This window comes from Durio zibethinus, chromosome 21, assembly GCF_047325235.1.
Source record: "Durio zibethinus cultivar Kanyao isolate XHJ-2024 chromosome 21, ASM4732523v1, whole genome shotgun sequence".
Lineage (NCBI taxonomy): Eukaryota > Viridiplantae > Streptophyta > Magnoliopsida > Malvales > Malvaceae > Durio > Durio zibethinus.
In genome coordinates this window covers 14,271,937-14,344,025 of record NC_143182.1, presented here as the reverse complement: position 1 = coordinate 14,344,025, position 72,089 = coordinate 14,271,937, and the positions used below count along the sequence as shown (strand labels likewise).

General features: G+C 31.1%; 3 protein-coding genes and 1 long non-coding RNA gene across 4 annotated transcripts; 2 read left to right on the top strand and 2 right to left on the bottom strand.

The window, feature by feature from the left end:
- The first annotated feature begins 6,238 nt into the window (after positions 1-6,238).
- LOC111306531 (N2,N2-dimethylguanosine tRNA methyltransferase) lies at positions 6,239-11,602 on the top strand. Its single transcript, XM_022904359.2, has 12 exons — positions 6,239-6,532; positions 7,139-7,438; positions 7,537-7,624; positions 7,820-7,941; positions 8,268-8,407; positions 8,488-8,560; positions 8,866-8,954; positions 9,042-9,147; positions 9,922-10,134; positions 10,490-10,684; positions 10,859-10,936; positions 11,125-11,602. Exons 1-12 carry the CDS (start codon positions 6,443-6,445, stop codon positions 11,365-11,367), a joined length of 1,737 nt encoding a protein of 578 aa, XP_022760094.2. The 5' UTR covers positions 6,239-6,442; the 3' UTR covers positions 11,368-11,602.
- A 1,641-nt stretch (positions 11,603-13,243) lies between these two features.
- LOC149512930 (uncharacterized) lies at positions 13,244-15,728 on the top strand. Its single transcript, XR_016331130.1, has 3 exons — positions 13,244-14,127; positions 14,929-15,191; positions 15,287-15,728. It is a non-coding gene; the product is annotated as an uncharacterized LOC149512930 (long non-coding RNA).
- A 671-nt stretch (positions 15,729-16,399) lies between these two features.
- LOC111306270 (UDP-arabinopyranose mutase 1-like) lies at positions 16,400-19,199 on the bottom strand. Its single transcript, XM_022904172.2, has 4 exons — positions 18,678-19,199; positions 17,426-17,676; positions 17,145-17,313; positions 16,400-17,019 (listed from the first exon to the last, which is right to left on the bottom strand). The coding sequence occupies exons 1-4, from the start codon at positions 19,104-19,106 to the stop codon at positions 16,687-16,689; spliced, it is 1,182 nt and encodes a 393-aa protein (XP_022759907.2). The 5' UTR covers positions 19,107-19,199; the 3' UTR covers positions 16,400-16,686.
- A 24,561-nt stretch (positions 19,200-43,760) lies between these two features.
- LOC111306268 (cytochrome P450 85A-like) lies at positions 43,761-47,478 on the bottom strand. Its single transcript, XM_022904171.2, has 9 exons — positions 47,165-47,478; positions 46,472-46,793; positions 46,217-46,366; positions 45,886-46,125; positions 45,697-45,783; positions 45,521-45,599; positions 44,791-44,897; positions 44,565-44,689; positions 43,761-44,446 (listed from the first exon to the last, which is right to left on the bottom strand). Exons 1-9 carry the CDS (start codon positions 47,353-47,355, stop codon positions 44,359-44,361), a joined length of 1,389 nt encoding a protein of 462 aa, XP_022759906.2. The 5' UTR covers positions 47,356-47,478; the 3' UTR covers positions 43,761-44,358.
- Positions 47,479-72,089: the final 24,611 nt, after the last annotated feature.

Below are 72,089 nucleotides of genomic sequence, written 5' to 3'. Positions count from 1 at the left end.
GTTGGTCTTCCACCAAAAAAAAAATTCCCTTCCACCGCTCGAAACCGTGCCGACTCTTATTATGTTTTTCCCCAAGGCCTAACTCTCATCCTTACCAAAAATTTAGCCATTAAACACCCTAAATCGCCTAAATCTCAAGTGATTTTTTTTTTGCGCTACTATTCCCCTTTGGGGGGTATGTGGTTTTTTGTTTCGATGTGTTATTTTGGCTGTGCTTGACAAGTTTGGACTAAGGGTGTTTGGGATTTTAAATTTTTAAGGATAGTTGGTAGTTTCGGTGGTGTGGGTAATGTTGGCTTTCTGCTGATTCGTTTGGCAGTGGTGGGTGGTAGTGTTGGTAGTCACGGTAATGATAGGGTAGAGGTAATGAGTTTGGGAGTTTTCTTTTTCGGCCGAGTCTAATTGCATTGGCTTCCCCCTTCTTAATGCCTGATTGCCATCCTTTTATTCATGTATGAAGTCAGGTAAAGAGAAATGACAAACGAAAAACACAGATTCGAAAGTCATGGTGTAAAATTAGGAACATATGGGGAGAAGCAAAAACGGGGAGGTTGTGACCGACCAAGCTTTTATATGTTTTGCTTTTCTTTTTTTTTTAATGTTTAATCAATGATAATAATAAAAATATGTATAATAATTAAACAAATTATGGAATAAATATGATCAAAATGTCCGAATGAGTTCAAATCAAAATTACAAATGAATTGGAGATTCATTATAATTTATTCGAACAAAATTAGGTGTGTATGATTCCAACACAAAAGAAACCACCTAATCCAAATCTTTTTAACCTTAACTATCCCAGACCATCTGGTTCATTTCCAAGACCTAGCAACAGCCCTAACCAACCTAATGCTCAGAGAAGCGGTTCTAGGAGACTTTCACACCAGCTGAAATGGAAGAGAAAAAGAAAAAAAAGGTCTATGCTATTGGTGTAATGCTAAATACACCCCTGAGCATAGATGCATGAAATCCCAATTATATTAGTTGATAACTGAGAGTTGCAAGGAGGAGGGAGAATTAGAGTTCTCTGACTTTATTGACACCACTGAGGGACTGGTAGTAGAAAATGGAGAAAAGAACCAAGCTAAAATATCCTTGCATGCTATGTTAGGAATCTCTGGATATCAAACCATGAAAGTCAAGGAGTCATCAAGAAACATACCTTGGTTATCTCGATTGACTTAGGAAGCACCCATAATTTTGTAGATTTTACTATGGCTAAGAAATTGAAGTTACCTGTGTTTCAGTGCCATCAGATGGGCGTGACAATGGCTAATGGACAAAATATGATTACTATGGGTTTATAGGAAAATTAAATGGTTTATACAGGGGATTGAATTCAACATAGACTTTATGGTTCTTCCATTAAAGGGTTGTGATGTGGTGCTAGGAGTACAGTGGCTAGTTATGTTAATACTAACATTATGGGACTTTATTGCATTAACTATACGGTTTAAACATGAGCAGAAATGGAGAATTATTAAAGGTGTACAGTTAGGTGAAATACAATAGGAAGGTAATAGGCAAGCATTGAAGACACTTCAAACTTTGATAGTTGCCAATATCCAACAGCCATATGTTTTGATGATGGTTGGAATAGTTCATGTGTTATTAAACTCACACTGTTGTAGAAGATCCAAAACTCAGTGAAATTCATGCTTTGACTCAATTGTTAAAAAAATACAGTGATTTATTTCAAGTGCCTAAAGGATTATCACCTTCTGGACCACAACACCGTAAGATTCCACTGAAAGATGAAGGGCAAGTTGTTAGAGTCAAGCCTTATAGGTACCCAACCATTTCAAAAGATGAAATTGAGATGATGGTCAGGGAAATGCTTGAATGTGGCATCAAGAAATGGAGAACTATTAAAGGTATACAATCAGGTGAAATATAATGGAGAGGTAATAGACAAGCATTGAAGACACTTCAAACTTTGATGGCTACCGATATCCAATAGCTATATGCTTTGATGATAGTTAAATTAGGTGTTGTTAAACACAAACATTGCTATAGAAGATCCAAAACTCAGTGGAAGTCATGCTTTGACTCAATTGTTAAAGAATTACAATGATTTATTTCAAGTGCTTAGGGGATTATCACTTTGTAAACACAATAACATAAAAGTCCCCTGAAGGATGAAGGGTTAGCTGTCTAAATCAAGCCTTATAGGTACCTAACCATTCAAAAAGATGAAAATGAGAGGATGGTTAAGGAAATGCTTGAATATGGTATCATTAGAGACATTAACATTTCATTTGCTTCTCCCATTGTAATGGTGAAGAAAAATGATGGTTCTTAGAGAGTGTTTGTAGATTATAGGCAACTGAACCAGATGACTATTAAGAATAAATTTTCTATACCTATGGTAAAAGAATTGCTAGATGAACTTGCTGGGGTAGCATTTTTTTCCAAGCTAGATCTAAGATTGGATTATCACCAAGTCAAAATGCATGAAAGGGACATGCACAAGACTGTCTTTAGAATTCATGAAGGTCAGTATGAGTTTAGCATGAATTCTTGGTGATGCCATTTGGACTCACCAATGCTCTATTTAATTTTCAACAATTGATGAATTGCATCTTCAAACCTCACTTAAAAAAGTTTGTACTTGTGTTTTTAGATGATTTTTTTATATACTCTCCTAGTTTGGAAATTCATATGAATCATCTAGAAGTAATGTTTAAGATTCTCAAGGATAACCAAAATTTCTTCAAGCAAAGTAAATATGAATTTAGGGCTAAGGAGGTGGAGTATTTCGGGCATGTGATTACTGGTTTCGAGGTTGAAATGGATAAGAAAAAGGTTTAATGCATGCTTGAGTGGCCATAGCCTGGGAACCTTATAGTGTTAAGGGGCTTTCTAAGCCTTACGAGGTACTACAGAAGGTTCATCAAAGGTTATGGTACAATAGCTAAGCCTTTGATTGACATGTAAAAGAAGGATGCTTTTAATGGGGAGAGGTAGCTCAAAAGGCTTTTGATGATCTCAAAATTGCAATGACCGCAACTTCTTTTCAGCATTGCCATATTTTTCTAAGGAGTTTGTAGTGGAAACTGATGCTTCATGATGAAGAGTGAGGGTTGTTCTTACTCAAGGTGGTAGGCCCATAGCTTATTTTAGTAAGGCATTATCCCTTAAATATTAGGTTTTATCGATGTATGACAAGGAAATGTTGCCTGTGCTGTTAGCAGTAAAAAAATGGAATGCATATTTGGTGGGTAGACATTTCAAGATAAAAATTGATCATCAAAGCTTGAGGTTTTTATTAAATCAACAAACAATCACACTTGCCCAACAACTGTGGGTAGCCAAAATGATGGGATATAGTTATGAAATATATTACAAAAAGAGAACTTCCAATATTGTAGCTGACATGTTATCAAAGAAGCCTATGAAGATATAGGTTGTATTACCGGCTATCGGTTCAATGAGTACTGACCCTCTCACTAAGATCCAAGACTCGTGGGCTCAGGATCCCCATCTATATAAGTTGATATTAGATTTGCAATCTGTTGCAACAACTCTTGCCAAATTTACTTGGTTTGGTGGACTGTTAAGAAGAAAAGGGAAGCTTGTAGTGGGAAATGTCCTAAAGTTAAGGCAAAAGTTGCCGCACTATTTCCATGGAAGCCCTATAGGTGGCCATTTTGGAGTTCAATCCACTATGAGTAGAATTTCTAGGGTATTATATTAGAAGGGGTTAAAAAAAGAGGTAGGGAAAATGGTGAAGGAGTGCATTGTTTGCCAACAAAACAAATATGACATTGCAACTACATCAAGATTATTACAACCTTTACCAATACCAAAAAGGATTTGGCAGGACATCTCTATGAATTTATAGAAGAGTTGCCTAAATCTAGAGGTAAGAATACTATAATGGTTGTTGTTGATAGACAGAGTAAATATGCTCATTTCATTTCTTTGGCACATCTTTTTTCTACCTTGTACATAGCTAAAATCTTCATGGATCAAGTCTAAAAGTTGCATGGCATGCCTAATAGTATTGTGTTTGATAGGGATCGAATCTTCATGAATCAATTCTAGCAAGAACTTTTCAAGAGGCAAGGCACTTCTTTAAAAATATCCCTTGCCAATCATCCCCAATTCGATGGCCAGACTGAAATGGTCAATAGATGCTTGGAATCCTATCTAAGATGCATGTCTAGTGAAAAAGGCCTAGAGAATGGAGTCATTGGCTAGCACTGGCTGAGTGGTTGTACACACTATCTATCACGCTACTATTCACACAACTCCTTATGAATTTGTATATGGTCAACCACCACAAGTTCATCTTCCTTACTTAATTGGTGACTCATTAGTGGAATCAATGGATAGGAGCTTAAATGCCACGGAAGCTACCATTACAAGATAAAAGAAGAAGTGCTAGATCTTTTAAGGTGGGAGGTTAGGTCTATTTGAAGCTTCAACCATATATACAAGGATTTGTTGTCTAGAGAAGTTGCCTCAAACTGTCAGCCAGATATTTGGACCTTACCTCTTTTTGGAGAAAGTTGGCAAGTTGGCTAGCTTATAAATTACATTTTCTTTAGGTTCTAAGGTGCACTCCACATTTTATGTCTTTTAATTTAATAAACGAGTTGGTAAACAACTTACTTAGCATCAACTACCTGTTATTGGGGATGATGGAACTATAGCCAAAGAACCTTTGAAAATCATAGGCAGAAGGCTTGGGAAAAAAGGAAATCGAGCTGTAATTGAAGTAGTGATACAATGGACCAATTCCTTTTGAGAGATGCAACATGGGAAGTCCTCTATGAGTTTGATCAAAATTATCCCAGCTTTAATCGTTGAGGACAAGGATTTGCTTGATTAGGCGAGTATTGTTATGTGCCTTAATCGAATTAGCATTTTATTTTTATGTTTTAGGCCATCAGCCGCTAGTCCAATTTATATTCCACTTATGTTAATAATTAGCCTGGTAATGATGATTTAGTTATTTTGGTATTCGTGTGAGTCAATTAAGGGTACAAAATGAGGTCAATATGCTGGCAATGAGTTGTCATGTTCTCTCTCAATTCTCTTCCTTCCGCTCTTTCTTTTAAGCTTTTCTCTTCTACAAATTTAATCAGTATCATTTTTCTAGAATTAAGAAAAATGTTTTTGTGATTTTATAGTTACCTAATTTTCAAATTCAAAAGAAATAAGCTATTCAAAAGAAAAATAATATATTTGTTTTGTGATTTAAGATTAAAGAATTTTAGATAAAAAAAAATCGAAGTTTAAGATTTAATATTTAGCAAATTTGAAATTTAAATTTTAATACTTATATTTTTTTATGTTTAAATTATAATATCTATTGTGAGCAAAATTTATTATAAATTTTTAACTTTTTGATTCAGAATATAAAAAAAAAAAAATTCATACTAAACAATGTAACGAGCAATGATCATATAAATTTCAGAAATTAAGAAAGTTTTTTATTTTAAAAAGTTTTTCTATATAAACAAATATTCCTCCACTTTCTGATATACTATTTCATCAAATCTTTGGATAGATTTGATGATTAGGATTCTAATTTAGGAAGTGCATGTTCGCCTCCTAATTAGTGTCTCCAAAACCTTTGATAAAGACAATTTTCTCACTTTTTGTAATAACCATATAGGTCACATGAATAACCATTTCAAAATGAAAAAAATAAAAACTCATTTTTGGGAAGAAAGTGGAAAAGGGAAATTTAAGTCAAAGTTAAGGTAGCTGAAATTAAATTTTTTTTTTTTGGATATTATTAAATTATGTGATAATCAATAATCTTATTTTTAAGATACGATCTTTTTTATAAAAAAAATTTGGTTTAAATGAAATTAAATAGATGATAATGTTGTGGAAACACTTTTTATTATATATTTCAAATAAATATGTTAATTTTTTTTTTCAAAAATGGTTTGTTTAATTGATAAAATAAATATATTTCTTTTTTCATAAAAAAATAAAATTTCTTATTTTTTTCCTTTAAAAGGAGATAATGGGAAAAAAATACTATTAGTTGGAGCTGAGACAGAAAAATAATGAATTTTTATTTTATTTTTTTGGAAAAGACAAATGGCTCATGTTAGCAGAGAACTACCAAGGAATTCTAACGTGCACTAGCAAGTTCGGGTTTAAGAAAAACCTTAAAAAATCACCAGATTAATTTAAAAATATAGATAAAAAATAAAACAGGGTTTCCGGTTTCAATATTCAAAGCGTACATCTATAAACGGGACTCTTACTGCGCACACAAACTCCAAGCAATAAAACAAATTTCAAACGCAAACAGAAGTTACAAACCAAAGTAAAAAAACTACCTCAAATTTTCTCTTCAAAACCACCCGAAGAAGAAAAGAAACTACCAAAACAAAAGCAAAAACAAAAAGAGAAGGCAAAAGTTAAAGGAGCCCATAATCTGTTACTGCATGTAAAAGGAGAAATAATTTCAATGGATCTCAATGATTACACTATCATCAAGGAAGGAGAAGCTGAGATTCTTATGCATGCTAAAAATGAAGTCTTTTACAACAAAACCCAGGTTTGAAGTTTGCTTCTTTTTTTTTGTTTTGTTTTTTTTTTTTTTTTTTTATTGAATTCATTGTTGGAATTATATGGCTTTTTTCTTTTTAGTTGATGGGTAGCTTTTGGTTTATTAAAAAGTTATCTTTATTGTGATGAGTTGTCTGTTTTAAGAGAAACTAATTATGGCTTTTGTATGAAAAATTGGTTGAACTGATGGGCAGTGACAATTTGAATGAATTCATGGCTTTTGTGGTTAGATTTTTTATGTTTTAGTTAATTGGAAGATTTTTTTTTTGATTAAAACGTTTTATATTTTTTATGATTTATTGTTGGAAAGACTCTGCTCGGGGGGTCTTCTAAATTAAGCTTTGTTTGGCAAATGTTAACTCTTTGGCCGGTAGTGTGAACTAATGGCGCAGTGATTGGCTGCTGAGAATGGGTGGGAAAAGAAAGGAACTGAAAATTTTCTCTATGTACTGCTTTCACTGAAAACATGTATACTCTTTTTTTTTAAGCTTTGAGTGGTATATTGTTTACTCTGCAGTATAAATTGTAGAGTTAGTTGTTTGCTTGTTCTTATTCACTAGTTGAGGATCCTAACTGTTTACTATAATATAATCAGGTTAACAACAGAGACATGTCCATTGCCGTCCTGAGGACATTGATTTCAAGACGGAAGCAGGAACACGAGGCATTGTTGTCTAAAAGAAACAAATCAGCACCAAAGGTGCCTGAGAAGAGTGGTTCTATATCTGAATTAGAAGATAAACCTAATGACTCTGGTATGAATTATGAAAAATCAAATGAAGATTGTGAAGGGCCTGAAGAGAAATCTCAAGAAGAACCATGTACTACTTCAGAAGAACCAGTTAAGACAGGGGGAAAAGTTCGAGGGAAGCTCAAACCACCAAGAGTTCTAGAGGTTTTTCCACAATCTTCTGTTTCCTATATAAATTTATATGCTTTTTCCCCCAATGCAGGTCATGTCATTTTCTGAGTTCCTTTTCTGGTGATTTATAGGCCTTGTCAGCATCTGGGTTAAGGGCTCTGAGATATGCTCGGGAAGTAGAAGGGATTGGTCAAGTTGTTGCTTTAGACAATGATAAAGGTACTATAGATGTACCGATGTTCTGGATGTATATTTATGTTAATTGAAGGATCATTTTGGATCAAGGGAGGACCTGTAGTTTTTACCTTTCTGGTTCTTATGCATATTCATGCTTTATATTACTAGATACAAACATATTTTACCTATATAGTTTACTCGCTGCTTATATTTACCAATACTGTGTTCTACTTGCAGGGGCAGTTGAAGCTTGCCAGAGAAACATAAAGTTCAATGGTTCTGTAGCATTTTCAAAAGTGGAATCACATCTTGCTGATGCTCGTGTATACATGCTTACCCACCCAAAAGAATTTGATGTGGTATGACATCTGCTATTAGATACTTTAAATTAACTGTTTTGCTGCAAGGGAATTTCACTGATATGCATATCCAGTTAATGCTTTAAATCAAACATTGTAGAACATTTCCATTTTCTATGGAAATAGTTCTTATTATGCATTCATTTTATGTCAAAACCACTTTATACTTAGTAAAAGAAAAGTTTATTAATCATTTGGGAATTTGTAGGTCATTTCTGTCATTTGTTATCCAAATATCATGATTAATGGGCAACATTTATTGTTTCTTGGTGGCACTATTCAAGGGAGCCATGCTTATGCTCCTTATTGCTAAATTTGTGTTTCAGGTTGATCTTGATCCTTATGGTTCACCTTCTGTGTTCCTGGACTCTGCAGTTCAATCTGTTGTTGATGGTGGCATGCTGATGTGCACTGCAACTGATATGGCAGTCCTGTGTGGGGGTAATGGGGAGGTTTGCTATTCCAAGTAAGATTGTAGTACCTTGACCTTCATTTGAACTATGATTTTGAATATTTTAGCTCATCTTTAACTGCTTGTGGAAACAGATATGGATCATACCCATTGAGAGGGAAATATTGCCACGAAATGGCATTGAGGATCCTCTTAGCGTGCATTGAGGTAGTTTCATGTCCTTCAGAAAGCATGTTCTTTTAGCATTCGAAACAGATTAGATAGTGTATGCAAATGCAAATCTTGCTCTGTTGCAAAAGGAATGTGGGATCTAGGATCTTTTATTCTTTCACTTGCATAACTTCTAATTTATAAAGGATATTTTAAAAGATAACTGCAACTGTATCACCTTGTCTTAGAAATGCATTCTTTTAAACAATATACTTTCTTGCAGAAAGCTTTCTTTTAGAATTGAATTCTAATAACAATCTTCGTATCTGGCATAATTGTTATTTCTTCTTTCTTGAATACAGAGTCATGCAAACCGGTACAAACGTTATATTGTTCCTGTGCTATCTGTCCAGATGGACTTTTATGTCCGTGTTTTTGTTCGTGTATACTCGTAGGTGGCCTATTGTTTTAATTTAGTTTATTAAAGTAAATGTTACTCTCACATAATGATGACGGAAGGGCTATTGATTCGATGCAGTTCAGCAAGTGCGATGAAGAATACTCCCCTTAAGCTCTCTTATGTCTATCAATGCACTGGTTGTGATTCTTTTCATCTACAGCCTATTGGGAGAACTGTTTCTAAGGTGTGCTTTCTGATTTATAATGCCATTGGTGTTTCTAATTTGTTTTTAACATGCACATGGCTTACACCTTTTGTGTTTCCACATAGTGGAGTCATAATTTAGGTGCACATCTGAACTCCTTAAGAGAACATTCCAATATCTGGGCATGCAATTGGTTAGTGTTGCTATTGGTGACATGTTCATGCCACTAGGAGATTTTATAGAGTTTGGATGATTTTAGAATTTTTCATCTGACTTCTGTCAGCAGACTGCTCACAGTTTTGTTTGTGGCTGTGTTTTTGGCTGTTGTTCATAACCTTTTATATGATTATCATGTTCACTGATGGTGATCTGATGTAGTTGCATCAGATTTTCTTTATTTATACTCTCATATGCTAATTTATCCTTTTCCCTGGATGCCTGTTTCCAATATTTTCTTGTGGTTGGAGCTTTGACAAATGATGCAACTTTGTGCATGTTAATAATGGACCAGTAAAGTTAATTTATTTTAGATAAAGATATTTGGTGCCTTTTCCGTCTGAATTAATGGAAGCTTATTCTTACTTTTTCTTATATGGAGTATAATTTCAAGGTTTAGACATAATTAAAAGAAATGTATCAAAGTTATTTTATTATACGACGAGCATAATGACATTTTAAAGATGGACCAAAGGGTTTATTATGTAATTTTTTCAGTAACATCTGTGTTTTATGCATCAAAAACCATTATTCTTGATGTAGCTTAATTTTGAATTGGACAATATTTTGATCTTGCATCCTCCTTCCTATTTCCAGAATACCAGTGTGAGGTATCTCCCGGGCTTTGCTCCTGTTGTCCCTCAAGAGTGTAGTGATTGTGGGAAGAAATTTAACATGGGTGGGCCTATATGGTCTGCCCCCATCCATGATCAAGATTGGGTAACTAACATACTAGCTGATGTAAAATCAATGAAGGATCATTATCCTGCCTATGATCGCATCTTTGCGGTATTGACTACAATTTCAGAGGTATGCATTTTTTCCTTAAATACTTTTTTTTGGGTGTTCATCTTTTGAACCTTAGAACATAGTTCCCGTCAGGTTTTATTTCAATAACTGTGAGCCATCCCATTTTCTATGACAATAATAAAATATAAAACCAAGACTCAATACAATTGCATCTTGACTCAAATATTTCCAATGTGAAAGTGTAAGCTAAAATCTTTCAGAGAAACATGCCATTAGATATACGATGGTTATGTAAATTGTTTGTAACTATCAGATGGTGAACTTTCATGGAATATATATGTCTAAACCTATTAAAAGTACAGAGTTCTACTATTTTTAGAGATTTTCTATTTTCTTTACCTGGATTTTTTTGTAGGAATTGCCTGATGTTCCTCTCTTTTTGAGTTTGCACAACCTCTGTGCTACGCTGAAATGCACTTCCCCATCCGCAATTATTTTCCGCTCTGCTGTGATCAATGCAGGATATCGAATTTCAGGAACTCATGTGAATCCATTGGGACTAAAATCAGATGCTCCCATGGATGTCATTTGGGACATAATGCGCTGCTGGGTAAGGGCTTTTTTCTGTTTTTTCTCTATTTCCTTAATTTTATGGGGGTGTGCACACTGAAGAAAGTTCAAACAAGTAAACTTTGATTAGACCAAATTCCTCAACATCCCATGCACTAATTTGGTTAAGAGACGTGTGATGAAATGGTTTCATAAGTTTTTGTCTTCTCTATAGGTTAAAATTCATCCAGTTAAAGCTCAACCAGCTGATCAGCCGGGGAGTGTGATTCTTGCCAAAGAACCAGTTCTTCATGTATGTTTTCCATGCTACTTTCTTTAGTTGCATACTGATTCCCCCGTATCCCCAATCCTCTGTGTCCTTGTTTCATGTTCCATATGTGAATAGATGCATTCTCCAAAATAAACATGCTTGTATACAAGTTGAGATTAAAGGTGGGAAAGTTCATTTAACACCCCACAACCCCCACTTCTTTTTGGCAGGCAAATTTTGCTCGAGCTGTTGCATCCCTGAGCAAGGCACAAGCTAAGAAGGTTGCTCGCTTCCTTCCAAATCCTGAAAGGCACTGGGGGCCAAAGCTTAGGGCAGGTCGCCAAATCACCAGTAAGCACATTTCTCTTTTGGGTGAAGAAGCAGTAAATGGATGTCTCAGCCATGAAGATAGTGAGCGTGATGCCAAACGCCAAAGGACTGAAAAGATGGAGGATGGTACTGCAGAATCATAGATTAGGTAAGTCAAGCCAAGCTGGCATAAATATTATTTTACTGCCTCATTACCTAAAATATGTCATGGTTTGAGGTTGGAATTCATGGTAGTGCAACCATAATCAATTTTGCAAAATGCAATTTCTGTTTGAAAACTATTCAAATCTTGAAGCAATTAATTGCAGTTTTGTGGTCCTGGAAATCAGATGTAGGATACTATTTATTTGATCTTAATATAGTTTATTGTGTTGCTAACTTGTTCCACTCTTTGGCAGTCTTTTTTTTTTTATCACATGATCTGTCAAAGTGTTGATTTATCCGTTACACCTTTCACATTTGCATTCTAAATCTAGTAGAATTTTGAAAGATCATAGCTTTTTATAAGGAAAAATTGTAGTATAGTGGTAAGAATTTCCATCTATCACTTTGATGACCCAGTTCGATGAAGCATAGTGTTAAGTATTTCCACGTGCCTGCACGCAGATGACCAGGCTCAATCCTTGGCAAGTGCGGATTATGTCTTTCTAAATTTTGCACAAGACAAAACCAAGCTAAACTTCTGCACTAAAGTAAAAAGTCCTCTAGTTTGGAGTTGATGAATTAGCCTTTCTGGTCGGTTCGCCAAGAGTATGAAGTAAATAAAAAGTCATGCAATTGGTATCAAACATAGTTTCATGTGCATTTTCAGTCCCATGCTACATACAAAATACATACATTCTACTAAAGACAATGAATCATTTGATGATTAATACACATAAAATGGCAATTTTTACCAAAGAAATGTCAATTGAGTTCCCGAGCACATCAAGAAGCTTGCATGAATTATTGTTCCTGCACAAAATAGTTGGTTATAGTCTGTAGCATAAGATCTAATAATATCCTTGGTTTAACTACTATATCAGCAATTCAACTAGTAAACTCACATTTAGAGTACTGATTACTCAGAGAATCCTAAAAATCACTGATCTAAAAATCAAAAACAAAACCAGCAACAGTTCCTTTCTTTCCAGAAATTGCATGTTTTGGGTGAACTTTGACTAATTCTTCTGTAGATTTCCTTTCCTGGGAATCAGTTGTCCTCAACGGGCTGATTTGTGTCAGCATAAACCACCTGGTTCCCATTCCAACACAGCATCCGATTCCTGGACGCACCATTTTCAAACAAAATCAAACCGTCTTTTTTCATTGTAGTAGCTTTATTTGGGGTTTTGGACAAAAAATGAAACTTACAGATAGAATATAAACCTTCCTTCCTGGACGACTCGGGTTGGTAATGCAACCATAACCTGAAAATTTCAAGTGTAAGACAAAAAATATGTTAATATTATTCAACGGATAAAGGACATGGATATACAGTTTAGTAATCAATCCCTAAACAAAACCAAGAGTGATAAATTCAGTGCACAAAAATTTACAAATTTCTGGCCAAGGTTGCTGCGGCATTCATTGCAATACACATCCACCACCGGATGACGATGGAGAAGCCGAAAAGATTCTACATCATCGGCCAGCACATTGACACTATATATCAAACACACATGATCAAATTATAATCACATTAACTTAATTACATAATGCTGGGAATATCATCTAGAGAAATTCAGCCCCATTAAGCAACAAATGAAACGTAGTTTGAGTCAATCCAATTAGATGTATCTTACGGATTTTGGCAGATGATTGCATTCAACTCTAGGTCCTGAAAATTGATTGAAAATACGCAGTGAGAAAGATTTGCCGAGTATTTTTTTTTTTTTAAGTATTCTTGCAAGCACATACAATTAAGCCCTCAAAAGAAAAGCAGTAACAATTCAAGAAGTTGATCCACTAAGCTTCCTTCCTATAATTCTTGACATAAAAGAATACAAATAACTGTCGAAGTATTGGTGATAAAAACAGATTCTTGATATCTCGGTGAAGCACAACCATGGTTTCCAGGAAGTTCTTTAAGATTTTGCAAAGAATTGTTACCTTGTAAAGGCGGTTTTCTGAGGACAGGACATGGTTTCTGCAAGTAAGGCTACGGCACATGTAGAAACTAGTGTTGGGAGTTTGAACAAATCTAATGGGTTGGTTTGCAGCAGGCTCCTGATCCATTGCAATCTTGGTTGATGAAAGACCTTTAGGAAAATGAACTAGCACTTTGAAACAATTGCCATACAAAAATGAAACAGTCAAAGTAAGATTATAATGTTGAGGAATATGGAAATAGATAAAAAGAGAAAAAAATTTAAGGTCATTGATTGAGAGTTTATACCAGTTATGAACGTCTAAAATGGGGTTTAACAGAGGGAGATTCTTGGCAGAGAAAAAGTGAGGGAGGAAGGGAGAAAATAAATGGAAATGGGTTTTTTATAGAGAATATGATAGGTTCAGTTTTCAGTTATAACTGCCAGACTGAAAGGGACTTCCCGTTAAAACACAGCTAAAAGCTTCAAACAGTGAAAATAAATGAAAACATAGTGTAAATTGGTTTGACTACTGACTCAAGGTCGGAGGTTATTTTTGCAGTTGCATGAAGTTAAAATCTCAGGATTTTATCCATCTTCAGCCTTATACTATATTCAACATTGTAATTGAACTCCTATTGTTTCCTGAATGCAGTTACAAGATCATCTTGAATTCATTTCTGAAAGATCTTTCATCAACCAAGGCTGCAATTACTTGCAATGGAGGGATCCTCAAATGTCATAAAAAAGTTTGATATAACTCCAGAAGCTCCTTTCTGTGTCTGCCATAGATGTACTACCCACATTGTGTCCATGTAACACTACATTTTCGAGGTAAGAACTCTTTCTCCATTTCTTTGCCTAATTAATATTCTTTCATGAATGCCATGTTTCGGGGATAACATGCTCATTCCAATTTGACACCTTCACTTGTGAGTTTCAATGAATCACTCTTTACTTTGCAAATCAAGAATGATATATAGAAAGGTCTTTTTTCCTCTTTACTGGTACTTGAACTGTTCTTGATGATCTTTTTATGGTTTTTTTTTTCAATTTTTTTAGTGAACTGTTTTTTTTTTTTGGTAATTATAAAGAAACTCATTGTTTAATGTTATTGAACTTTTATATATATATATATATATATATATATATGGAAGTTGTCAGAAATTTATTAGAAGTATATTACACAAATTTACTTTGATGGAAATGTAGAGCTGATAACATTTCTGCATATATTGAAGATTCAACTTCTTTACAGAACTAGTTGTGATTCAATCTAATTTGCAACTAGTATAATGTAATTTGAAGGAAAGAAAATAATCAAATGTGAAGTTGTTTTTCTTTGAACTTGAAAAGTATACCTTAGTTAGTTCATACCACCCTTATGAAATAGCACTCAACATGTTTGAGTTTCAAATCTTAGCACTGCAACTGCTTCCCTTATCCTCAGGCTGCATCACTTTTGTACAAAAAAAAAAAACGTAAGCTTATGAGTTATGACTGGAAATAAATACTATAATTGAAAACTTTAAGAAAATTACAAATGTTTCTCATTGTAGTGCATTGGAACACTGATGTTTTAGTAGGCAGTAGGCAATCCCGTGGCCAAACTACTATTTTTAATCCAATTTTCAGGATAAATGGCTTGAGGGAAAGCGGATCATCTTCAAGAATCCGTAAGATATATATTAGTTGGACACGGTCAACCAAATTCATGAAGAAACCCTTTTTCACCTTCTCTATAACTTTAGCTTCGAGAATCAGTAAGATATATATTTCGTTCCAATCATGTGTTCGACATGTAGTGTCAACCTGCTGATCATCGATAGCTTGGAACTTCATAAGAGGATTGGTAACCGCACAGTGCGTTGCACTGGACGTAAGATGTATCTAGCTAGGCAAGAAATTCGCAATTAAGTTCTTTACACTTCTCTTTATCCCTTCATTCCTAGAATAAAATCACTTATTTTTACTAAATACGGATAATATTCAGGTTCATGTGGAATCACCAAACAGAGTTCTGAGGGAAGGAAGAATTCTACTCAAAGTTTTTTTCAACATTGAATTCTATTCCAAATAAAGCTACTAGTACAAAAATTTCTGCTGGTATCGACTCAAAATCATGGGGTGCAGGAACAGGCTATTGTATTGGGATGGAAATAAAATGCTATATGCTGACACGGACAATCCATTGGAGAAGAATTGAACGACCATGACAATGGATATTCAAGGAAAAGAATGTCATTTCTGGTTAGGATTCTAGCTTGTTCTCCCTTTCACTTAGTTTATCCATGATGCTTTCACCTCCAACATACTATTGAGGAATTGCATTAGTTCATATATATCTGACATTTAGACTTTGCTTGGTCTGAAAGATACAAAAGGTTAAGGATTTTTTTTATATATAAGAACCCGTAGCTTAGGGGTATAGAAAAGGGTTACAGGTATTGGGATATAAACTCTAGACCTACTGAATGCACTTCTTAAAAGTGACCGTATGAATTAACTGAGCTAAACTCCAGGTTCAGAGTTAAAGATTGAATAGTAACTAATTCAGTGGTTAAGCTAATCATTAAGCAAAGCCTTAAATGATTCATATTTGTTTGACATTACCTTTTGGCAAAGTGGTCAGGTACTTAAAACGAGAGGTAAAGATTTTTGTAGGTTTGCAATTCAACCCTTTACTGCTCAAACCGGACCAACCAACCATGGAGAAAAGAATGATAGAATGCCCATTTACTTGTATTTGCTTCAATCTAAATATCTCCTCTTGAGGTTTATTCTCAAGGAGGGGAAACTTTTTCTAGCAGAGCAAAAGTATTTCAGTTGGCAACTCTTATCCCTCCATTCGCATAGGATCCATGACATGTTTGTTAGCCTTTCAAGGCTAAGCGAAAGCCAACATCAAGCTGCAATGACAGCTGATTCTTAGCAGAGAAAACATGCATGAACCAGACCACACAATTTGCAAAAATTTTTGAAGATACTAAGGGATCTCTATAGGAGATTTCCCACGAGGACAGTGAACCACAACTTGAGCTTAAATTTGGGCTTTTTCCCATTCCAAATTCCAAAAAAAGGAATGCATTTTATTACAAACTGGAAGTAATGCTAAATCAACTAATGCATTTTATTGTTGTAACTTCATAACGTAAAGTTAATAAATTACCTTACATCCCGCCAAAATCTAGTGAGGAAGAAGACAAATAAATAAAGGTACAATACAAGAAAAGAAAACTATTAATTCATTAACTGTAGGGAAATAATGGCCCCTGTGGCTAATGGAGTTTTTCTACTTTGCTTTGCCATTAAGCCTAGGAGCTCCAGCTGTGTTAAGCACATTCCAAGCTTTCAATATATGTGACCATGGCATCTTCATGTGTTGAAAATTTTCTAAGCTGTTTTGCCATTAGGGACAGAAGCTCCAGTTGGGTTGAGCTCATCCCAGGCTTCAATCCATGTGACCATGGCCTCAGCCAGCTTGTCAAAGTAGGGATCAACTTTACTAAGCTTGTCCTTGACCTGCTTGGCCAGTTCAATATAGCACTTTTGAACAGTGGTGCAGTCTTTTGGAAGGACAGCTTGTTGGAAGAATGGGATGATCTCTTCCTGCCAGAAGATACCCTTGTACTCCTTCCTTAGGTTGACAAACGGGTTGCTTGCTTTGCTGTGAAAAATGTAAGGTAGACCCGTTTTGACTCCCAATCCCAAATGGTCACATATCACCTAAACAATCATCAAGCAGGCAATGGAGATTAGTCTATAAAATTTCTGTATGGCATCCCTCCTTCTGATTGAAGAAGTGTAGACAGAAAGCAAAAATGTGATTCACGCAAATAACTCCAATGTACCTTGGTGCACCAGCCAGCCCACATATCGTCGTAGCGTCCAATTGGCTGACCGTCACCCATGAGTCCAAAGTACATGGCGGGGCCAATCAGCTCACGGTCGAAAGCCAAATTCATACCACACATGGGGAACAAGGTGCCCTTTGGAATTGTCAGAACAGCATCCACAAACCTGATTTATCATGAAAATTATTAATTAATCATTAATGACAGGAAGAAATATATGTGGAAAGGAATAAATATGTTTTCCTTCATTAAAATTTGAAAAAAAAAGGAGATCATACCTGGTATTCCTCTCAAGAGGCTTCACAAGTTGGGTCGGTGCATCATAATCTGGGATGTTCAGCCACAGGCCATGAGAAACAGCTGTTGGGACACCCTCACGAAGACTGAATGGGTATCCACGGACAAAATCTGCACCCTCTCTAAATGGGTCATACAAGGTGTTGAAGAAGAAGGGAGTGGATGGTGATAGCAGGTTCTTGATGTGCTGCTCAAGTGCATTGATTGCTTTGCCAGATGGGTCCTTAGCAACCTAATCATCAACAAGATACCATAGTTTGGTAGGGATGTTAATTTACTTATATTCTGAAAGAGACACCCAAGTCCTAATCATTTTAAATCATTATAGTTATAATTAATTAATGAGGTACAAAAACAATTACTCGCATAATCACCGCACAGAACATAAGTCCACTGTTCAGATCTTGATATTGCTGATTCATTATTTAGCAGGAACATATAATAACACAAACAGAGACAATCATGCAAGATTTTAGAATCTCACAGCTGTAGATCACAAGGCAACCAATTATTTAACAATGAGAAACATATATTTCCTTGATACAGGATGGAAAAGCTGCTAGAAGGGAATTCCATGTGAAAAGAATTTGAAATTCTATAATCAAATGCAAACCATGAGGCGTGAGGCAAATGGTAAGAAGCAAATGAAAACAGACTTTCCGTAATGCGACATCACGCTATAATAATAAGAAAAAAATGCTTAAATTAATTCAAATTATGAAGATCTGGCAAGCATGACCGTCCATTTAGAACTCAAGTTCAGAATCTTGAGGCGATTAGGAAATATGAATTGATTGCTGTATAAATTTAGTATTTGATAAAAGTAAACACAAATTACTTTCAGAAATTCAAATGATTACATGATGTGAAAGGCTTTCAAAGTAAATCTGAAACATACATTATTAGATTTCTCGTTTTTTTTATCCAAAATTTGCTAAAATTATGCCAAACATAAGTTGGGGGGAAGAGATTTAAAAGAAACATATTCATAGCAAATTAGATCAACCAAACTACCAAAGCATCCAAATCTCAAATCAAAATAATGAAAAGATTCAACTTTTGACCAAAACAACAAAAATCCAGATACTAAAATATTATAAAAAATCAAATCAAGAAAAATAAAAGCATCCAAATTTCCAAACAAAACAATGTAAAGATCCAAAATTTGACCAAAAGAACAAAATTCCAGATTCTAAAACCTCGCAAATAAGATACAAATAAAAAAGAACTTACAAAGCAGTCATCATCAATAGTAAAAATATACTTCTTCTTGGACACCAGGTAACCAAAGCAGCGGCAGGCAGAGTCCTTGAAGGAAATGCAAGAAGCCTTAGGACCCAGAATCCTGTTAATATCATTCCTGTTGTAAAGCTCATAGTCAAAGCCATCAGGGACCTTGATGGTCTTCGAAGGATCACCATCTTGAACAATGATAAGATGGTAGGGCTTAAAAAATGGCCTCCACATCTCAAGAAAGTCCAAGTTTCTTATAGTTGGAATAACAATGTCAAGCTCATCTTTCAGCTGAGGTACTGCCGGTGCTGCAGCCTGGGTTGCTGTTGCAGGCTCAACCATTGCTGCGAAAAAGAGAGTTTTTATCGGGGATTGATTGAAAGGTAGAGTTCGTATGGGAATATATATGGAGGGAAAGTGAGGAGGCATGTGAGAAACGAGTGAGGCGGCACGAGTGAAGGAAGAGAGAGGAGAAACGTGTAAGAGTTTCGCAGGGAACGAGGACTTTTTCAAAGGGGCAAAAGGCCCAAGTTTTAAGCTAAAGACTCGAGTTTTTGTCGATTTGAAACCCCAAAAAATTTTGGTTTTTTCCTTCACTTAATTTTAGTTGTAATAATTTCAAATTTAATATGATAATATAATATAAAAATAATATAATTTAAAATTTTAATAAAAATTATAAATAAATTTATCAAAATTTAAAAATATATATTTTATATTTTCATATTAATATTAATTATAATATACGATTTTTATATAAAATACGATATAAATATATAAATTATTAATATTTTATATGATACAAATTTATATTATGAAATCATTTAACTTACCTTATAGAAAACTTTTTTTTTACTTTTTATATATATTTTATATAATTTTTACATCATCAACCACTTTATATTTTAATTTCACATGAATATATACCTCAAATGAACACATTACATATTAATCACTGGAAAAGAAAAAAAAACAAGCATATAAAATGAAAGTGAAAATAGTTCATTTTCAGTGATTTTTTTAATATAGAAATGTTTTATTTTTATCCATCCAAACAAGGAACTTTTTTATTTTCTAATGGGAATTATTAATTTAATTGAAAGATCCAAATAAATAAATAAAATTAGGTGCTTTTTATTTGATAAAATTATTACATCTAAGGAAGTATAATTTAAAATATGAATACATGTGCTACAAATTTAAAATGAATTGAATTTATTAAATTTGAAGAAATCCAGCTATGTACATACAAATCGCGCAAAAGCTGGCATTGTGTAGGTCATAATTGACATTTTTTTTTCTGTCTTCCTTTCTTTAGTTTCTTTTTCAATAATATGTTTATATCATATTTAATTAGCAAATGGAATTAAAAAATATATAATTCATAATTACAAATTGCAATAAAATGATTTATATATGTAACAAAAGTACAGAAGTAAAAAATGAAACAATAAGAAGAAATTTATTTTTCATAGAAGTTGTACACATCTCTCATACTTTAATCTATAATATAGAAATGGATGATAAGCCAGAAATATTAGATTTAATGTTGGACATTGCATATGCTAATTTTTTGCTAGTGCAACTATTTGAGTAATGCTCTCACTAGAATGCATGCCCTTGAGTAACGCTCTCTATGGGGGTGGCGTTATTCATATTTAACCTATACTTTTTTATAAAAAATTATCAAATATATTAACAGTAAAATTTTTAAACTCTAGAAATGAGATTAAGATAATGATATATATTTTTTATATATTTAAAAAAATTAATTTTAAAAAAAAGTAAAACATATATTATCATCTAAACCTTATTTATGATGTTAAAAAAATTCTATTATCAATGTATCAAATAAATTTTTTATTATAATTTTATTAATTTTTAATTATAATAAAAATTAAATAAAAATTCATTAGTTATAAATATAAATTTTATACAAAATTTTGAATTATAATTACTTAATTATATATAATTATTATAAATGATATATTTCTATACACAAAACGTGCGTCCTGCAATAATGCTGCGCTGACGTGCATGTCCTAGAGCTTGCTTCGCTCTCCCTGAACAACGCGTCATGAGCAACACCCGCGATAATGCAGCTTGCAGATAGGTTACGCAAAGGTGAGCCTAAACAACCAGCCAAGGTGCATGTTTGCATGAAGAATAGTTGAATAAAACCGAGGATGGAAGGCAGGATTCATAGGTTCGTTTACTTTTTTGTTGTATTTATATAAGGGAGTTACAAAATCATTATCTGTCGAATTATATTAATTAACATAAATTAATTAGTAATTATTTTTATATTATATTATAATTTATTGAAATTAATAGTATGATTTTTATTAAATATGATGCGGTAGATTTTGTTGCTCTTGGAATCTCTATGCAAAATTCTTGATATTTCTCTCTAGAGTTTCCAACCACCGTATTTTTCACCTTTCTCACCCACCAACTTTCTTCATATCCCGTTTTTCCCATTTTGCTTATTTGAAACGTTTCTTTTTCTTATCAAAAAATTTCTTTACAAACATAAATACCAAGTGAGTAAATATTAATTAATATGATCGAGAATTACATGCTACGATATATTATTTACCCTAGCTAACGAATAAAAGAATTTAATCGATTTGCTTTCTACTATTACATCACATTCACACAATTATTTTTAAATTTTACCAATGTATTAACATTTTATTTTTGAACAAATCAATGTATTAACTTCGCCATGTGTGAAAAAGTGAGTATTACCAACACGTATTATTAGTAACTTTATTGTATGTCTGTGTTTCAAATAGGACGACATGAATTAATACTAGTTTTTGACACACCTATTTTATGAATCCAATGATAAATTAATTATTTAAATAAATATTAAAAAATGTTACATACCTAATATATAAAATTAAGGGTATAAATTAATAGAGTTTTTGATGAATTTTTTGTGAACTTGTTTGATTTTTATTCGTTAATATTCGTTTTTGGTTCATTTATTAAACTTAACAAAAAATCTTGATTAATATTTTTATATTTGTATATTAAATAAATATAACATGAATAAAAGTGTGTTTGATTTTTATATTCGTAAATAAATTCGTTTAATATTTGTAAAAAAATTCGTTTAATATTTATAAACAAGTTTAATTATATTAATTCATCTAAACTTTTAAAAGTTGACAACTTTAAATTTTAACATCTTTTAACATTTTATAAACTATCATATAAAATTTATATCGTTAAAAATTATACATGAATGGAATAAAAATTTTCTTTAACTTTTGAAAAACGTTATTATGAAATAATTTTTATGTGTAAATATAAATGCTTAACTAAGTTTAAATGTAGAAAAATAAAAAATGAAAAGCTTACCTAAACACCTATCCCGTATCGGTACAACAATCAAGAGGAAGAGCAAATCTATAAATAACCTTTGCCAACCACTTATCCAAGCAAAAATGACAAAATTTGAAAAGCCGGTGGCCGTTGGCCTACTTGATAATAGGCTTTAATTGGCCATAATTCTTTTACATTGGATTTGAACATTTTTGTTAATAAAAAAGTGAGTTTTTTTGTTCTCACTGGTATAAGTAGGGAGCTCGTTATAGGCTCGTGTTCGACTCAAGACTCAGCTTCGATTCAAAACTCAATAAACATAAACGAAGTGAATTTTAAGTTTGATTAAAAGTTCATTTATGTTCGAGCTCATCAAAGTTTATTGAACCAAACTTGAATACGTGAGTGTTTGACTCGATTTGATTTATTTACAATCTTACATGAAAGAGAACAAAATATAAATAATTGAACATACAATTTTAAATTAAAAAAATAAAAATAATTATCAATTTAAATAGAAGTATTTTAAATCATAATTTTAAGGAAGGTGAAAAACCAATATATTCTGATTAATTTTAATTTTTGTTATTACATTTGAAGTTTTAATTTTTTTTTAAATTCACCAATTGAGTTGGTGTTGTGTCATCAACTCAAGTTTTATAGTATTAATTTACCATAGATTGATGAAATGTAAAAACTTTTTTATATATCTTTCTTTTAATTATATGAAAATTAAGATAAAATTCGATTTTAATGTATTAAATTATGTTACAATTTTAAAATTTTTTTTATAAATTTAATGTTTTATAATTTTTAATGTTTAAAATAAATATATATGTCAATAAATTTAAAACATAAAAAGTAAGACTTTTAAATATTTTAAAAATACACTAATTTTGAAACATAAAAAAATAAAAAAAACGACAGCGGTAATTTTAAACAAACACAATGATGAATTACGATTACTTTAGCATTTAAAAGAAAAAAAAAAAAAAACGTAATCATTATGATATTTTTTTCCACCGACGAGGACGGGCTTCCTTTCTTATAAATCATTCGATGCGGAGTGAAAAGTGGAAGGCTTAAAAGGGCGCTTTGATTTTATTGGACTTAATGGGATACGTGTTTCCCAGATAAAACCAGAAAGAAAAAAGAAAACTTATCAATTAAATTATTTAGATTTGAAGTCGTTGAAAATCTTTTGCCTTAATTTTCGGAGTTAATTGTGGCTTTTAATATCAATTAAATTTAGCATGATAATTACATGAGTTACAATTTATGATCAAATTTTAATATTTATAATTTTTATTATTAAATTACGGTTTTTTAATAAAACAAAAGCCGACCATAAACATTGGCCCCTTTATTACTTTTCTAATTTCAATTCTCTTTGAATAGGAAAGGAATTTCATTGACTTGCTGATTTTCACCAACTTTGTAACTTTTCGGTCCGTCAATAACAAAAATAATAATCATAATTTTAAATTTATTATTATTATTATTATTATTATTGAGGCTTGATAGGATAAAAATGTTCCAAGTATTTTCACAATTAATGTTTTAATGTTTGCATATTGCATGTTATAGATCAATTTATTTGAAGAATAATTGAAATAATAAAATTATAAATTATTTTATTTTTATACGAAAAAGTCACAACTTAAAAATATGAAAATTTCTTTTTTTGTTTATAACGAATATTATAGATCTGTATTTAAAATTTTTATCCAAACTTATCTCCCCTCACTTTTATTAATTGAATCAAGCTCGAGCATGTAGTATAATTTTTTTTTTTTAAATCGTAATTTAAGGATTGGAGAATAGTTATATTTTAAAATTTAAATTTAAATTAATTGAATTAAATTTTAAATTTAATTCAATTGTGAATTTGTTCGGAATTGTCTTTCTTGGGATGCCTGTTGAGTAAATTGCAAATTCCATTCCCCCAGTTAGAGACCTACCGTACCATGTGAGATTGATGAAAAATGAAACCTCGTTCACTGAAAGCTTGGTTAGGCAGTAAAGCAGTATGCTCTAGTCAACAGAAGTTCCTTTTGAAAACGTCAAAATGTTGGGCACTTTCCACTGAAACAAGTTGGAAAATACACACAAATTCGATCCCAGAGTTCCAAACCAGGATCTCTTTAGAGTCAAAATGGCTTCCAAATATTTCCTTTCAAGATGGGTGATAAACAAATCAAGCGATATAAGCTTCATTCCACTATTAATTTGCACTAGGCAAGATGAATTTGAAAGGGTCCAATCTGCTTTAAAAAGGAAAATCTTCTCACTGCTACATTGTTGACTTGGTCAATATATATATGTATATATATATATCATCTCTTTGATTGGGGATTGTGGGACTCAAACAAAGATACAATTAATTACAGCACTGCCAGTTCCTACTATTTTTAACAAAATAACAGATTCATTCAAGGCTGAATTGTCTCTCAAATTTACTCTCAAGTCAATTATTGAAAGACTTTTGTGTAAATTGGGGACTTGACAAATGGGATTCTTAGTTCATTAACCTTCATTTCATTTGCTTTTTCTTTTGGGACGGAGAAATTCTTCCTGTAATTTTTTATAAAATATTGGAACAAAATTACAAGCTATTTTCTCATCCATAAATTTTTCTTTGACAAAATCAGGAATATATCATGAGCAAAACAAAAAGAAAAAAAAAATCGTGGAAGAAGTAATAATCAAGAATGAATTGTTAATAACCATTAGAGATTGTTTTGGGTTGTGAGGTGTATATGAAAGTTGGCACTGAAAATAACTTCATCTTCTTGTCGTCGGGAAGGAGATGATAAGAAAGGCGAGCGCCACTTATTCTTCAAGTCTAATGATATTGTAAACACCATTTTTTTAAATTATTATTATTATTATTTATTTAATTTTTTTCTTTTTTCTTCTTCTTTATTCGATTCAAGTTGACTAAGCATAAGTGCATTAAATCACTCTCTCTAAAATTCAAAATCACCACTAGCAGTCGTCGACACTAGTCAACGCGTGAATGTCAGTTTATCATGCCAATTGAAAAAATGAGACTCGAATCCCTGAAGATTTGAGATTTGAATCCCAGCAAGCTCTATAAATAGAGTTTGTAATTTGCAAAAAATGAGGGAATCGAAAAAAGAAGGTGAAAAAAATTGAAAAAAAAAAAGAGCTTTCTGTAAAAAAAAACAAAGCCATTTTGTAGAAACAAAAAAAAAAGGCAGAAACAGTCCCTTGGAACTGAGAACCTAGCGCCGAAGAAGCTACTTACAAAAAAAAATCAGTTTTAGTTTAAAAAAAAAACCTAAAAGTTTGAGCCCCGATATACGATTATCATGGCTGTTTTTAGCGAAAATATGGCCGGATCTGGAACGAGGACAAAAAAAAGAAGCTTTTGGGAGATTGTGAAATTTTTCGACCACTGGTGATGGTGACCGGTGATCGGCAAACGACGGCGACAATGGCGGAAGAGCAGCTGGTCGACGATTTTTTTCTGGCTGAGTAAAAAAAAAAGAAAATTTTTTTCTACTAAAGGAAAAGAATGAATGAAATTTTTTTTTTTACTTTTATATAGAAGACTAAACCCAAAACGACGTTGTTTCAATAACGCCCAAAATGTCATCGTTTTGAGACTTGAGAATCTGCACGTCGACCCGCAACCCGACTCTGGATCCGTGCAATCGACCCGATGACCCTTTCCCCTTTTGACTCCTGATCGATTCATCTGAATCAACCCAAACCGGGCTGAACTGTCCCTAAATCGCTAGACCGAACCGAGCCGTCGATCCAACTAGACCTGCGTTGACCGAACCGTTGACCGGTCCGGTTCAGGTAAAAAAAAATTTTTTTGAATTTTTTAAAAGATTTTTTTAAATATTATTTTTGTTAATTTAATTATTTTTATTAAATTTATACATGTAAAAATGTATAAATTTACCAAAATAAATTTTTATTGTTTTATAATATTTAGTAATATAAAATTGATAAAAAAAATAAGAAAAGAAAATTTTATCCAATGATGAGTTTAAAGGTATTCCGAGTAATGATGCCTATGAAATCTCTAGATGAGAAAATTTTTTTTTTAAAATACTACCAGTGTAATGGAGTATTTATAAAAAATTTTTAATACAATAAAAATTTTCTTTTTGTTAACAATAAATAAAAATTAATTAACAAATTAAGAATAAGTAATATAAACAAGGAAAAAAGGAAATTTTATCTAATGATTAGATTTTAAAAGTATTCTGAGTAGAGATGCTTTAAGAAATCCCTAGGTGAGAAGATTTTTTTTTTAAATATTACCAACGTATTGAAATATTTATAGAAAATCTTCAATATAATAAAAATTCTTTTTTTTTTCAAAATTTAAAATAAAAAAATTAATAAAATTTTTGAAAATGAGAATAAAATGTGTGCATCAACATGTTATTATTTGCATTGTATATATGACATAATTTTTTTACGAAAAGTAAATTCAGACCTCCAAAGATGAGATTCTAAAGTATTTTGAAAAGTGATGCCTAAGAAATCTCTAGGTGAGAAAAAGTTTTTCTAATGTTACCAACGTACGGGAACATTTTAGAAATTATTTCAATAAAAAAGGTTCTAATTTATTTTTCTCAAATAATATTTGAATATAAAAACAATAAATAAAAAATAAAAAAATCAAGAAAATTAATTTTCAAATATCGAAAATAAGACTGTTTTTATCAAAATCAAAGGATAACATGTAGTAATTGATACCGTTTAAACGGGCGCTGTGGGGGTGCTAATCCTTCCCCATACGTAATCGACTCCTGAACCCAGACTATTGCGCAGACCTTAAAATTATATTTTTAATAAATTTTAATTAATTTTAAGATTTCATTAAAATGATATGTTTTAATAGGTGACCAATCGCACCTAGCCAAAACAATATTGGTGGCGACTCCGTTATTTTTTTATTTCGTTTTCAAATTCATGAGACAGATACAAAATCGTTACGACAGCTTGACGACTCCACTGAGGATAGCCATTTGTTTTTAAGAGTCAGGCCAAAATTAACTACGTGTTATTCTCAATTTTTGATTTAAACAGTCCTAATTGATTTCTTAGATTTTTATTTTTCATTTTTAACAAAAAAAAAGTAAAAAAAAAAAAAACAAATCAAAAACAAAAAAAGTTCACACACATTTCTTTTACTATGTTTATTTTTTACTTTATTTTTTTGTATATATTACTCTCAATAAATTAGGATACATTTGCACACACATGACATGCTGCATGAGCTCTATACCCAAGCTCTATCCCTTATAGGAGGAAGTAAAGCACCTATGCCCTCGTGAGGTGATAACCTCCGTAATGGCAAGCGAAATACTTTCACTCAAATTGAACCCTTTCTGTTCGTAGCCTTAATGGGTAAGGATTGGGATCCCTTACTAGTCTAACGTAGATGACAGTGAAGAACAATTTGAAAACTTTTAGACACGTGTCAATCCAAACTCAGCATGTAATAAGCCTAGAAAACCAACGTTAGGTACAACCTCATCTACTTTCTTGTAGGAAATACCTAAGAATAAAAGTTGTGTGTAATACAAAACAAAACAAAAAATCTTAAAAAAAAAATTTTGTTTTCAAACCCCATCCTCACACTAATTCAATTTTGTTTTTCTTTTCTTTTTTTTACATAAATCATATCATACAGTTCTGCATCAAGATATTTTCTCTAGGACATATTTCTCCCCAAAAAGTTTTCATGGATCTCGTAGAACTTCAGATTTGCTTATCCTCAGTCAGTGTCTCATGTGAGCCATATAATGAAACATATGTTTGGTCAAAAGAAGCCCAACAAAGTAATGCAGATTGCTTACCTATCGGTTATGTGTCAAAGTTGTCCAAGAAGGTGTATTTGGATCTCACACAGAATGATTTAAAAAATTTAGATGCTATCTAGAGACAATTAAATGAAAAAAGAAAAGAAAGCTTTTGTAAGAAGTATAGGCAGATTGTATCCCTCATTTCAGTAGTGATCAATGAGCAATTGATAAGGGCAGCTATACAATTTTGGGATCCATCCTATAGATGCTTCATTTTTAATCAAAAAGATTTTATGCTAACTATTGAAGAGTATTCGATTTTGCTCAGGATAAAATTACAGTGTCCAAACAAAGTATTCACCCGAAAGCCAAAATTAGGTTATCGTAAAAAGTTGGCCAAGCTTATGGAGGTTAAAGTGAAAACCATTGATTCCTTTGTAAAGCCTAAAGGTGAACATCTAGGCATTCATTGGGACTTTCTCTGAAACTTCATTTAGAAGCATTTAAATGATGACAAAGGCATGGCTGTGTTTGCTTTATCATTGAATGGCATGGTAATCTTTTCAAAGACTTTGGGTTACATTGAGATAACTGTGGTAGATTTTTTCGAGCAAATTCAAACCCAAACAATTAATCTTTCACCAGGGTCTTAGCAGAAACTATTCGATCATTGAATCTCTGTCGATGAAATGGAAAAGGACGGTTCATAAGATGTGCACCGTTATTATATTTGTGGATTAGAAGTCATTTTAAATGTGAAAAGAGTGTATTTTCAAAGTCATATCTATAAAACAAAGCACCAATTGAAGAGTTCTACAAGAGTTCATGGCCAATATTAAAAATTAAGGAAGAATGGGTCATTTTCTTATGAAAGATTACTGATTATGAAATTGAATGGATGGCACCTTAGATGCCTCGAGTGCCTTTGTTGTATCGTGGAGGAAATGAGCCGTGGATACCATTGTTAGGATTATGGGGTATTGTAAGTTACGTTGCGTTGATGGTGCTTAGGTAATTTGGTGCAAAGCAATTTGTTCTTGCCACTTATGGCTTAGCCCAAGTGGAATTCATTTACGGGAAACTAAATTCACCAAGAACCTCAGAGCAGTTAATCCAAACATGAAAAAAGACATGAAGAATGAGATTAGGGCCTCTCATCAACAAAGTCACTCATGATTACCAGATTTAAAAGCAAGGCAGCCTAGAGACATAGTACTCTCTCCTGATGATAGCTCATACCAATTAGCTAATCTTTCAACAAAAAGTTCAATTATCAGAAGTTGAGCTTGTGAAGAAAAAATTAGAAGCTGAAAAAAAAAATGAAAAGATAAAATTTAAGACTTCGTGAGAATGTGAGACAACTAAAATATGAAGCAGAGATACAAATGAACAGATTAGAGAAAATCATAAAAGAACGAGATATGGCTAATAGTGATTTGTAAGATCTATACCAAGAAAATAAGAGGTTACGAATCCAATTCAAAACTGAAAAAGTCACTAAGTCTTACTTTAGTCAACAACACGAAATGGATGAGCTCCAAGAAAAAATAAACTAATGAAAAGGTAAAGCTCAAGAAAAGCAAGAGGAGACCACTAGAAATTTTCAAGAATGCCATAATTAGAAGGGGTTATACTCTACAACATCAGCAAGATTGGTGGAATGCTAAAAAGAAAAGGAAAGGTTGAAAGCCATGCTTGTAAAAAAAAAAAAGAAAGCATTTTAAAGTACTAAATGAAAAAAAATCATTTCATCGGATAATCCGAGGATTGGAGCTACAACTGCAAGATCACAAGAACCATATTTTAGTAATGATAGATGAGTGGCATAGAAAGAAAAAAGATTGGATCTTCACATGTGATTCAGAAAGAGATGCTCGCATAATGTGAAAAGTAGAAAGTTTAGGGAGGTAACAGTACATAGAGCATATAACCAGTCAAGTTTGTAAGGCAATAAAAAAGGCACGAAAAATGGTTGAAAAGGTAGAAGCATTAAGACAAGAAGTCAATCCTATAAGAGAATATAGATAACGCCTAGTAAACTTTCTAGATGAGGTAAAAGACCATTATGAGCAAGTCAAACGCTTCTATGGATATAATTCTAGGATGATAAATCTCATGTAATCAAAGTTGTATGGAATCAATGAAAAATTCTAGTATTGAAATTTGTCCAAGAGCAAATATTTTTCACTTGCATTCATGCATCATTTGTACCATTTTTGTTTTTTTTTAATTTCAAAAAAAATATAATAAAAATTTCGACACATGGCATTCTGATTTTTCTAAAAATTTTATGGTAACAAAGGTTCAAGAATAGCTCGCCCTTCAAAAATTTTGACTCAACCCACTCGTCATTCATACAACACCAGGACTCAAACAAGAATTATAGAACAAGAACAAACCAGTCGATTTGAGAGAATCAAGAAAGCTTAAGAAGAACTAAGAGGGGATCTCAGTACAATAATGGATATGCTTAGGAAACTTGATAAGGAAAAAGCAGTAGAAGAAAATCTCAGCTTTCAAGAGTAATTGCCAGACATGGTGGATCCTGTTTACCCTCTAGGTTTGAGCTACAATCGATTCAACCTTCTCAAGAAACTAGAGTACAAATTTTTATTCCGGATGGATATCCCCATCCTTATTCAGGTATGACATCCACACTTGCTTTGGAACAATTTTAAAATTTTGTTAATCTTGTTATGATGAAAAAACCACCTGAGCCAATCCTAGTTCCTGATTTAGATGATCCCAAAGAAAGAGAAAAGCTGGGGATAAAGATATCTGAGAAAGTGAAAGATAATAGTGCCCAAAAAAAAATAAAGTTATTAGAAGAAAGGCTTAGTGCAGTGGAAGGAATGAATTTTTATAGTTCCACAGATACAATCGAGCTTTGTTTAGTCCCTGATATGATCATTCTGCCTAAATTCAAGGTCCCTGAATTTGAAAAATATGATGGCACAAAATACTCGATGACCTATATCATCATGTATTGTCGAAAGATGGTAGCATATGCTCGCGATGAGAAGTTGTTAATGCACATATTTCAAGATAGTCTTACGGGTTCTGCAGCTAGATGTATATTTAATTAGATAAGACTCGTATTCATTCTTGGTAAGAGCTTACAAAGGCATTCTTTACACAATATCGGCATGTCACAAATTTGGTTTCAGATCGTCTATCTCTACAAAGTATGAAAAAAAAAGTAACTAAAAATTTTAAAGAGTATGCACAAAGATGGAAAGATGTGATTGCACAAGTCCATCCTTCTCTGACCAAGAAAGAGACAACTGTTTTATTTGTGAATAGTATGAAAGCACCATACTATGAGAGATTGATAGGTAATGCAACCAAGAACTTTACAGATATGATGATATCAGGTGAGATTATCGAAAGTGCTATAAAGAATGGTAAACTCGATACAGGAGAGACAAGTGAAGTAAAGAAAGGTGGAGTTCCCAAAAGAAAAGAGAATAAAGCTCAAGCAATAAACTATGTGGGACAATAGTTCAGAGGTTTCATGCCCTACTCTATACTAGTCTACCAAACCCATTACCCTTTCGTAAACAATGTTACATCCATCATCCATCCATATCAATCATACCAACCACTACAACCACTAGCTTATCCATCCTATTTTCAGCCATCTTTTTTAACACCCACCTATTCCTATAACTGTCCTACTATACCTACAAGACCAGAATGCAGACCTAATAGTGGTCCAAGTGCCCTAAGAAATACAAAAAAAAAACTCACTTTCGATCTCATTCCCATGACATACACAGATTTGTATCCCTGACTTGTTAAGAAACATTTACTTGCTCCTATTATTGTTGAACCTTTGAAACCTCTGTTTCTTAAATGGTATGACCTCAATTCGTATTGTGATTATCACTATAAAAATTTAAGTCATTCCACTAAGAACTATACTGCTTTAAAGCGTAAAGTGCAGGGATTAATCAATGAAGAGATGTTAAACTTTGATACCAATCAACAAGGGACTCCAAATGTTAATAGGAACCCTTTACCGAATCATACTAGGCTATCAATAAATGCTTTGGTTGATGGGCAAACAAGCTATGTGAAAAGAAGAATAGAATAGGTCAAAACTCTTATGGCTAAAATGTTTGAGCCTTGATCAAAGCTGATATATTGAAGCCAATAGAATCTCAGAATTGCTCTAAAATAATTAACTCAACTAAAAGCTGCAATTATCACAATAGTGCTTTGGGGTATTCTATCGAAAGTTATCACCAATTTCATCAAAAAGTGCAAGAGTTGATGGATATAGGCCAGATAAAATTTTACGAAGAAAGAAAATAGTTGGCAAAAATTAAAGTGTCTATCATTGATTCAAAGAATAAGTTTGTGCGTAGATTGATAACTATCTATTATGATGAAAAGGTGACATTGAAGCTAGAAAAGTTAGTCTCCCGACTAGTGGTGACAATTAAAGTTTTTGGTCTTTTTCTATATCAAAATGATAAAGCAGTGTCATGAAAGTATGATTGTGATGTCATAGTCAATCCAAATACTGCAAACATAACGGGTGTAAGAGGCATGACCCGAAGTGAGAGATGTTATACTCCAAAAGATTTAAAGAAAGCTAGAAAAAAAAAAGTAAAGGTAGAAAAAAAAGAGAAAAGTCAAAATAATCTTGTCACAGTCTCAGGAAAAGAATTTTAGAAGCCAGTCTCTGAGAGTGAAGCTTATGAATTCTTAAAGCTAATAAAACATAACAAGTATAGCATGGTAAAATGTTGAACAAAATGTCAACTAGAATTTTACTATTGTCGTTATTGCTTAGCTCAGAGTCACATCGTAATGCTCTATTGAAAGTGCTAAATCAGGCATATATGTCTCACAGTGCTTCTATTGAATATGTGAAACAGCTTGTTGGCAATCTGATAATTACAAACTATATCTCTTTTAGTGATGAAAAAATTTTTCTTGAAGGTTGTAAAAATACCAAGGCTCTCCACATTACTGTTAAATGTAAGAGTCATATAATGGCTAAGGTTTTGATTGATAATGACTCATCCATCAATGTTTTACCTATGACTACTCTAGCAAAACTCTATGTTGATGAATCTTATATGAAACCTAGTCATATGATAGTTCAAACCTTCGATGAGACCCGAAGAGAGGTATTGAGGACATAGAAATACCATTACAGAATGGTCCATACACTTTCAATGTGAAATTCTAAGTTATAGATATTTCTCTTTCATACAGTTACTTATTGAGTAGACCATGAATTCATATGAAAGGTGCTATTCCATCTTCATTACATTAGAAAGTTAAATTTATTGTTGATGAGAAATTAATATGTGTAGTAAGAGAAAAAGATTTATTAGTCACCCAACTAGTAAATACTCTTTATGTAGAAGCAACGGATGAAGCCCTATAATGCTTATATAGAGCTTTCGAGATTGCTAATGCAGCATATGTGGTTGAGGGATCTAAACTATATTCGTCACACTTGTCTATGACAACTGAAATGGTTGTTAAACAGTTTACCAAGATGGGATGGTGACTTGAAGCTGAACTTGGGAAGAACCTACAATGAATCATGAAGCCATCAGTCATACATAACAAAAAAGACAGATTTGGCTTAGGGTATAAGCCAATAAGAGGAGACAAAGTGAGAATGGTGAATGAAAAGAAAAATAAGATGATGGCTAATCTTAGGGGATATGAGCCGGAGTTAGACCCATGGTCATTTCATACCTCTATGATTCTTTTTGTTCGGGAGGATATATTTACCCAGATCTACCTACAACCCTAAATGCAGGATTCATGAAAGAGTTTTTTGAGCTAACCATTTAAATGATGGATACGAGAAAAAGAAGAGTCGAGATGAAGAATTGTTTGTGCACCCTTATCTTACAAATTTTAAGCTAAATAACTAGAAAGTAGTAGAGCTGCCTGTTGTCTTTAATACTTCTAAAAAGTAATGTGAAACTTTAAATCTCTAATTACTTTTTATAAGCATTGGGTGATTTTTTGTGGTGTTTTTATGTTTATCATTTTAATAAAAGACTTAGAAGATGCATCCGTATTTCTTCTATTGTTTTCATCTTTCATTGTGCTTTTCATTTGCTTTTTTCATCATTTTTTTTATCATTCTATTTTTGTGTGCCAATATTCTCTTCATCTTACCATTTTGCAAGGTCCCAAATAATGACCATGAAGATAATCATGACAATAATCTTGGATTTGATTTTGAAAACTTAATTCATGTTGATGAACTTGATAATGAGAAAGATTCAGATAATTACACACTGTCTCCTGATTTGTTAAAATTAATGAAACATGAAGATAAGTCAATTGAACCTCACCAAAAAATTATCGAATTAGTAAATTTAAGAGATAGTGAGAATAAAAGAGAGGTCAAAGTTTGTACATCTCTTTTACCAGTTGAAAGGTAAAAGCTAGAAAAACTACTCTGAGAATATGTGGATGTTTCGTATGATCTTACCAGGAGATGCCAGGACTCAATACTGATATTGTAAAACACAAGTTACCTTTGAAATCAAAATTTAAACCAGTACAGTGAAAGCTAAGACGCATAAAACTAGAGATGCTGCTGAAAAGTAAAGAGGAGGTAAAAAAGTAATTTGATACAAGATTTTTAGAGGTGGCAAAATATCTTGAATGGGTAGCCAATATAGTACAGTTCTCAAAAAGGATGAACAAGTGAAAATGTGTGTTGATTATCGAGACCTGAATAGGGCAAGTCCTAAAGATAACTTTTTTATGCCTCATATCGATACTCTGGTAGATAATACTGCTAAGCACTTCAAATTTTCTTTTATGGATGGTTTCTCAGACTATAATCAGATCAAGATGGCTCAAGATGATATGAAAAAAATTATATTTGTGACCATGTGAGGAATATTCTATTATAAAGTCATGCTTTTTGGGTTGAAAAATATCGATGCTACTTATCAAAGAGCAATGGTGACTCTCTTTCATGACATGATGCATATAGAGATAGAAGTGTATGTGGATGATATGATCGTAAAATCTTATGAAGAAGAAGATCATGTAGTCAATCTTAAAAAGTTGTTCGACAAGTTGAGAAGATTTCAGTTGAAGTTGAATTCTGCCAAATTTACATTTAAAGCCAAATCAAAAAAACTATTGGGCTTTGTAGTCAATGAAAAAGGAATCGAAGTTGATCCAGATAAAATACAAGCCATCCAAAACTTATCTCCTCTTTATACCTAAAAAAAAGTATGAAGTTTCTTAGGGAGATTAAACTATGTTGCTCACTTCATCTCTCAACTTACTTATACGTGTGATGCTATTTTCAAGCTTCTCAGAAAACATGATCCTAAAGAATGGAATGATGATTGCCAAGAAGCTTTTGATAAAATCAAAGAATACTTGTCAAATCTATCTGTGTTGGTGCCACAAATGCCAAGAAAACCTTTGATTTTGTACTTGACAGTGCATGAAAATTCAATGAGATGTGTGTTGGGGCAAAGAGATGAAACTAATAAGAAAGAATGAGCAATTTACTACTTGAACAAAAAATTTACTGATTATAAGTCAAAGTATTCACCATTAGAGAATATGTGTTATGTATTAACCTGGACAGCTCGAAGGCTTACACAATACATGTTTTATCACACTACTTGGCTTATAGCAAAGCTGGATCCTATTAAGTATATCTTTAAAAAGCCTTCATTGACAGGAAGAATAGCACGATGCTAAGTTATGCTTTTAGAATATGATATCATTTATGTGACTTAAAAAACTATTAAAGGGAGTGCAATAGCTGAATTTTTTGCTGATCGTGTAGTCAAAGATTATGAGCCAATGAAATTAGATTTTTCTGATGAGGATGTGATGGCCATTAAAGAAAATGAACTTGTTGAAAAATCATGGAGGATGTGTTTTGATGGAGCTGCTAATGTTTTGGGTCATAGTATTGGGGTAATTTTGATATCTCCTGATGGGCATTATTACCCCATCACAGCTAGGTTAAATTTTAATTGTACAAATAATGTGGTTGAATATGAGGTATGTGTTATGAGTCTACAAGCAGCAATTGAAAAGAAGATCAAAGTGTTAGATGTGTTTAGAGATTCAGCTTTAGTTATTTATCAGTTACAAGGTGAATGGGAGACAAGAGACTCTAAGTTGATCCGGTACCATAAATACATCTCTGAGTTGGTCAAGCAATTTAAAGAAGTTCAATTTGAGCATCTACTCAGATAGAAAAACCAAATTGTTGATGCATTGGCTATTCTAGCTGTAATGATTAAAATAGATGCAAATACTGAAATCTAACCCATCAAGCTGGATGTGAAGGATGTACCAGTACATTGCTTAGGTGTCAAAAAAGAAGTTGATAGAAGGCCATGGTATCATGATATCATGTAATACATTAAAGCCAGCAATACCCAAAACATGCAATAAAAAATGATAAGAGAACTATCAAAAGATTGGCTATGAGTTTCTTCATTGATAGAGATATCCTTTACAAAAGAGATCGATATCAAGTGCTTTTAAGATGTGTAAATACAGCTGAAGCAAAAAAGATTATTAAAGAAGTGCATGATGGAGTTTGTGAGGCATATGTAAATAATCATATAATGGCTAGACAAATTATGAGGACTAGCTGTTATTGGTTGACAATAGAGGGTGATTGTATTGATTATGCTAGGAGATGTTATAAATGTCAAAGTTATGCTGACAAGATTCATGCTTCACTATCAACATTAAATGTTCTGGCTCCTCCATGGCCATTCTTTATGTGAGGCATGGATGTCATTGGTCCCATCACTCCAAAAGCTTTAAATAGGCATAGATTCATTTTTGTGATGATTGATTACTTCACCAAATGGATAGAAGCTGCATCATATGCTAGTGTGACCTGATTTATGGTATGTAGGTTCATAAAAAGGGAAATAATATGTAGATATGGGCTTTCAGAGATAATTATTTTTGATAATGCCAAGAACTTGAACAATAAAATGATGAATGAAGTATGCACTCAGTTCAAGATTCGTTATCGTAATTTGGTACCGTATCATCCGAAAATGAATGAGACAATGGAGGCTGCAGATAAGAATATTAAAAAAATTCTAGAGAAAATGATGAAACTTACAAAGATTGGCATGGAAAGTTACCTTTTACTTTGCATGCTTATAGAACATTAGTCCAAACATCTATTGGGGCCATCCCGTTCTCTTTGGTATATAGAATGGAAGCTGTGCTACCGATCGAAGTGAAAATTTTCTCACTAAGAGTCTTGATGGAGGTAGAGTTAGAAGAAGCAGAATGGGTTCGAAATCACTATAAGTAGTTAAACCTCATTGAAGAAAAAAGACTGTCGGCACTTTATCGTGGTCAATTATATAAAAAAAGGATGATGAAAGCACATGACAAAAAAATCCATCCATGTTGCTTTAGGGAAGGAGACTTAGTGCTAAAAAGAATCCTTCTAAATCAACATGATAATCGAAAAAAATAGACACCAAATTAGGAAGGCTCGTATGTAGTGAAAAAGGCCTTTTCTAGTGGGACATTGATTTTGACAGAGATGGATGGAAGTGATTTACCTACTTCAATAAATTCAGATGCTGTAAAAAAATATTTTACTTAAAAAAAAGAGAAAAAATGTTAAATTATCTAAGCTGAAAACTTGAAGAGATGGCTTGGATGTGAAGTAGAAGCATCATTAGAAGAAGATCCCATAACACAGGGCCAAGTATAGTTTGACAAATTCTGAAGAATCAAGGAAGTCATCTGATTTAGTTTTAGAGAAAGAGTCTGGGAAATTTTGTTCATGATTATCTTGTAATCATTATTTAGGCACCTTTGTTTCAACTCAAACACTTTGCTATGCACTTGTTATCAGCCTAATGAAATACACTTATTTTTTCCTTTATCATTATCTGATATTTTTGTTCATCGTACAAGTGAATAAGAGAAATGTGTGATTGCATTTTATTTGTCTTGAACTTAAAATGATGAAACGAAAAACAAACATGAAAGATCTTAGCATTACTTTTAAAGTTGACAAAGGTAAATGAAAAAGGATGAGAAAAACATGACAAGACATTGATGTGGTAGACTTTAGAAGAAGAAAAATGAAGAATACAATGGTCAGTAGTTAAGAACATATTGGTCATATAGCAATAGTTGAGAATTTTGAAATAAAAAACGAGAGATTTTGAGAACCTTTTTACTACAATGGATAATTTTGGATTGCATTACATGCATTGCATTTAGAGCACTTAGTGCATCCGTCTATGAACAATTTTAATAAAGACAAAGACTTTCCATTTTCTAATAAAAACAAGATTTTGATATTCGGATGAAGAAACAAGAGATTTCAAAAGAGAAAAATTTAATTATTCAAAGATGAGAACTTAGTTTCGAGAACATATGAGATTTTTTAAAGTTGTTGAGCCTCTGCTGAGAGGAGCTTTTTCAAAATAAGAATTTTAAAGTTGTTGAGCCTTTGCTGAGATGAGCTTTTTCAAGATGAGATTTTTTAAAGTTGTTGAGCCTCTGCTGAGATGAGCTTTCAAGAGAATTTTATAGTTGTTGAGCCTCTAATGAGATGAGCTTTTTCAAGAAAATTTTAAAGTTATTGAGCCTCTACTGAGATGAGCTTTTTTAAGAGAATTTTAAAATTGTTGTGCCTCTATTGAGAGAAGCTTTTTCAAAAGAATTTCAAAGTTGTTGAGTCTCTACTTAGAGGAACTTTTTTTTTTAATTTTTAAAAATTGTTGAGCCTTTACTTAGAGGAACCTTTTAAATTTTCAAAGATGTGGTTAAACTTTTAGAACCTTAAAAAATATATATATATATATTTTGTGCTTAATGTTTCTTCTTTCAGAACAAAATGGTTGTTTGTTTGTCTTTGCCTTATTCTTGATTCTCAAAAATAGGTAAAGAAAGGCAATTGTAAACACCATTTTTTTAATTATTGTTATTATTTATTTATTTTATTTTATTGTTTTTCATTTTCTATTTTTTTTCTTCTTTCTTTCCTTCTATCTTTTTCTTTCTTCCTTTTTCTTATCCGATTCAAGTTGACTAAGCATGAGTGCATTAAATGCACTCTTTCTAAAATCCAAAACCACCACCTGCACTCGTTGACACTAGCCAACCCGTGAATGTTAGCTTATCACGCCAGTTGAAAAAATAAGACTCGAATCCCTAAAGATCTGGGATTTGAATCCCAGCAAGCTCTATAAATAAAGCTTGTAATCTACGAAAAATTGAGGAATTGAAAAAAAAAAGGCAAAAAAAATTGAAAAAAAAAAGCTTTTTGTAAAAAAAATAAGGCCATTTTGCAGAAAAAAAAAAGAAGACAGAAACAGTCCCCTAGAATGAGGAACCCAGCGCCAGAGAAGCTATCTACAAAAAAAAATCACTTTTAGTTTTAAAAAAAAAACTTGAAAGTTTGAACCTCAATCTACGCTTATCAGGGCTGTTTCTGGCGAAAATAAGGTTGGATCTAGAACGAGGACGAAAAAAAGAAGCTTTTAGGAGATTGTGAAATTTTTGAAAACTGGTGACCACTACCGGTGACCGACGAATGACGGTGGCGACGACAGAGGAGTGGCTAACCGGTGATTTTTTTTTGCTGAGTTAAAAAAAAAAAATTTTTCTGCTGAAGGAAAAAAATGAATGAAATTTTTTTTTTTTTTTACTTTTATAAAGAAGACTAAACCCAAAACGACGTCGTTTCAATAATGCCCAAAATGACGCCTTTTTGAGATTGAGGATCAACGAGTCGACCCGCAACCCAACCTGGGATCCATGCAATCGACCCAACGATCCGTTCCCTTTTTGACTCCTGATCGGTTCATCTGAATCGATCCAGATCGGGTCGAACCGTCCCTAAACCGTCACATCGAACTGAGCCGCCAATCCGACCGAACCCGTGTTGACTGGACCGTTGATAGGTCCGGTTAAGTAAAAAAAAATTTTTTTTGAATTTTTTTAAAGATTTTTTTATATATTATTTTTGTTATTTTAATTATTATTATTAATATTTGTACATGTAAAAATGTTTAAATTTATCAAAATAAATTTTTATTGTTTTATAATATTTAATAATATAAATTTGATAAAAAAATAAGAAAAGAAAAATTTATCCAATGATTAGATTTAAAGGTATTCAAGTAGTGATGCCTATGAAATCTCTAGGTGAGAAGAATTTTTTTTTAAATACTACCAGTATATTGGAGTATTTATAAAAAACTTTCAATACCATAAAAAAAATTTTTTTGTTAACAATAAATAAAAACTAATTAATAAATTAAGAATAAGTAATATAAACAAGGACAAAAAGAAATTTTATCTAATGATGGGATTCTAAAAGTATTCCGAGTAGAGATGCTTTAAGAAATCCCTAAGTGAGAAACTTTTTTTTAAAATATTATTAACGTATTGGAATATTTATAGAAAATCTTCAATACAATAAAAAAATTTTTTTTTCAAAATTAAAAATAAAAAAATTAATAAATCAATTAATAAAATTTTTGAAAAAGAGAATAAAATGTGTACATCAATATGTTATTATTTGTATTGCATACATGACATAAATTTTTTACGAAAAGTAAATTCGGACCTCCAAAGATGAGATTTTAAGGTATTCCGAGAAGTGATGCCTAAAAAATCTCTAGGTGAGAAAAAATTTTTCTAATGTTACCAATGTACTGAAACATTTTAGAAATTATTTCAATAAAAAGATTCTAATTTATTTTTCTCAAATAATATTTGAATATAAAAACAATAAATAAAAAAATCAAGAAAATTAATTTTCAAATACCGAAAATAAGATTATTTTTATCAAAATCGAAGGATAACATGTAGTTAATTGGTACCGTTTAAACGGGTGCTATGGGAGTGCTAATCATTTCCTACACGTAATCGACTCCCGAACCAAGACTGTTGCGCAGACTCTAAAATTATTTTTTTAATAAATTTTAATTAATTTTAAGATTTTAGTAAAAAGATATGTTTTAATAGGTGACCAATCACACCTAATCAAAAAAAGATTGATGGCGACTCTATTAATTTTTTATTTTATTTTCAAATTCGTCAGTCGGACACAAAATCATTATGACAGATAATTTTCAAGGAATGCCTTAGCAGCTTGTTATTGAGTTCATGAGGGAACAAAGTTGCAAAGTGATAACCATTTGAATTCGTTGCTTTGCTTCAGAGGAAGAAAGATGCTGCCTCAGAACCATGCTCATCAACAGCTATAGACATGTTATTCTAGCAACAGCTCCAGCACTCAAATTAATAATAAAATTTGCTATACTTAATCATATGTGAAAATATGAAATAAATGGTACATGTAAAATCAAATTTCATCATAAAATATATAAGAACAGTTTGAGGTAATTAAAATGTTCATAAATAAACACTTTTAGATCCGAATCTTACTTCTGCTAAAATTATTTATTAATGACAACAATACCAATGATCTTTGGTGAGTATTGAATTTACTGACATGAAATAATTATTTCATAAAATCTTAATAATGCTTTTAGTACTTGTCTATTATATAAAATATATACATATGATATGTATATATATATATATATATATGCATATATTATATATAAATGTATATATATTTATATAGTAACCTACCCTTGAAATAAAAACAACTTTTCCTAGGGATAGGCATTAGGATTACCTTTCATTGGGATTGTTTCGGTGCTTAATTTACATAGAATAGGGCCTTCAATTTCAGTGGGGGAGTGTCTTTCTTTCACATCTAACTTATAATGTCATAATCTCGTATTAAAAAGATACGTGGATAAAAAATGATATATATATAAATTTAATTTTAAATTTATGAAATATTTTTTATGAAATAAAATCGTGAGATTTTTAAGTTAAAATAGATAATATCTTACAGGTTAGGTACAAATCTTCATAAATAGTATCAAAACGATCATCAATCGGTGACCATGAAAATCACTAAGTGTTACACGATGGTCTGATGTGATTTTGGTTTTATGGATGGATTCGATTTGACAAGAACCTCAAGCATTAAAAGTGAAGAGATTATAATGTCTCAATCCTACATCAAAAAAATGTATGAATAAAGAGTGATATATATGTAGATATTTAATTTTAAGATGTGTAGATAAAAATAATATATATGTAAAGATTTAATTTCAAGCTTATAAGATTTTTTTTGTGAAATAGAATCGTGAGACTTTCTAATTAAAACGAATAATACTTTAGAGGTTAGATGTAGATTTTCACAAAACTTGAGTTTGTCAAATAGTTGTGGCTTTGAACCATAGCCATAACCACTAGCGAAAGCAATAACAAAATCTTAAATGAGATTAGAATCTAAGAGATGGTAAGAAGAAAGTGGTGAAAGCCATTGACATCTGATGAAAAACAAAAGTAATTTAAGCTTTAAGAATGATTAATATGGAAATGCTCAAGTGACGAGAGAGGCATTGCTATAACAATAATAATAATAATAATAATAATAATAATAATAATATATTAACTTTATTTATGGTGAATTTTTTTTCTCTCGTGTCAATAGTGAGAGATGAGAAGGTTTTCTTTCTTTTAAAAAACTTAATTTCTTTTTTTGTCTGATATTATCAAAAATTAAATTTTAATCATTAAAAATAAGAATCCAATATGTTACCTATAAAAAAAAATTAAAAAAAAAACCCTTAATTTCTTTGAAAGATAAGGAAGCAGGGTTTGCTGAGTTTCGGGAGCAAACTTTCAGTTCAACGTGGCAAAAGCTCCTTTTCTAATGAGATGAGATACTATGGGCCCAAGATTGGGAAAATGAAATCTACAAGTTCGCTAGTCCCCAAGTTAAGTAGCCCATTAGTTTTAGCGGTCCACCAAAATAGTCCAGAAGCTGTAACCCAATAAAGCAATGATAGATTTCTCCATCGGGTTTCGTGATCCAAGACAAGTAAATCGGAGGATTATCATTTCATGCATCGGTAGAATTTTCATATTTCACAAGCCTGATCAAAATATTTCCACATAATTTTAATTTATTATATTAATTTATTAACTTTTAAATATATTCTGATAGGATATGTTGATAATCTTTTCAACTTTATTTTTATAGTTCAAAAGCCTTATCAAAATATTGCCAAATATTATTATTTTTTATATTAATTTATTAGCTTTTAAATATATTCTACTAAAATATATGATAATCATTTTAGCTTTATTAGTGAAGTTAAAAATTTTATGTATTAAATAAATTTTCATAAATTATCTTTACCTTTCTAGCTTAATTCGATGATCTCTTTTTTATTCATCTCAATGGTAAGGATACAATTGATTGAATTTGAGTCGATATAGTATCAAGTTTGAACTCAAGCTTGATTTGAAATTCGATGCTTGAAATTCGGTTCGAACTCGATTGCGTTTTATTTTTTTAGTTCAAGCTCGACTCGAGATAAAAATTAAATTATTCGAACTCGTTTGATTAGGTTCGATTAATATGTAAAAATAAACTTGATTCTTATATTCAATAAAAATTTAATTATTTATACTCAAGTTAAAGTTCGAGTTCGAGATATTTTATTAATTAAAATAATAAAAATATATTTAAATATAAAAATCGGATTAAGCTTGCAAGCTATTTAATTTAAGTATAAGAATACTCGAACTTAATTCGATCAATGAGTCGAGCTACTTGAGCTCAAGCTCCACTCAATAATAATCAAACCAAATTCAAATTTTATTTGAATCTAATTCGAACAACTTACGAATACTAATATATCATTTACACATTTATTCAATGGTATAATAAGACTCACAGTTATTAATCTAGTTAGTTATGAGATAAGCTTCTTTTTATTGTCAATCAAAGTTTAATTTTAATGAAGAGCACTCAAAAAATTTTTCTGAATGCATTGGATTGATATGAAAAAAGCATCTTTAAAATGACTTGGGAAGTAAATTAAGCCTAAGCAAAGTTTTAAAACACCTTGATGGTATTAGAAAAAAACCACTAGAATCATAAAACCGAAACCCTCAAATTTTGTATTACCTGATTATATTGTCGAGAAATCTTAGCAGATGCATCCAGGTCCAGAATAACATACAGTGCAGAAGGAAAAAAAAATAAAAAATAAAACAACATTTCTGAAAAATAGAAGTCTTTAATTTGAACTGCTACTCTTCCAACTTCACAATCATAAAAGAAAAAAAATGAAAAAAATAGTATTACATTAGCTTTTCAAGTATTAATGGAACATATATATATATATATCCTGGAAGAGTTCAAATCCAACTAGAAAATGAGTTTTGGTAATTCGTGTATCGTGTTCGCATTTGAGATTATTACTATAACTTATATATATATATATATATATGGAAGATATTTGTATTAGCAAATTCTCCCAGTTTGGTAAGAATATGCTGTAATCCTACCAAAAAATAGAGGGCACAATTTCAGAATTCACAGTCAGTAGCCTGAAAACAGGAAAACTCATCAGTGTCATTCATTTCCTACTTTTGTTAGAACATAGGAATTTTACTATCTTTTCTGTACTTATATTAGTTAGTCAGTAAGATGAAACTCTAATGTGTAGTCCATTTGGTGCTTCAACTCTTGGAAATTTCATCAATTTTTCTCCCCCAACTTCTTCCCATCTGCACTCAAAACGAGAATGGAAAAAACATTTAAAATTCCCATGAACTAAATTCATTTTCTTTGTTTTTTTATATATTTTTTCTGTTTTTCAGATTGAACAATGATATATTAGCTTACCTGTATCTGGTTACAAAATAGTGAAGGAAAGTAGAAATTTCTGCTATTCCTAGTTCCTTTCCAGGACACTGCCTGGTGCCTCCTCCAAATATTAAGAAATAACTTTGAGATTCCAAGCTCATGTCCTGCATTCAGGAATCATTTAAAATTAAACATGGAACTTCTTTCATGGATAAAATGCGGGGAAAATAGGCAAAAAAACTGGAAGAAATTATCGGTTACGAACCATCCATCTCCATGGATTAAAGGCTAATGGATCAGCATATTGAAAAGGGTCATAGTTTATCTCTCTTGTATAAACATAAATTCTCCAGCCTTTAGGAATCACAAATCCTGGAAAAGAAAAAAACAGAAAAGAAAATTGAAGATCAGACATGTATAATTCCTTTTAAGTTGTTTCAATGTTGAACTAGAAAGTGAGGAAGGCCCAGAATGTTATCTAGAGGCTAGTGAAAACCCAATCATTGGACAAACTGAGTAATACGTAAAAATATAGAATCCGAAGTTTAACTCAGTTCATATAACTATTTTTCATATCTAACCTTCAAATTTTAGCACCTGCAAACCTCTTCTATCCCAAGCTATTGCTTTCTTTATTCCAAGAAAAGTTTCAAAAACATAAAAATGTATAGAACATATTTTAACCCTGATAAAAACCTTCTGTTCTTCTGAAAAAAACTTCCTTTCTTTTCAAAAATCATTGAAAATAAGAAAATGAATCATCCAGGGAATTGTCTAGCTGGATTGGTAGGTATGGCATGTAAATCACGATAAGGTAAGGTCCACCAAGGGAAGATGATCTCATATGCATTACATTTTTTTACACGATTTTTTTCTGGTTCAAAAAGTTCCCTGCAAACTCAACTTCTTGAGCCCATAAAGTTCATATAGAAAGGTAAAACCAAAAAGAATTATTTTCAATATATGGATCCCACTATGAATATTTTAATGCTCACCATTTAGTTCCATTTCTTGAGTAGTTTTCCTCAAAACTCCATTAACAATTGTAGCTAATCTTAAAGTCTCAAAAATCACCTGCATGAAAAGAAGCACAGCAAATCATTAAACTTTTCTTTGTAAAAAAAGTGATTACAAAAATGCTTTGTCTAAAAAAAATCTACAAATTTCTTACCGCTCTTGTAAACCTCATTGACTTAAGGTCATTCCATTCAATTGGATTCTCTGGCTTTTTTCTGTCTTTAATTGCCATATGTTCTTTCTGAAAAATTTTTTTACAATAACTCAACAAACCCAAAAAGCATGAAACAAAGATATAGAAAATAGTTCAAGGCTGAAGAAAAATGTTTTTTTTTTAACTTACTCTTAGCTCTTCAAGAACTCTTGGATGATCATGGAGATACTTGACAGCCATCATCGAAGTAGTCGAAACAGTCTCATAACCAGAGTATAAAATTGTGATTATTTGATCAATGATCTCATCATCACTTAGTTTATGTCTATTACTATCATCTTTTCTCATCAAGTAGCCAAGCATGTCGTTGTGGGAATCAGCTCTCTCCTTAATAAGTTGTCCTAATATTCTTATAATATTTTTCCTTGCCTGCAAATCATAATAAAACATCTTACTTATTAACTATAACCGGAAACTGCAATGAAAAATTAGATATGAGTTGAAAGGCTTATCAATTTACCTGAAATCCGCGGCAATAATTTGTACCAGGAAGATCAATAGGAAGTGATAAGGTCCCTAAAACCAATTTAAAGAACTCAGGCATGAATTCTTGAGCTACTGAACTGGATTCAGCACTGGCAATTTGCTTAAGTGATGATAGAAACGCCATCTATACAAAATATCAGAACAGAAGCAGATTAGAAACAGGGGAACTATGAGCAAAACCATTTAAAAATTTTCATAGTTTTTGTATGAATTTGAATGTCATACAAACCTCTTTTGTCTTTTCTTGTATGTTAATGACTTTTTTGTCCCAATTACTGAGGAAAGTTCTCATGAATTCATCTATTTTTGGCAAAAGTTGTTCTCTGATCATGGTGTGGCTAATGAGGGCAAGCAGAGCTCCTCTCATTTGCTTATGAGTGGAGCCATGGACTGCTGCAATGTTACATTTTCCCAAGATATCTAGCATGGATTGTGGGTAGCCAGGAACAAGGCCTTTGGCTTCACTCATGAGGATATACCTGTTCAACTCTGGATCCATGGAAACAACAGTAGGACACCCCAGTATATGGGATTTGAAAACACTGCCATATCTGTTTGTAGGAGAAAAGAAGTACACAGAATTATATTAAAGTAGTATTAGATAAATTACATGAATGTTTTACCGTTTTTTATGCTAAATTTAAAATCTCTATAACTGTTTTTAAGTGACAGCCATGACATGCTAAGAACATTATTACTCCCATAAAAGGAAAAAAAAGGGAAAAAGAGACATAAAAGAGAAACTCTTTTAACATATAGCTTTCAAATGGGGTTTTGCCAAACTGAAAAGCCAGTATATATATATTTATGACTTGAAAGAACAGAACAACTTTCAAGCTTTTGAAGCCATTCCAAAGTAATAAGCTGTTGTATAGGGAACAGAAACAGAAGAAAGTAAGAAAGATTGACGTAAAACAATCACCTTGCTCTTTGATTTTTCATGAAGTTAGGACCTTGCTTGAGAAACTCAGAGGTTTCGCCAAAGACCGGCCAACCCATTGTACCAGGGGGCAGACCTTTCTTCCTGTATCTCATCCCATTCCATTTCAAAAGTGCAGTGCAGATACAGAGGACCAAGGCAAACAACCCAAGAATCACCACGAAAACAGCCATTGATACTCTCAAGAAGCTCTCTAAAGTCCCACTTCAAAAGAGAAAGTTCTCTAAATGCTTATGGGGGCTTCCTCCTAAGTCTAAATTAGCCAGAAGGATGATATATATATATATAGCCCAGTAAAACACCCCCTCTATCTATAGTCATTGCGAGATAAAAGACATATAGGCCAATCCATGCAGCACACTAGGAAGGGACCCTACACTCAAAAAGACCTCAAGTGATACTAACAAACTAATAATTAGACATTAGCAATTTCTGATTCTATTCATGTCAAACACGTATAAAACACAAAAATTATCGTGTCATAATTTATATCAACGACATATTTTTCAGTATTTTCCAAATCCTTTTTTTTATCAAAACTTTAACATATTTTCCTATATTTTTTACGTTATGAACTAATAATTAGACTTGGCAATTTCAGTTTCTATTTGTGTCAAACATATATAAAACACAAAAATTATCATGTCATAATTCATATCAACGAATCTAAATATATGTCATATTTTTCAGTATTTTCCAAATCTTTTTTGTTGTCAAAACTTTAACACATGTCATTTTCATATATTTTTTATGTTATGTCACAATATTATGTTTATAATTACCACATCTACTAATAAGCAATCCAAAATAACAATAAAAAGTAAAAAATTATATTTATTCAAACAATTTTTTACTAAGCTAAGTGGCTAAACCTCTTGACTAAACATAGATTTGAATCTTAAACTCTTCACGTTTAACGATGGGGTTTTTTTCTTAAATAAAAAGTAATATGCAGATCAAACCACAACTCATTCTTCAGGATTTTAGGCTTGAATGTTTTGTTTGATAGTCAAGGTGGTAGATACTATCAAATAATCTTGTGGGATTTTACGAGGACGGAAGATTTGAAACCTAGTTTTTTAAGTTGAGAAAGCATATATTAATTATTGAATCAAATATTCGGATATAACTTTACAATAATTCTTTACCAAGAGAATTTTTGGTGGTTATTACAAAGAAATTATTTGGATACAATAGGAATGAACACTACATAAAAAAGACCTAACTAATTAAGTTAGAAAAAGGGATAGGAAGTTTAGGAAGAGGCACATGCAAACCACCCCTATTGGTCCTAAAATTAAAAAAAAAAAAAAAAAAAAGTGCACCCCTAAAGCCCTAGTCGTTCACATGTCTGTCAACAAGATTTGCTCATAGAATTTAAAAAAAAAGAAAAGAAAAGAAAAGAAAACCACACACACAAGGACAGCCTCTTGGTTACCATGTGAATTGGTGAAGAGAGAGAAAAAAAAGAGAACTTTGGTTTCATTCTAACTGCAATTTGGACTGCCCCATTGTGTAGCGGTTTGTTGCTGCTGCTGTGTATGGCACTGTAATTCTTAGAAAACTATACTATTTGGACTGTTTATTGATATACAATTCCAACTATCTTCGTTTTTCCCAGGGTTTTTCCAACAGAGATAAAACTTGAAAGTAATAGTATTTTTTATGAGATTACGTGAACAATTACTCTTAAAATGATTTCTTTCTTGAAAGACATAGTCTCTCACATTAACCTGATTAAGGTGTTTCGATCAAACCCTAATTAATAGGAAAAAAATGATATTTCTCCTTATCAATTGAATCGAGGGTGAACAAGTAGAAATTAAATATATTATATCGGTATTTTTATTTTTTCTTAAGTTTAATTATTTCATATAAAATTACAATTTAGAAGTGTTTAATTAGTGCCATGTATAAGAAAAATAAGTCAACGACAATAAATTTGTCTTGATGTTTGGATTTAAAAAAAAAAAAAAAAAACCTGGAATTGTACTTTCAAGGATTTAAGTCATTTCTTCGGTGATGAGTTTAATTAATCAAACAATTACTATGAACTGACCTTATTAATTGTATTTATCATTCATTAACTTTAGTAAACATTTTGGCTAGTAGTAGTCAATGACTAATCATCTTATTATATTAAAATAATTTTAAGAAAAAAAAACTGTCACTAATTGAGGTTTGTCTTAAATATTGAGAGTTTGTTTTATATTCCACGTTAGAAGTTTAATAAAGTTATACGAGATTTCAAATTATAAATAAGTTGCTTTGGTTTTAGGAGTTTTTTGTGATTTTTCTCATTTCAAAAATCTCATATTTGTAAATATTTATTTGTTAATAGATTGAGTTTAAAATAGATTACTTTGGGTAAAATCAAAATAAATATATTTGTTTTTTTTTTTAGGCTTACTATTTTGGGCTTACTTTATTATTTGTGTATATGGGTGCTACATGTGTTTGTTTGTTTCCCAATAAGTGGTACAAGAACGATGTTTGAAACATGGAGAAAGGAGTTCAAGTTTCGTGAAGATGGTGCAAGTATCTTAAAATGTCTGAATATATGTCTAGTATGCCTAAGTTTGAGATTACTTTATTTGATGGAAAGAAGAATTTTATATTATGATAAAGTACGATTGAAGATTTATTAGTATAATAAGGATTAGATTAGACATTAAACAATAGTAAGCTTGAGGGAATGATTAACAGCAATTGGAATCAACTTTAAAAGAAAACTGTTAGTACTATTAGATTAGCCCTAACTCCAAAGATAAAGTACAGTATATTGAGCTCGTAAAAGTTTATGAGATAAGCTTAAAGGTATATACACATCAAAGTCATTGACTAACATATTATATTTGAAGATGAATATATATTCTCTGAAGATAAAAGAAGGTACGAGTCTTCATAATCATCTGAATGAGTTTAATAAGTTAGTTTCTCAATTACTTGTTATTTCTGTTGATGAATTAGAAGATGAAGAAAACGCTTTAATTTTGTTGTATCTTTACTCAAGTCCTCTAGACTTTTAATTCAGACTTTGTCGATGGATAAATCTACTTTAAAGTTGGATGATGTGACTATCCTATTGCGTGAGAATGAAATATTTATGAAAACACAAAACTTATCACATAAAAAGAGTGTACTAGCTATAGAGGGTTTTGGATTCAAGAAAAGGTTAATGGATCAAGAGAAAAATCCAAGTTAAGAGATAGAAGTGATGTAGAAAAATGTTATTAGTGTGGTAAGTAAGAACATATCTAAGTGTATTGTAAGAAGTTAAGAAGTGGTATGATTGCTTTCAAAAGGGCTATTGACAAGAAGAAATCAAATGAATAAAAAAGTGATACAAGTGTTGTTGTGTTTAATGATGATGTCTTTTTTATTACTTGTGTGGATAAAACTCAAACCTTGAAAGGTGACAATGGTTGGGTTTTAGATTCAACTATTTCTATCAATATCTACAATGATAAGAGTTGCTTTGTGGAATTGAAAAATAATGAGAAGTATGAGGATATTGTGGTTATCAATAATGAAAAGGTATATATTCAAGGCATTCGGAGTATTTACCTTAGATCTCATAATGGTATTGTTATGACTCTTTATCATGTAAGATATGTACCAAGTTGTAACAATAATTTTATTATTTTGAGTGAGTTAGTTTCTTGTGGGTATACCTACTATGGTTGAAATAATTGATGTAAAGTGTATAAGAATGGTGGTGTGATTTTGTAAGGGAATAAAGTCAAGAACACTTATATATGCTTGATGAAGGCTCAGTTATTAAGATTCCCATAAGGAAGGAAAAGAAAAAAGGCGAGCATTCAGCTTTGTAGATACAATTGAAATATTTGAAGATTCAAGTCAATGGAGGATTTGTTAAGTTTTGCCTTGAATTTTTTAATCTCACATTGAATGAAGTTATAAGAGTTAAACTTTGTCTTATATCCCACATCAAAATTTTAGTATATTTATAAGGGGTTTCACCCTTATAAATAAGATGCTTTAATTTTAATTCGGTAATTCTAAATAGTTAAATACTAAAAGAATAGTTAAGTGAGTAGGTTATTAAAATAGTATCATTGAGTTTTAGGTTAAGTTTTAAATAAAGAGTTTTTGGAGACTTTTTTCATTCCAAAAGTTTCACATTTATAAATATCTATTTGTTAATGAATTAAGTTTTGAGTAAACTATTTTGGATTGGATCAAAACAAATATATTTTTATATTCTTATTTTTGTTTTGGGCTTGCTCTATTGTTTGTGTGTATGGGTGCTATGTGTCTTTGTTTGTTTTCTAACTCTAAATAGTAAAAAATTAAAAAATTGACAAAAAAATTTCTATAAAACAAATTATGGTTTAATATTTCCAAAAAGGCTACAATGAGATTTTGGAGACTTGCTTTAGAATGAGATAAATGTTTAGTCTTATGGCTTAGCATTATTTGATTAAAACCAAAAGAACCAACCAAAACTATTAATTTGGTTTGGATTGGTTTGATTTGAAAACTAAAAGAATCCGGTTTGGTTTCAAAATTAAATCAAATTGAATTAAAATTTTGATTTTAGTTTGGTTTTTCATTATTTTGAAATTAATCTAAATTAAAATGTAAATTAAAAATAAATAATATAATGATTATTTATATTTATATTTTATTATTTTATTTGTATAATTTTTTATTTATTAATATTTTTATCTAAAAATATATAATTTCTCTTTAATTTAGGTTTTCATTAGCTTTAACCTCGTGCTATGCACAAGACACTGGAGTATATAAAATTTTAATATGAATAAATCAATAAATTCAAATTAATAATTAAAAAACTTAAAATAGTAATTAAAAATATTTTGACATATGTAATCAAATTATTGCTCAACATTTTAGAATAGTAAAAGGATTTGTTGTGAATATTATTCAATCTTAATTTTTTTTAAAAATGTAAAATCCAACATGCATAAATATTTTATACTTCATGTTTTAAGTGAATAACCATAGTTTTAATACAAAAATATAATATATTCCTTCTCTTAATGTTTCCTTGGCTGTTGGCACTAGTATAGACAAACACGACAGTTAAATGCACATTTATATGCTGACAAAGTATTAATGCTCATATTAAAACAATGGTACGTAGAAATTAAATTTGTTCTTGAATGAACATTATATACTTTTTTATAACAAAAATGCATCTTGTTTTACATGATATAATTTAAATACATTGATATACAATTTAGTGATTAAGAACTTTAATATTTCATATTTTGATGTAGTTACTTGTGATACTTTTGTTGTATATATTATCAAAGATATATTTTTTAAAAGTTTATTAAAGTAAAAACATTGTTTTACAACCTTTTAAAAGGCATGTGTTTTGAAAAATAATGTTTGGAAGTATAGAAAAAAATATTGGAATGAAGTAAGGAGGGAGCAGTTGATTATCCTATCAACTGCAAGTGTGAGCAACTGATTACCCAAGCACCTGCTTGTGTTATGGGACTTTTTGTTTGAGCTGAGTAATTGATTGCCCATGAGGGACAATCGACTTTCCTATTTCAAAATGAAAAATTTGAAGTCAGAAAACGAGCATTCAAATATTATGTGTTGGATATTTAAATACCCACGATAAAGAGTTGAAGTACAATCAAATTTTCTTCCTTGGGCATTATATTTTTGGAATAACATTTTTAATAATCATTTGTACCTAGTAGGGAACTATTATCCTTAAGAAAGCTTCCTGAAAGTGTCTTGCCTAAAGTTTTTCTTACAATTTCATTTTCAACAAAGTTATATATTAGTTATTCATACACATACAACAATTTGAGAAGTTTACAAAGTTTGCAAAAATTGTCAAATCCATATACAATAACTTTTTCTAAATGAGATTTAGTTAAAAATTAAAGAATGATAATTTCATACAATGTTGTTTTTTATATTTGAAGGGGCTCATATGCGTGTAATTAATTATTTTTTATTTTTTATTTTTTTTCAAAGAATTATATATTATTGTTATGTATTTAATTGAATATGAATATTTTAATAATTACTAATCCCTATCAATCATCTTTGAAACTCATTTATGAGTGATTTGAAATTTAGTATATTTATAATGTATCATTTTAACACTTTTTAGCATATAATTGGTATCTATAACTAAATCTTGTATATTCATTTAATTGGTTTCTATAATTTTTTTTAAAAAAATGCATAATTATTTTTAAATAGAAAATATGTCTCATTTTGGATTTAAAATAAATAGACTGATTTAGTAGAAACTAAAATTGAACTTAGGGAGGGAAAATTTTAAAAAGATTTGATCTTTCTATTCCATTTTGACTTTGATAAGTTTGATAATTTAAATTTTTTCAAATTTCAAAATTAAATTTTTTATTTTTTATTTCAATTTCATAAATTATATAATTTTAACAATCTTATGAGTTATGCAGATAATTAGTTATCTATGTAGATATCGACATCTACACACCTTATTCAATAGCTTTGTATCTTATAATATCATATATATATATGGAAAAGTTAACCCTATGATAAGGCTTTAGCTTTTTTTTTTCCCTAAAATTAACATCCTTGTGCTCTATCATTTTTTTCCCCAAAATGAATAATGAATATTTATTTTGAAACAAATACTTTACAAGCTTCAACGTTGATTCACTTTTGTATGTGAGTGATTGAGTACTTTTTTGTTTAACCTTAGTCTTAGTTTTCATTGTGAATAACCTTTTTTTTTCCCCTTTTTTGTCTCATTTTGTATATTGGTTCAATTCAATATCCATTTCTTTATTCATGGTTGGTTCTTTCACCACCATAAATTTTGGCTTTACCAATAGAATCTTCCATTGGTAAAAACTGAAAATATGTTGGTAATAGCATTAGTGACGGTTTTAGCAACAAAAAAATTTCATCAGTGCTAGCTATATCAGTAATGCTATTCCATCAGTAATAGTTGAACTCCATTGGTAATTACCGATAAATTTTCCATCGGCAATTACCAATAGATTTACTTACGAAATTTTTCGTCAATAAATTTGTTGGTAATATTATTTTTCAATCATATTTAACTATTATTTTATAATTTTTATAATTTTATTATATTTTTAAATTTATTTTTAAAGTAATTATATGAATACTAAAATATATAAATAAATAAATAAAACATTCCATTTCATTTATAAAAAAATACAACAATATTTTACAAAATTATTTATGAATTCTAATTACAAAAAAATAAAAAACGAAAGGTCGATTTTGTTTACAGTTTACACCACAATGTTGAAAGTGGAATGAAATTTTTACAAGATTACAGCAGAACACAATCTGTTAGGCATTATTCTATATATGTCATAAAGAATTTTTTGCTTGAATGTTCAAAATAATGAAAACAAATATAAATAAAATACAACCAGGACACAACCTGATATGCCTCTTTCATTTGATGAGAAATATGGATTCCATCTTCATTAACATTACCCATAATAAATGATGACATGCAAATGCCTAAATAAAGAAGACAAGAAAAGAATGTGAGATGCATAAAAAAATTAAACACTCAATGTAAAGTAAGATGCAACATGGAAAATAAACCATATGCAGATTGCACATGTAAATTGATAGAGGACTGGATTGAAAAGAATATATTCTATTTACTAATCTCTACACCATGAAAAATCAAACATTACCACCCTAATCAAACTACTAAAAGAAAATTAAGGCTACTATTTAGCAAATTCACATCTATATACACATACATTCAAGGCGTATGATCCAAAAAAAGCCTGCATTTATACTTCATAAATATTTACATAATTGCACATTTATTAGATGAACAATAATTGACATTGCTTTCAATTATGCTAGGTTTAGTATACTAAGAATAAGCAAGAACCTCTCAAGTTTTATCTCTATTTACCTTTTTGATAAATGAACGAACCATATTTTCAATGTCTTGCACAACGTTTTCAGGTTGTCCGTCTACATGACAAGTCAAGTACCACAACTTATTACCTAAATTAATCCACATTATAACATGAATATGTCAACATAAAAAACAACTTGCAAAAGGTTGAGACACTCACTAAAAGAACTGAAACAAAATAAACTAATATATAAAAACAAAAGACAAGAGGTACATTTAGTAGCTTTTATGAAAGAATTGAAATTCAAAAAATTAGAGGTAATAATTCAAGCCAATTTAAAGAAATACCACAGATCTAATCTACTAATAAACTAATAATAACCAATGAATGATAGGTGGTAGGCATACTTGTTAATCTCAAAAAGTAAATTAAGCTCATGTTGGTACTATAAAAAGTTGGCAAGATGAATTGAAACCACTAAGTAACTAATCTAAATCCTCTAATTTTCTTTACATCATATGAAAATAATTAGGAGTTTCATTTTGGTTACTAAATAATTATTGATTTATTTTAGATAATAGCTATTTATGAAAAGGGATTATACAACTTGACTAACATTTATCTTACAATTAGGAGAAAAGATACTGAAATGGATTGGAACACTAAAGATTTGTTTGGTATAACCAATTTTTTTATCTATCTTATCAGAAATCTCCTACCTAATAGCAGCTACAAAAATGTAACATATTCATATATAAGTTTAGCCTTCAAATTTAAATAAGGACATAAATAACTAAATGAAATTATAAATATTAATTGAAGAACATATCATTAAAGTCAATTGATCATATTGTATTAGATTAACAAATAGATTCACAGATAGATTATGAAAAAAAAAAAGAAAAGAAAAAATTTTATTTTATTTATATTAAGTTTGATCAATACAATAAAACCATAATAATTCAATAATTAATAATATGTAAACTTCACTAGACTATCAAATATATAAATTACTTTAAAACAAATATAAATCTTATTCTACATCAAACCCAATTATATGCTTAAATCAACATAAATAATTTTAATTTCTATAATTATTATTAAAATTTAAAAAATATTAAATATAAAATTTCCATCAAAATATATTTAATCTTAATACACATTAAACCCAAATTAACCAATATAAATCTTACACATCTCAAAGTTAATAAATCTATAACAAAATCCAACAAATCTCAGCAAAACTTTCACAAATAAAAAATAAATTACTCAACAAATTAAAAAAATTCTCCAACAATACTAAAAATAAATCCAAAAAAAAAATACTTAACATTAATACTTCAGACATCTAATTTTGTCTAGGTTTATTGAAATAAATCATGAATTACATTCCACTTTGATGTGTCAAATTTAAACTTACTTGGGCATTTTAATCATATGTATTATTTAGGTTCAATTATTATATATATTATTTTATTTAATAAAATTAATGTAAAAAAAAGTCAAAAAATGGGGAAAAAATTCTTATAGGTGGTAGAAAAAAATTCAAGCTCTAATCGTTTGCCACCCATTTTTTCCAACCATCCTTTAAAAATCTTTCTAAAATCCTAGATTTTTTGGGATTTGAACCTGAGATTAGCTCTTTAAATAGAGCATGAATTCACAGATGAAGAGAGGAATTTGAAAAAGCAGGAACAATTGGGCAAAATTCCCATCTGCAAACTGCCATTTCCATTACTTCACACAGTCTTTCACTATTGCCAAATTTAGTCAAGCCACCCATTTCCCAAGCTTGATGTAGCACCCAGTTTTTTTGGTGAATTTCAGATAAGGTTAAAAAATTAATTAAAAGTGAATGAATAAAAATTAGAGTTCTAGTCCTAATGAAATTCTTAAATCAAGAGTTTAAATTTTGAAGCTGTGATGAAAGGATTATTTTTTTTCAAACAAGGATAAATAGATAGGGAATTTTGATTTTTGATTTTTACACATAATCCCTATATAAACCCTAGTGATCACACAGAAAGGGACATAGAGAATGAGGGAAGAAAATATGAGGCAATCAAAATTTTTTGAAAAAGCTATAGTTTGTGATAGAAAGTTTCTGGGGAGTTTGTTGTTTAGATTGGAATATTAGTTTTCTTTTTTGGGAAATTTTTTGCTTTTTTGTTTGGAATTTTTTGGAAATTCTAGAATTAGGTTGAATTTTTTGGTGAAAATTCAAAATTTTCAACTACTTTCTAGTGAAAAATCCAGTTTTCGACGATAAACCTAGAAACCAATGATTTTTTTTGCAACATTCGACGAAAAATGGTGACTAAAAATCGCCTAGAAAGAGAAGCAAAAGAGTAGAGTAAGGAAGAGAATAAGCAGTTTGAGAAAAAAATAAAATTTTAATCTTTTATACAACCTATAAATGATGTCGTTTTGAGTCAGCAATTGGGTAGGATCCGCACATTTTCCCTCTATCCAACTCGATCAGTAGCGTGTTAACCCGCGAACTTATTTCATTTAGCCACTATTAAGCTGTTAAGTCGAGCTACATTTCAAGCCGTTTTAATTGTTCCTGTCTCTGAAGCCGCACTTCTTTCATTCATAGTCGAGTCGCGCCAAGGTTTTTTTTGTTTTAATCTTATTTATCTGTTTGTTTATTATTTATCTATTAATATGATTATTTTCTTTTTTTTTTGCTTATTTATTTATGGATTAAATTGAAATCATTTATTCATTTAATTAAACCTTTTTAAATTTTTGTTGAGCTCCTTAAAATAAAGATTTCAAAAAAATTATTTTTGAAGAAAAATTCAAAGTATCAATTTTTCTTAAAAATAAAAATTTCAAAAAAGATCATTTTTGAGGAAAAGTTGAAAGTATCAATTTTTCTTGAAAATAAAATTTTTAAAAAAGGTATTTTTGAGGAAAAGTTGAAAGTATCAATTTTTCTTAAAAATAAAAATTTCAAAAAATATCGTTTGAGGAAAAGTTGAAAATATTAATTTTCCTTAAAATTTCAAAATTATTTTTTGGAAGAAAAGTTAAGAGTATCAATTTTTCTTGAAAAATTTTTAATGTAAAATAATCCGACGACGGAGTCTTTATAAGAGAAACAGTAGTTTTTTTTTACACTATAGAGGTGAGGGATTTTTTTTAATTTTTTGTCAAAAGTATTGGAGTCAATTAAGAATAATTTTCAATAATTAACTATTTGATAAGATTTTTTAGGCTTAACGGTTAACACAGAATTGAGTTAGTATCATATTTCGATGAGTGTTGTGGGGGTGCTATACCTTTATCACACGTAACCGTACTCTCAAACCTAATTTTGATTTCGCAAACATTGAATCTATCTTTCAAATATACCTAAGTCAAACTTAGAGTTTCTCTTTAAAAAGGGATAGATTTAGTCAAATGACCAATGGCACCTAAACAAAAAGATTAGTGGCGACTCCTTAAGTCAATGTCTAGCTATAGGTATATAGACCCAGACATTATGATAGTTTGACGACTTCACTGAGGACATGCTGAGAGTCAAATAGTAAATAAATTTGTGTTATCTAAAAGCCTAATAAAATAAAATTTTTGTAAAGATTTTTTATGCATTCATTCTATTTATTTGTTTGCTAATTATGTCATTCATATGCATATGCATGACATGAGCTCTATGCCTCGAGCTTCGTCTCTTTAAGAAGGAGTAAAGTACCTACTCTTTCATGAGATTTTAATGCCTCTATAGTAGCTAGTGAAATACTTTTACTCAAATTGAATCCTTTCCACTTATAGCCTATGATGGGCAAGGGTATGAGTGCCTCACTAATCTATGATGAACAAAGATGTGAGGAATAATTTGAGAACCTTTAGACTATCAACCTTGAACCACATTTGGTGACCATAGAGAGCCTAACCCATAGTTAGAGCCTTACCTTCCCATTTGTAGAAAAATCCAATGGTTAGGTTACATTTTTGCAATGATTTTTCTTGTGTATACATTAACTATCGTATATGTCATGTTGCATGAATTTTCATGATAAAATGCATGTTAGTTGATTTTTTTTTCTTTCATCTATTTTTCTTTCATTTAAAGCAAGATAACATTAGACTACATATTTTTTTTATCTCACATGCATTAACGTGAAATCTTAATGGTTGCATATTAAGATTATTTTTATAATCCTTCCTTCATTACATGAGCATGTAGTAATACAAGCATCTTAATTCATGGTAATCAAAGGTTTAAGGATAACTCAACTATCAAAGATTCCTGTCCAACCTACCCATCACCCATACAATACTTGATCGCAAACAAAGCAAATGGAACAAAAGCAAAATAGATGTATGAATAAGATCAAAAAAGCTTAGGAAGAGATAAAATGAGAGTTAGCAAAGATGATGGAAATGCTAAAAAAATTAGATAAAGGTAAAAGAGTAAAAAATACCCTTAATTTAAATGAGAAACAGGATATTGTGGACCCTTTATACCCTTTCGAAGTTGGCCCAAATTAAAGCCAATCTCCTTCAAATACACAAGCCCCATGGATGCCATTTTCTAGGGTATACCTTGAAGTGCCATTTCATAGTTACACTAATCATACCCTTAGGGCAAAGGTGTATGATCCAATTGAGGTCCCTGATTTTGATGATATTAAAAAGAAAAAGGGATTGAAGATGATGACTTCTAAGGTGATGGAAGACCCGAGCATATAATGAATAAACCTTTTAAAAGAGAGAGTGCTAGCTCTCAAAGAAATGGATTATTTTGGCTCTGTAAATGCAGTTGAACTATGCTTAGTGTCAGATGTGGTCATCCCACTAAAATTTAAAGTCTTTGAATTTGAAAAATACGATGGAACAAAATGCCCGCTAACTTATGTTACTATGTATTATCATAAAATGGCTACCTATTCTTATAATGAGAAATTACTAATGCATGTGTTTCAAAATAGTCTCACTGGTTCAGTTGTGATGTGGTATGTCCAGTTAGACTAAATCTATATCCAGTCCTAGAATAATTTGGCAAAGGCATTCACCGTCCAATACCGACACATTATAGACTTAGCTTCAGATCGTCTATCTCTACAAAGTATGAAAAAAAACCTTCTGAAATCTTCAAAGAGTATGCACAGAGGTAGAGAGATGTAGCTGCTCAAGTTCAACCTCCTTTTACTAAAAAAAAAATGACTATTTTATTTTTGAGTACTTTGAAACCTCTATATTTTAAGAAAATGATTGAGAACGCCATAAAAAATTTTATCGATATGGTGATCTTTGGAGAAATGATAAAGAATGTCATTAAGAGTGGCAAGCTTGAAGAAGGAAAGACATTTAGTACAAAAAAGGGTGGGATGTCCAAAAGAAAAAAAAAAGTGAAGCTCAAGCTGTGAGTTTTGAAGGACAACAGTTCAAAAGTTATGCCCCATACCCATAACCAATAAATCTTACTTATTATCCAGCCATTAATCATGTTGCACCAGTCTCTTACCATCCTGTTCCACACCCAATCTTTTAACCAACTTTTCAAACGACTACGTATAAGCTCAGTCCTTTTACTACACTAGATTCAATGTCTAATAACCAAGTGAGTGATTTGAAGAGATCTTGAAATAATCAAGAGAGGACACACATTGACCCTATCCCCATGACTTACACTAAGTTATTCCTTGAGCTAGTTAAAAATAACTTAGTATCTTCTGTTATTTTAGAACCATTAAAGCTACCCTATCCCCAATGGTCTGATGCTAATGTCATATATGATTACCATAATGGGAATGTGGGTCATTCTATAGAAACTTGTCCTGCTTTCACACACAAGGTGCAAAGTTTGATCTGAAAAAGCTTGATAAGCTTCGATGAATCAAAAAAATTAGATGGCAATCAAAACCCTTCACTTGATCACACAAGGGCATAGTCTTAGGGAAAGACAAAGATGTTGATACTGGCTAAAAGTTGCTTAGATTTCTTTTGGAGTAATGCTAAGATTTTTTTTATGTAATAAGATTTTATTTTTTAGCATTTTAATAAAAAGCAAGTTGATGCATTTTATTACATTTTTCTCTTCCATCTAAGATTTCTTTTATGTAATAAGATTTCATTTTTTATCATTTTAATAAAAGGTAAGTTGATGCATTTCGTTAAATTTTCTCTTCCATCCAAATCATTATTTTTTGTTACTTTTCATATCCATTTTATTTCCATTCTCAAATCCTAAATAGTGAATGTTTGGACAATTATAAATAATAGTTTTTGGATTTAATTTTGAAAACTCATTTATATTGATATGTGGAGATTATTTTAGTAAAAAAGGTAATTTGTAAGCAGATTATTCATGAAAAATAGGCATGTCTTGGAGGCATTTAACCAGTTTATCTTTATTTGAAATATGATCTTCAAAGAAGGCATTCACATTTGAGATGAAAATGGTCATCTTTCTTTTACCATTCGAAAAACTATTCTTTATTACCTCTTTAAGCCTATTATGATTTTTTTTCAAAAGAATCTGACCAAAGATCACCCTTTACAATGGGGGTAATTTTTAAAAAAGAAAGGAGGCAAAAGATCGTAAAGGGTCTCAAATAAAAAGGAAAAAAAAAGAAAAGCAAAACAAAAAAAAAAGAAAAATGAATGCCACACATGATTTGGGGTAAAGTAATAAAAGTCCTTTTGTGAGGGATTAGATGAAAAAGGAAAAAAAAGTGAAATGATGTGAAACAGGGCAAAATGCCAAATCGCATCACATGATGAAAAATGATCTTTTGATTTTAAACCCTTTAAACACATGTTTTGAGCCTATTTTATCCATTTCTTTCATGACCCTTTACCATGGCCTACATTACAACTTTTAAAAGTCTATTTGAATCAAATGTGAATTCTTGAATTGAATAATCATATGTTAGACTAAGGTATGCTCGTGATGAAACGACAGAATCTTGCTTCATTACTCTAGAGATTAATGTGAAAAATATATCAATGATGGGTGAAAGAATAAAAAAAACAAGAAAAACAAGAAAAAAATGAAAAAAAAAAGAAAATGAAATAATAAGAAAAATGAAAAAAATAAAAAATAAAAATAGAGAAAAAAGGAAGACTCAAATTAAAAACCCAAAAGGACAATTTGGATAGAAAGACATCTGAGCTGAAAACTAGAATAATAGCTTAATGTATGGAAAATCAATGTTATCTAAAGATCCTTTGAAACTAGGGCAAAGTGTAAGAGCTCAAAATGATTTTGAAAGTCAATGGAATAAGTTTTTGAAAATCAATCTTGGATTAAGGTTAGAAATTGTTTGAATATTCATTATACCATTCAAACACTTACCCTAGTGACATGCTTTGAATTTGTTCCTTAATCTATTTATTTTTGTACTAGACTTGCTCTTGTATTGATTTCCTTTTCTCTCAATTCATCTTACCTTTACTCATTTTTGCATCCCTAGAATAAATCAAGAAAATATATGATTACATTGTGCTTGTCATGAATTGAAAGGATAATCAATGAATGACAATATTTATAAAAGATTCATACATTTTTTTTTTGAAAAAAAATCCAAAATGATAAGGGCAAAAAAGTGAAAAAGATTATTTGAAAAGGTAAATGTGATACCCAAGTGGTGAATATGGTGATGGATCAACCAATTTAATATGTGAGTTGTGACCAAATGTTGGAAATAACATGGATTAGTTAGCGAAATTGGTGAATTGCTTTTGAAAATGTTAGTACTAGGAAGTTAAAAAGGAAATGTGAGATTATGGAGTCTTGAAAACCTTAATACTGTAATCAATTAGAATGTCATGGTGTTGATTTTTGAGACATTTGCATTACATTGCATTCATATCTTGGTTTAATCACACATTTGCATCATGTAGTGAATATGTGAATCATGGTTTAGAGTATGACATCTACATTGTTGTGAGAAACTGGGTTGTTACATCATTAAGAAAGCATCCGCATCATTATCATTCAAAATTTTGACTTTGGTAGGAGAATTTTGAACTTTGAAACTTCAAAAATTTTTCATGATGAGATTGTTGACAAGAAAAACGTCCCAATTTTTAAAATTGTGAAACCTTTTCAATGATAAGGATGATTTGTAAAACCTCTAAGAATAATATCTAATAATTTAAATGAGAATCTTTGAGTTTAAAAAAAAAAATTTTATGAATACCCAAAGTTTTTTAATTAGAATCCTAAAAATTTTGGATAAAATTCTAGTTGTGAATCTCTAGAAGTTTTTTCAATTCTTGTGAATCTAAAAACTTTGTGAATCTCCAATTCTTGCGAATTTGAAAGCCTTGCGAATCTTCAATTCTTGTGAATCTAAAAACTTTACGAATCTCTAATTTTTACAAATCTAAAAGCCTTGCGAATCTGAAAACTTTGTGAATCTTCAATTCTTGCGAATCTAAAAGTTTTTGCGAATATTCATTTCTTGTGAATTTGAAAGCCTTGCGAATCTTCAATTTTTGCGAATTTGAAAAACTTACGAATCTCAAATTCTTACGAATCTGAAATTTTTGTGAATCTTCAATTCTTGCAAATCTGAAATTTTTATGAATTTTTGAATCCTGTGAATCTTTGAATTGCAAACCTTTGGATTCCAAATTTGTGATTTTTTTTTAACTAAATTGTGAATCTTTGAGTTTCAACTTGCATGGTAAATTTTCAATTACAAAATTTTTAAGTGTTTCAAATTGTGGACCTTTGAAGTTTTGAAATTTCATAATTGTTGTAAAGTTAGAATTCGGTTCCATCCAAGTCATTTTGTTTCAGATTCTGGCCTATGCCAAATGCTTTTTTGGTTCAATCCAAGTTATTCTTTTCAGACTTTGATTCAGTTCATGTCTTTTTGTTTTGGATTTTGACTTTGTTAAATCCTTCTTAGTCCAAGTTATTCATTTCAGACTTTGGTTCAGTCCAGGTCATTGTGTTTTGGATTTTGGTCTATCCCAGATCCTTCTTCGAGTCATTCCATTTTTAGACTTTATTCAATTTATGCCAAAGTATTTTTTTCCCGAATGAAGTTATGATAGGTTTCTACATCTTTACATAATTTCTGTTTCACAGAAAATATGCAAAGAGTGACAATTGTAGACACCCAGTTTTTTCTGTGAATTTCAGATAATATTTAAAAAATTAATTAAAAATGAATGAATAAAAATTAGAGTTCTAGTCCTAATGAAATTCTTAAATCAGTAGTTTAAATTTTGAAGCTATGATGAAAGGATTTTTTTTAAAACAAGGATAAGTAGATAAGGAATTTTGATTTTTGATTTTTGATTTTTGCACATAATCCCTATATAAACCCCGGTGATCACACAGAAAGGGATAAGGAGAAAAAGGGCGAAAAATATGAGGTAATAAAAAAATTTCGAATAAACTATAGTCTGCGGTAAGAAGTTTCTAGGGAGTTTATTATTTAGATTTGAGGATTAGTTTTCTTTTTTGGAAATTTTTCTGTATTTTCTTCGGAAGTTTTTGGAAATTCCAGAATTAGGTTGAATTTTTAGGTGAAAATTTAAAATTTTTGATGACTTTTCGGTGAAAAATCTAGTTTTCGATAATAAACCCAGAAATTGATGATTTTTTTGATAACATTTGATGAAAAATGAGGATAAAAAATTGTCTAGAGAGAGAAGCAGAAGAGTAGAGAGAGGAATAGAAGAAGCAGTTTGAGAAAAAAATGAATTTTAATCTTTTATACAACCTAAAAACGACATCGTTTTGAGTCAGCAACTAGGCAATATCCACGCGTTTCCCTCTATCCGACCTGACCCGTAGCACGTTGACCTGCCAACTCGTTTCACTTAGCCATTGTTAAGTCGCTGAGTTGAGCCATATTTTAAGCCTTTTCAGCCTCTCTGTCTCTAGAGCCACGCTTGTTTCACTCCTAGATGAGCCGCTTCAAGGCTTGTTTTTTTTTAAATCTTATTTATCTGTTTGTTTATTATTTATCTATTAATATGATTATTTTTATTTTTTTTTGCTTATTTATTTATGGATTAAATTGAAATCATTTATTCATTTAATTAAACATTTTTAAATTTTCACTAATCTCTTTAAAATAAAGATTTCAAAAAAATCATTTTTGAGGAAACATTGACAATATCAATTTTCCTTGAAAATAAAAATTTCAAAAATCATTTTTTAGGAAAAGTTGAAAGTATCAATTTTCGTTGAAAATAAAAATTTCAAAAAAAATATTTTCAAGGAAAAGTTGAAAGTACCATTTTTTCTTGAAAATAAAAATTTCAAAAAAGGTATTTTTAAGAAAAAGTTGAAAGTATCAATTTTTTTAAAAATTTTTTTAATGTAAATTAATCCGACGACGAAGCTCCTGCAAAAGAAACAATAGTTTTCTTGTAAACTATTGAGGTGAGAGAATTTTTTTTAATTTTCTACCAAAAGTATTGGAGTCAATTAAGAAGAATTTCTAATAATTAACTATTTCGTAAAATTTTTTAAGCTTAATGGTTAACACAAAATTGAGCTGGTACCATCTTTCGATGTGCGTTATAGGGATGCTATAACCTTTCTCATACATAACCATACTTTCAGACCTAATTCTAGTTTCGCAGATATGGAATTTACCTTTTAAAGATACCTAAGTCAAGCTTAGGATTTCTCTTTAAAAATGGATAGATTCAGTCAGGTGGCCAATCTCACATGAACAAAAAGATTGGTGGCGACTCCTTAAGTCAATGTCTAGCTATAGCTCCACGGACCTAGGCATTATGACACTCAATCACCATTTTCATCCCAACTCCTTCAAAAACCAATTCCCAAACCATCATTCCCAACTCCACTGCCAATCCAAAGAATACCTGAACCTCTCTTAAAGCATATAAATAGCAAACACAAAAAATGGCCTTTAGCAGTTCCTTCATTCATAGTCTTAAAACCAACCAAAAATCTATAAAATCTATAAAAAAATCTTTCTTTCCTTTCCAAAAATAAAAAAATAAAAAAAGAGCCATAGTTTTCTATTGAGAAACCCATCAAAAAAATAAAAAAGAAAAGGTAAAAAAGCTACGTTAGCGACTAGAGCGGTAGCCAAAAATCATCTAGAGATAAAGGCTATAGAGAGAGAAAGAACAAGAAAGGAAGCAGAAAGAAGAAGACAAAAGACAAAGAAAAAAAAAGTGATTGTGGTTGACCCAAACTGGACCCGTTGATTCAACTGACTCGATCCAACTTCTATTAACAACTGAACCAGTTTTAGATCAGTTTGAATTGAGTTAAACCATACTGGACCAGTTGATACGTCTACAAACGGCTTTGAGTAACCTAAACCACTCGAAACTGGTTGAAATGCATTGGGCTAACCAGACTGCTTTTGAACTGTTGACCTAGAGCATTTTTTGTACTTTTTTCATAAATTTTTTATTTTTTCTTTTTTGTTCTCAAATTTTTATTATTTTTATTATTTTATTTCTGATTTTTGTGGTATTTCTCTAAACTTTTAGAGTAGGAATAAAACAAATGTTAGAAAAAGACTTAGGTAAGATAAAATAACTTTTAGTTGTGATTTAGTAAAAATAAATAAAAATAATTGTCGTAACGTCTAGATCCGGGGATCTATCGCTAGACATTGACTTTTAGGGAGTCGCCACCAATCTTTTTTATCTAGGTGTGATTGGCCACCTAAGGAATCTGTCCTTTCAGGGAACACCTAAGCTTAAGGGTCCCTAAAAGAATAGGTTCAGGTCTACTAACCAGAACAGGGTTCGAGAGTTCGGTTACTTGTGAGGAAGGTTATAGCACCCTCACAACGCCCATCAAAAGATGGTACCAGCTTAAATTTGTGTTATCCAAAAGCTTTAAAATTTTACCAAGTAATTAGTTATTGGAAATTATTCTCAATTCACTCTAATACTTTTAGCAGAAAATTGAGAAAATTCCCTCACCTCAGGAGTATGCAAGAAAACTACTGTTTCACTTACAGAGGCTCCGTCGTCGGATTATTTAAAGAAAAAAACAAAATCAAAATTAAGATAGAAAGGAAGGAAAGAATGATTTTTTTTAGGAAAAATTGATACTTTCAACTTTTCCCCAAAAATATTTTTTGGAAATTTCGATTTTCAAGGAAAATTGATACTTTCAACTTTTCCTCAAAAACCCCTTTTTTGAAAATTTATTTCTAAGGAAAATTGATACTTTCAACTTTTCCCCAAAAATATTTTTTTTTGAAATTTTGATTTTCAAGGAAAATTGATACTTTCAACTTTTCCCCAAAAATACTTTTTTTTTGGAAATTTATTTTTCTTTTAAGGAAAATTGATACTTTCAACTTTTCCCTAAAAATATTTTTTTTTGGAAATTTATTTCTAAGGAAAATTGATACTTTCAACTTTTCCTCAAAATATTTTTTTGAAATTTATTTCTGAGGAAAATTGATACTTTCAACTTTTCCCCAAAAGTATTTTTTGGAAATTTATTTCTAAGGAAAATTGATACTTTCAACTTTTCCCTAAAAATATTTTTTTTTTGGAACTTTTGATTTTTTTTATTTAAAGAAAAATAGAAAAAAAATAAAAATAAAAAAAGAAAAGTAAAACAAAACTAAAAATAAAATAAAGATAAAAAGAATATTAAATAAACCTAATCTAATAAATAAAAATAATAAATAAACAAATAAAAATTCAAAAAAAAAAAAAAAAAAAACCTGGAGCGGCTCGGCTATCGGCGCGGCTCGGCTCGGCTCAAGGAAGAAAAACGGCTCGGGGGAGCGGCTTGGCGGCTTGGATCGGCTCGGCTCGGCTCGGAGGGGGCTGGCACGCGCGGGTCAGAAAGCGGGTCGACGCCCGGGTCGGGTCGGGTTCGGCAAAACGCGCGGATCCTCTGGGTTACTTAAGGCCAAAACGACGTCGTTTTGGGAGGGTATAAAAGGCACCTTCCTCCGTTTTTCGGCAGAACGCTCCTCCCCCTCTCTCTCTCTTCTTCCTTTTTCTCTCCCTTCTCTTTAGAAACTGAAGAACACCGGTGTCGGATTCTGGAAATTTTCACCGGAATCTGGAAATTTCGTCGGAATTTCGCCGGAAGTTCGCCGGTTTCTGGGATTAGTCGCCGGTTTCTGGGATTCTTCTCCGGAAACTGGGCAGGTTGCCGGAAACTTCAAGGTTGGCCGGAGATTTGGTCGGAAAATTCAAGTTTCGCCGGAATTTTCGCCGGAATCTGGAAATTTCCCAGAAATTTCCAGAAAAATTTTTCGCCAAAATTTCTAGAAAAAATTCTCCTCACTCTCAGAACACTCCTAAACCTTTCCTAGCTTTCTATACGCCTTTTTCTCTCAAATCAGTAGCTTTGCTCGCTGTTTTCTCTGTTTTCAGCATTGTTCCAGAGGGTCCCTTTTATAGGGATTGATCAGGAGTTCCTGATCAATCCCAATTCCTCCTTGGACGGGAATTCAATCTTTGAATCCCACTGGACTCTTCTGATTGAGTTCCCCTCCACAGTGGGATTCTTCAGCCTTGAATCTTAGCCCTCCAAAATTAAAATCAAAATAAATAAAAAATACTAGATAATTAGAAAAGATAAATCAAAAGATATTATAGTAAAAAAAAAAAAAAATTTGATAATCAGGAAAAATCAGAACAGATAAAAAAATAATAATAATAAATATATAACTATATACATATAAATCTAATCTAAAAAAAAAATTAAATAAATAAATATATACATAATAATAAAATACATAAAATACATAAAATACAAAATAATACAGGACAAATTGAATTGGGCCCTACCTATTTGGGCCAGGCCCAATTGATCTGGGCCGGACCCAATTGAGTGTCTACAGCTGCCCCTCTTTGCACATTTTTTGTGAAACAAAAATTGCGCAAAGACGTAGACACCCAATCAAGACTCAACTCAACATTTTTTGGTTTTGTTGTTTTTTTTTTTTGTTTTTTTGTTTTTTTTGTTTTTTTTTTTTTTTTTTTTTTTTACCAAAGCTCCTCTAAACAGAGGCACCACGACTTTTGAAAAGTAAATTGCTCCTCTAAGCAGAGGTACCACGACTTTAGAAAGTAAATTGCTCCTCTAAACAGAGGCAACGAACTTTGAAAAAATAAATTGCTCCTCTAAACAGAGGCAACGAACTTTGAAAAAGTAAATTGCTCCTCTAAACAGAGGTACCACGACTTTGGAAAAATAAATTGCTCCTCTAAACAGAGGCAACGAACTTTGAAAAGTAAATTGCTCCTCTAAACAGAGGCAACGAACTTTGAAAAATAAATTGCTCCTCTAAACAGAGGCACCACGACTTTGGAAAGTAAATTGCTCCTCTAAACAGAGGCAACGAACTTTGAAAAGTAAATTGCTCCTCTAAACAGAGGCAACGAACTTTGAAAAGTAAATTGCTCCTCTAAATAGAGGTACCACGACTTTGGAAAAGTAAATTGCTCCTCTAAACAGAGGCACCACGACTTTGAAAAAGTAAATTGCTCCTCTAAACAGAGGCAACGAACTTTGAAAAGTAAATTGCTCCTCTAAACAGAGGCACCACGACTTTGGAAAGTAAATTGCTCCTCTAAACAGAGGCAACGAACTTTGAAAAGTAAATTGCTCCTCTAAACAGAGGCAACGAACTTGGAAAAGTAAATTGCTCCTCTAAACAGAGGCAACGAACTTTGAAAAGTAAATTGCTCCTCTAAACAGAGGCACCACGACTTTGGAAAGTAAATTGCTCCTCTAAACAGAGGCAACGAACTTTGAAAAAGTAAATACTCCTAGACGATCACGTCCGAAGGAGTTGAAAGTTGTGTTTGAAGGGATTTCAGGAGATTATGCCCAAAGGTCTTATAAATCAACCCTGATACCAAGAGACATCCTATTTCAAGGATTAGGAACTTACCTGACAAGTTTCTTCTCAAACTTGCAAAGTCTTTTCATATCTGTCTTTTTCATGTGGGATGTTGGAACACCCCTGCTTCTTGAATTTGTACACTATACTTTTCTGAAAGTAGTGTATGCTATGCAAATGCATATGGATTTCAATGCATGCTATGCAAATGTTGGTCAATCAATTCCTGTTCAATGTATGGTACTCAAGTTTCTCAAGCTCTTTTCTTGGGTGTCAAGCCCTTTGATTCCTCAAGGATCCAATTACACTGCTCTTCTAGGATCGAACCAGTGTAACTCTTAATTGTCTCTTCCGCTCAGATTCTTCTTTGTTCTGTTTTTCAATACTTTGGAATAAGCTTCATCAATCGATCATCCCTTGACCATCATTCAATGAATTTTTCAGCGCTAGCAAATTTCATAACAAATTTTAAAACAAATTTCATCCACCATCACTGGGTCCTTGCCTCAGCATCAACCATTCCAAAATAAACTCTGTCCACTGATTGTTCCCACCATTCGACCAATTCATCCTTGTACTCATCACTTGGTTGTATCGCTTTTCAAGATTTGCCCCATCATATTCTTGATTTGGTCACATCATATATCCTTCCCAATCATCTCTTTTAGGTTTCTACCACCATCATCTTAGATTTCTTTTCAAATGAATGCAAGACTCTTTTAAGCACATATTCATTCATTCATTATCATTTCAATTCTTGACAAATATAATGCAATCAAGCATTTTCTCAATTTATTCTAGGGGTGAAACAATAAGAGAACAGAAGGTGAATTATGGTAAAGATAATCAATGAAGATCTGTTTTGGTACAAAGCAAATGGGAAAGGAAGTGAATTGGATACATGTCATTGGGATGGATGGTATGTCCAAATGATGAATATTCAGACAATTCTCAACATTAATCTAGGATTCTTTTTCAAAAACTCATTCCATTTACAGTTGAAGTCATCTTGAGTTTAGCAAACTTTGCCCCAGTCTTTGAGAGATCTTCAGATGTCTTTGATCTTTCATTCATGTGAGCCATTTGACTTGATTTTTTTTTCTACTAAAATCACCCTTTCAGGTTTTCAATTTGAATCTCTTTTTTTCATTTTCTCATTTTTTCCTTCTTTTTTTTCATTTTTCCTTTTTTTTCTTTTTTTTTTCATCATTTTTTTTCATCCATTGTTGATATCTTTCATACGTCCAACTTTAGACCATGATTTCATTGCTTCCTCATGAGCATACCTTCGCTCAACATATGATCATTCAAGTTGAATATTCACACTTGATCCAAATGGACTTTTCAAGGTTGTAATGTAGGCCAAGGTGAAGGGCCATAAAAAAAATGGATATAATAGGCTCAAAACATATATTAAAAAGGTTCAAGACCAAAGGATCATTTGATGCAACTTGGCATTTTGCCCCACATCATTTCACTGCTTTTTTCTTTCTTCACACAAAGGATTCTCATTACTTTGCCCCAAGTCATGTGTGGCATTTTTTCTTTTTATTTTTTTTTATTTTTTTTATTTTTGAGACCTTTTGTGAAAATTTTTTCAAAAATTGCCCCCCAGTGTAGAGGGTGATCCTTGGTTGGGGTTTCTCCGAAAAAGAAATCATAATAGGCTCAAAGGGGTAGCAATAAATGGTTTTTCGAATGGTAAAAGAAAGATGGCCATTTTTCATCTCAATTATGAATACTTTTCTTGAACATCATCTATTCAACAGAACTCATGATCCTGTATAAAAGATTGCACACCTTCAAGACATATCTATTTCACCTTCAGTAACAGCTTACTTTTTGCTCAAATCATCTCCTCACATTACCGTGGATGAGTTCTCAAAATTAAATCCCAGAATCATTGTTATCATTGTCTAAATATTCATCATCTGAACTCTAAGAAAGGGAGTATAAAGTTATGAAAGGTAACAAAGCATGGAGTAATGGTCAAGTGAAAGAGAAAAATGTAATGAAATGCATTGACTTGCCTTTATTAAAATGATAACAAGTGAAGTCATATTGCAAAAAAAATCCAACAATCACTCGAAAAGAAATCTTAAAATGACAAAAAACTTTCAACCCGCCTTATCTCCATTAAAAATTAGCTCCCTATATGATCAGGTGAAGAAATCCCCATTGACATCTTGCCCCTCAATTCATTGTGACTCTCCAGATCCTTTCTGTTCTTGACTTTCACTCAGTACGCTA

Coding starts and splice junctions, on each gene's coding strand:
- LOC111306531 (XM_022904359.2), top strand. CDS start 6,443: ATGGATCTCAATGATTACACTATCATCAAGGAAGGAGAAGCTGAGATT. Junction 10,685..10,858: donor GGGACATAATGCGCTGCTGG/GTAAGGGCTTTT, acceptor TCTTCTCTATAG/GTTAAAATTCATCCAGTTAA. Junction 10,937..11,124: donor CCAAAGAACCAGTTCTTCAT/GTATGTTTTCCA, acceptor TCTTTTTGGCAG/GCAAATTTTGCTCGAGCTGT.
- LOC111306270 (XM_022904172.2), bottom strand. CDS start 19,106: ATGCCTCCTCACTTTCCCTCCATATATATTCCCATACGAACTCTACCT. Junction 17,677..18,677: donor CTATTGATGATGACTGCTTT/GTAAGTTCTTTT, acceptor GTTGATGATTAG/GTTGCTAAGGACCCATCTGG. Junction 17,020..17,144: donor GGGCTGGCTGGTGCACCAAG/GTACATTGGAGT, acceptor ATGATTGTTTAG/GTGATATGTGACCATTTGGG.
- LOC111306268 (XM_022904171.2), bottom strand. CDS start 47,355: ATGGCTGTTTTCGTGGTGATTCTTGGGTTGTTTGCCTTGGTCCTCTGT. Junction 46,367..46,471: donor TACAAGAAAAGACAAAAGAG/GTTTGTATGACA, acceptor TATTTTGTATAG/ATGGCGTTTCTATCATCACT. Junction 45,784..45,885: donor GAGTTCTTGAAGAGCTAAGA/GTAAGTTAAAAA, acceptor AAAATTTTTCAG/AAAGAACATATGGCAATTAA.